The sequence below is a fragment of the Phaethon lepturus genome, unplaced genomic scaffold (genome assembly GCF_000687285.1).
Source record: "Phaethon lepturus isolate BGI_N335 unplaced genomic scaffold, ASM68728v1 scaffold9990, whole genome shotgun sequence".
In the NCBI taxonomy this organism is placed as follows: Eukaryota; Metazoa; Chordata; class Aves; order Phaethontiformes; family Phaethontidae; genus Phaethon; species Phaethon lepturus.
In genome coordinates this window covers 9405-62632 of record NW_010514017.1, presented here as the reverse complement: position 1 = coordinate 62632, position 53228 = coordinate 9405, and the positions used below count along the sequence as shown (strand labels likewise).

The 53228-nt window shown below is 42.7% G+C and overlaps 1 protein-coding gene across 1 annotated transcript; it reads left to right on the top strand.

Moving 5' to 3' along the window:
• Positions 1 to 6750: 6750 nt before the first annotated feature.
• Positions 6751 to 26998, top strand: GAN (gigaxonin). Its single transcript, XM_010291759.1, has 11 exons — positions 6751 to 6764; positions 12938 to 13052; positions 13912 to 14262; positions 14725 to 14942; positions 15896 to 16017; positions 16504 to 16616; positions 17679 to 17828; positions 18139 to 18275; positions 18790 to 18918; positions 25925 to 26034; positions 26817 to 26998. The coding sequence occupies exons 1-11, from the start codon at positions 6751 to 6753 to the stop codon at positions 26996 to 26998; spliced, it is 1641 nt and encodes a 546-aa protein (XP_010290061.1).
• The last annotated feature ends 26230 nt before the right edge of the window (positions 26999 to 53228 follow it).

The window sequence follows — 53228 nt, the reverse complement described above, 5'->3', positions numbered from 1 at the left end:
GCAGAGCCCGCGCTTTGACGGCCAGTCTTGGGGAGGACAAGCTGTATTAGCGCAGTCATGGTTTCTGAGGTGGCCCGGCAAACACTTTATCCTGGGCTGTGTTTTCAGAAACCCATTTCACGAAAGGTCCTGCTGTCGCTGTTGGCAGCAGTTTGACCTTCTCCATCGCACTCAGTGGTGAGGTGTCCAACGACATCAAGTAAAAAGAATATACCCGCCGTAGGATTTTTATAGTACATGTCTGCCTGACAGAGAGGGTAAATGAAACGTACAGGTGGCTAATTTCAAAGGGGTTTTGGTTTTATTTTTAAGTCCTATCAGTTGCAGATAATAAAGATGTTAATTTTGTCTTAGTCTGTAAAGTAGGAGCAGTCCTTTCAGTATCACTTCAACGCAGGATTATCGTAAGTCTGTAGCAGAGTTTTTGTAACGGTTGGGCTTTCCTTCCAGTTGTAGCTTCCTGTGAAGTTGTCACAAAATCTGCGTATTTGCCCTAGGTGGGCATGGGGAGTCTGTGTGCTACTCCAGAAAAATGCAGCCTGTTTCAGTGTCATTTATCATCTGCTTTTAGGCAATGTGGTATTTTGGGTGACCATTGTAGTACAACTTTGATATGCTCAAGTACAAAAATAAACTAAAAATAAATAGAATATGAAGTTGGTGATCAGCTTTTAAATGGGTGTTGATCATGGACAGACTTAAAGAAACAGTTCTCTGCACTGGTTGAGCTAGCAGACCTGAGATATAAAATGAAATAAAAATCACGGAGAAGGAAGATCAGCAAGAATTTGCAAAAAAGACACCATGGAGCCTATGTACTAATCATAATTTATTTGGTTTCTTGAAGCAAACCGTTGAAGCAGTTTTGGAAGACTGGTGAAAGCCAAAGACATGAAATAGAAATGAGCCATTGATTCAATACTCTTCAAAACTCCTGAATGTTTTTTAGGTTGTTGGTCATCCTATTTTAGATTATCATATGCCATATCTGAAATTAAGGTGCAAAAGGGTTGCTCTAGGTGGAAAGAGGTCATATTCTTGGAAAAACTGCTGTTCTGCTGTAACAGCAAGATGAGTTTACAGGACATGTGCAATTTTTTTACTGTGAAAGAGAGTGCTTAACTAAAAGATATTGTAAATTATTCCATGGAGAAATACCTTTTCACAGAATGTCATCTTTAAGTATTGCATTTCTTTCATGTCTGAAAAATGTACTGGAGAAACATGAGTTAAGCGTGTGTTAGGAGTAAGCACCAGACATAACTGCATTAGCAACAAAACTTGTAGTCATTAGAGTTGTGGGTTTTTTTAAACTCAAAATTGTTCAGGTTCAGATCCCATGAAGGAACTCATTAACTATGTGTGAAAGTAGGTTATGTGCATTAATATAAATATGATTAAGTTTTCTTGTGTTTTTGTTTGGTTTTTTTTTTAGCTTACTCATCTTTTCTCCTTGGGCTTGCAAGATGTAAAGAACCAAAAATACATGTACCTCATTCTTGTGTGGCACATAAAGAAACACATTTGTATTATCAATCTGTGCAGAGCCTCATTTTCACCTGCTGCGTATCTCTCTTCATTTTATCACTCCAGGATCTATCTCTTAGTCCAGCTGGTCTTCACATTAGGTAGAATTGGTCAGATAGGTTGCTAATGTTGGAGCATTATATTTCCAGCCAAAAGTAATGTTTCAGTGGCTCTTTTTGGAGATTAATCGCCAGCCTGTACCTATTCTATGCAAGTCCCATTTATTTTGAGTGTTGGTTTTTCAAATAAGAATATTAATTTGGGTTTCTATATAAAGAGTTAATTTCAGGAGACTCAAGAATTTTATGTCCTTGTATTTTAAGAGTAGATGATTCCAAAGCGTGCTCTGATACCAGAGGCTGTTACACTCTCCAAATGCCAATTGATTTGTGTCACTGTCATTTGAAAAATTCCAATATAAAGCTCAGAAAAATCCATTAACCAATTTCAGAAGTAAAACTTGGAAGAAAAATGAGTAGATAAGTGAAACGTACTCGGCAGTGAAGCAGTGGAAGTATGAGTTGGCATGGTGTTTTGTGTATCTGGCTATGTCATTATGTATTGTGGCTGTGGGCAAGTTGGTGGGCAAGTTCAGAAGCTGTGCAGGGTTTGCACGAATGCTTAGTTTAGGGTGTGAGTAGGAAAATAAGTAGGCATGGGCTTTCTGAGGGGGTGGTTGGGTGTGAGCAAAGTCTGTGTGTGCCGAAGGATTTGGGCAGCCACAGAGAGGAGTGTTACCTGTTTTTTAGTTTTGCATGGAAGCTGTTTGGCTGACTGGTTATGAGTAGGACACTTGTAAATTATAGTGATGTGGCTTCCCTCTGGTTATTTGGCAACTGGATTATCCATGCAGCTCGAAAATGGCAGCTTCAGCGGGGAGAGGTCAAAAGGCATGAAGGGGATGCAGAAACACGTGGAAGTGTTACTCGTGTCATGGGTCTCATCTGCCTTTCTTGTCCATAGGCTTCTTTCTGCAAGTACAGGAAAAAATAAATAAATGTCTGTTTCATGAATAAATTTTCAGCCTGTGGGACCAGTAAGACTTTTTATTTTTGTGGTAGTTTGATTCTTGAGGTCTTGCCTCAACTGCTTAATGCCAAGTTGCTCGTAGGTCTCTGAGGGCAGTGAGGTCTGCAGTGGTTTTATGAATTCCTACAGAATTGCCTTGTGTATACAGGTTTATCTAATCCCTCTGTGTGTCCCAGGAGCAAATCCTGTCATGTACAAAACACAGAAGTCTTCCTACATATCTCTAACATCTTGTGGTATGTTCCTGAGCCTGAGAAAAGGAGGATTCCTCAGGAAGAGACTCCCATAGGACAGAGTGTGGTTTGGCTCAAAGTGATGTTGCTGTGCATCCCAGAGAAGTTAAATTTGAGCCAGGTTAGCTCTTGATTTTCTCTTCTGTAACGAATCAGCCAGAAGCCTGCACCACTTCTTAGCACTTTTTGTCCTGGCAATTGCCCTAATGTGGATACAGTTCTATTGCCCAGGTTTAATTCACTTAGTTTGTGAGCCTAGTGTAAATTAGGTGGCATAAGAGTGCTTCTACCAGAATAAACCATGCTTGCATGGTTTGCCCTAAGTTGTAGCATATATCTGCAAACCTTTTATAGGATAGATTTGGTCCAAGTATTCCTGGTATCCTCAACAGCAGCCGCAGATGTTCTCATCTGAACAGATCTGTCGCTGCCTGGCATGAGTGGTTCCTGGCCAGCTGAAACTTGCAGCTCCTAATATTTTGCTAGCTTACTGTCTGCTTGCTTGTATTGCAAGGAGCATGTGGGAACTACCTTAACAAAGAGGATATTTAAGCTCAAATTCTTAGATTAACTTAATGTTGTTATGCAGGGACTGTGCTGCTGTGTTAGAGATTAAGAGATTTTTCTTATCTCAGCAAGTTTTGTCTTTGGTTTTCATGCATCTGCGTGAATAGACTACAGATGAGTGTATGTATTCTATACTGCTCCTCAAAATTTTTCTGACTTAGTAATGGACCAGTAACCATATATTAATCTTTTTCCAGATGAGTATAATATAGCTAAAAACCAATAAAAATGTGAAATTAAGTTCACATTATTTTCCGTTTACTTGCAAATAGCTGTGCTTCTTGTAAATTGGCTTTGGTCAGAAATAACCTGACACCATTCGCATCTTCTCACTTGTGCTGTTCAACCTTCTGACCTCCCTAAAACATTCTAGACCTCGTAGGACCCCTGCACAGCCACAAAACCGTAACCTCTCTGCCAGTGCCAGTATAGCCTTCTGCGGAGATGTGGTGTCCTGTCCTCTCCTCTGCGTGCTGGCACTTGGAACATTTTGAGTGGTCGTGAAACCGTGAGAAGGCAGTCTGCTGAGACGTGGCCTGTGTGTAAGTGCGTCTGTGAGCACCCCTAGGTGCTGCTGTGAGAGGTGGGACGGGAGGTCCCTTCTGCAGCGCGCTGAAAAGGTGCAGCTTGGCAGTTTTTGTTACACTTGTTGGACAGTAAATAATTGTAAAGCAGGGTGAGGTAGAAGCCAGTGCGTGCCAGTAGCTTCTGCTGCTTGCTTCCTGATACCTGACTGTTTTATATTGACATTTATAGGGAGCTTTTGTAGTGTGTTGAAACTTATCTATCTGGGAGTAGTACTGAGGTCATGAATGCAAACCGCTGCCGAAGCTGGGAGGTATTCGGTTGTCAAGACCCTGTGTGCTCAAGTTCTGGTTTAGCCAAATCGCGCTGTGCTCGTGCCAGGTCTTGTTCCCTCGTCACTGGGCGTGCAGGGCAGCGTCGTGGTAACTGCTCTATCAAGGAGGAATCTAAAGCCATGTCATCTGCAAGGTTTCTTACGAGAAGTTTGTTTCTGGCAGTCTCCTGGGAACTTTACAGGCTGCCCTGGCAGTAGAAAGTCAGGAACAAATCAGGCCAGAATTTGCTTCCAGACTTTTAAAGCTGTTTTTTAAATTAGGCATAGTTTTGTTTTGGTTTTGTTGGTTTGCTTTTTTTTAATGCAACTAAGATGTCACCTGTGATGTTCTAGTGATAACTGTGTTGTAAAGTCTCTAACTTTGGGAAGTAATAAATCAAAATAGTTGCCTTGTCCAGAAACTCTCTACCTGGCATAAGTTGGGAGAAGTGCCTAAATGTGTGTTATGTTTGGAGAAGTAGTTGAGGGGCGACAGTCATAAAGGTATGTTAAAAGCTTATGGTTTAAACAGGGATTTAAAAATCACTATCCCAAGCTTGAATGGGGAGTTGTTAGTTATATTCTTGCTCCAACAAGCCCCTAAAGATGGCCTGAAGGGAGGAAGCAGTAAGGCTCTTGCCCAGCTCAAAATAGTAAGAAAATACAGTTGGGCTGCTCCTACACGTCAGGCAAAGGGGGAACTGGAAATCGGAGTATCTTGTTTACGCAGGAGAACTTGAGATGAAATTTCTTGGCCTTTCTTTGTATCTGAAGACGCGCAGTTCATCTGCGTGCCTGATGTGAGAGGCGAGTTGGGGTGGAAGGAGGTGTGGCAGGATGGAGCTGCTTGGGATGTCTGGGTAATTTATACTTTAGCTTGCCTTTACATCTGCATGAATTGCCTTGTTTAGCAAAACTTTTATTGTTAAAAGAACCTTTTTATCAATAATTTTTCTTGCATGCTTTAAAATGTGTTTTGTAACTGGAGCAGAGCTGTTCTGAAGGTGTTCATGTGTCTGGAGAAAGACCTGGAGTTGATGAGTCTGGGCTTCTTGATTTGTCTTTCGGTTTTTCTTTTTTTTCTTTGAACCTGTTTTGTTTTGCATTCATCTCAGCTGCAGTTACAAAAGGAACTTCCTCCTCGTGTGGACTGACAAATATGAAAAGTAACTAATGTTTTTAAAGAATTTGTTTCTTCACGCTCTGTTCAGACCTCTTATTTCATACCGTGTACTAAGCTTTCTCTCTGTCCTGGTACCGAGTACCTGTGTAGCATACATAGGGGAGTCTCCAGTCTCTTATTTTTCTCCGGTATTATATCTATGCCACTCCTTCATATTTCCAAGAAAACAAACCAAAAAAATCACTGTTATGAACAGCTCTGAAATTGCTTCTTGCCTGTCAAGGAAATACGTTCTTAATACCATGTAGTTAGTGGCTGGTTTATGTCCTCAGGCACGTTGGTTTACATCTCCTGAATGACTTTAAGCTGCCTAGTATAGCTCTTGTTATTGTTTATGGACACGGTTAGTACTCTGAATTGCAGACTCTTGGCTCTTCCTTCTTGTGCTGCTGAAATCCATACTCCTCGTTCCTTTTTCCTCTTGGCTTTGTCATCGCTTTCCATGATAGTCTTGCAGATCTCCGTTTCCGAGCTCCTGGCGTGTCCGCAGTTCTGGTGCCTTCCTCCATTGGATTCCCAGAGAAACACAGTGCTTGTCGCATCTTCTAGCTGTCCCACAATACTTACGCGCTTGTAATTTTGTCCATTCAGCTTCATACTTACCAGTGATTGTGAAAACCTTTCTCTGATGCTTTTTTCTCCCATGTGCTGTAAGGATAAGTGAGATATAAAAACGTGATTAAACCAAGTTTTCTCAGCAGGTTCATTGGTGTTTCCCAAATACGATTTTAGTAAGTCACAGGAATGTTTGGGTTATTAGAGACACGCTACACAGCATTGCCTTTCTTAAATATGTTTAATAGTAAGTTTAACAGCATGGGTATGGTACTGTACTTCTTCCTTCTAAAAAAGAAATTTTAACAAGTTTAAAAGCAGAGTTAATTTGAAAGAAGATGTATTTTCAAGTAAGATAGTTTCTTGGCTTAAAACTGTATTCCAGAAATGTCTTTGCTTTTCCAAGGAAGTCCTAGTTCCAACTTGCTATCTATTAGGTGTAGCACTGCTATTTAGTACAAAGCTAAATTTTCAACTGATGTGGACTGGAAATCTCATGAATCGGCTATTTAGTGAGTGAACTTGTGTCATGTGTAGCACAAAAATGGCATAAATATGATACAGGTGTAGTTACTTAAGGAGATGCTTTGATGACTGTTTCATACGAGCTAGCCTGGTTCCCACTGAGGAACAGAGATTACATGTTTTTTGCCCACCTTTTAAAAACAAACAAAGAAAAATAAAACAAACTCACCTTCCTAAATCCAGTGGCGATTATTTCTAATACAAGAAGGTGCTTCATGTGAGAAGAGCTGAACATCTGACTGCTGGACCAGGTCTACTCGGCTACACCCATAGATGAGGCCAAGCTGCGCCACATGCCGCATACGAGGTGCGTGGCACGAACCATCGGTGCCCGGCAGCCAGCTCATCTGCATTGCTTGTGGTTGACTTGTTTATAAGCTCAGCTGGTACAGTTGGTTGGTTGTTTTCCAAGTTGGCTAAACAAAACCCTGAAGTAAAATGAAATGTCAGGTACTTAACTGCTGCTGAGAAGCTCTAGGAGTATGTTGTTGGGGACTGTGTTTGTCAAGTGTGTGTTCTGTCTACTTAGGGCTAACTCGCATGTTTAGGCAAGACGTGCTGGTTGAGGGTAGATTTCCAATTTAGATTACAATCTAGCTCTGGATTGTGCTCCGTGTAGTCAAAGTAACTTCAGATTTTCAGGGTAAACAAGCTCTTCACTGAGCAAAGCCCGTGAGCCTTGCACATGTCCCCTGTGCTGCTGCTGAAGGAATTGCTTTGTTCTCTTTCTCATGGTGGGGGGGAAGCCTTACATTTTTGCCTGACTTAAACTTTCCAACACATGAAAAAATTAAATTATTCCTCATTGTTTTTTCTCTTAAACCAAGCAAAGCAACTTCTGCAGGTTTTTGTGCTGAGCTGTTAAGTGGACAGCTTTGAGACCTGAAGTTGCAGTTGCAGATAATCTTAAGAAGAGAGACGTACGAGAGGCATAGCCAAAATCCTCTGAGAGCTGGCACCCTTTGCAGGGTGTGGTGAAGACTGTCTTTTATGTGTGCTGCTAAAGGCCAGGGTGCGACCTCAAAGAAAACCTTCTGATTTGGTTGTAAAATATCTTTTTGGAGGATGGCAGTGGGTGGATTGAACTGCTGCATCATGGTTTTGTGTCTGACTTGTTTAACAGTGTGATTATCAAGGTTTTTTGCATGCAGAAAGACCAGCTTTCATGGGAGAAAATGTTTCAGGCGTAAAGGCAGACAAATAAAAAAATTTTGCCATTAAAATGGTCAATCTGAAGTAGGACTTAATTAGATTTAACATGGAAAGCTTGTACTTGAAAGACTCAGACCTACAGAAGGAAGCCCTAATCAGGAGGAGACTAAATTGACCTTATGTTTGCATCAAAAGCAGAATTTTTAAGTTTTCTCCTTACGGATGCAAAATCTCAAAGTACTTGCTTGTCATTTTTGGGACTGAGTCATCCCTGTGAGCGTGTTTTCGGCTTGATGCATGTCTTTGCTGGAAACATTTGTTGGAGGTATAACTTCATATTGAAACGCTAATGCTCTCTGGAGAAGGCCAAAACACTGGTGCAGATAAAGGGTGTATCCTCAAACCCCCATTTTATTACTCTCTGGTTTGGAACTATGGCTTTGCTACTCTAACAGTGAGGTTTGCTAGTGTGGCAGTGTTGGCAAAGCTTGTGTGGACTAGCTCTTACGGTTAATCTGGGGCGAAATAATTAATTTGGAAAGACAGCTCCTTTCAAAAAGACAAGCCTTTCCCTCTTCCCTCCCGCAGTTTTGTTCCTGACACCCTGCTTCGGCTGTGGAAGTAGGTCAGTGAAGTGCGTTGTTTGTGGCGCGATGACGTGGGAGCAGGTAAAAGTTTTGCGTCGCAAAGCATCAAAACTGAAGCATCTGCCTTTTGTTTCGCAGGTTTTTCAATTGTTGTTCACTGTAAATATCGTAAACCTGCTTGAGGTGAACGTGGTCTAGAGCATTCTCATTTACAAAGGCGCAATCTTTGCAGACAGATGTTTTCTTTACCTGTTTAGGTACCAGTATACCAGCGCTCTAAGGATTAAAGCATTCCAAGAGTGATGCTGCTGTTCTCTTTATAACTTATGTCACCTTTGTAGAAATACATGGGTTATCTTTTCATAATAGTTCACAAATAAGGCAGAGGTTTTAAAGACGAAAGTATTCCCACAGAATTATGTCTGACTCAGGAAAGCAAGTTTTATCGGTGGCGGCTGAATTATTTGTTTTGGTTTTCATCTTGTTTGTTGTTTTGGTTTGCTTGTTGGTGTGTGTTTTTTAATTATTACTTCCTCTCCTGTAAACTGTCAACTGTAAAATGTAGGAAAAACAAGTTTTCAGACACATGGAGCCTTTTTCAATGTGCTTCCCATGTGTCTTAACTGTCCCACAACAGTGCTCTCCTGTGGACTTGTCTCTGTGGAGGTTGGAAGTATGACTATGTATTTTTCTTTGTTTTGCTCCTCTAAAATGTGAGGTAAGTTGGAAGATCCATCTTAATTTTAACAAGAATGGTGAACAGTCTTAAATTTATCTGTTAGGGGTTTTTTAATTACTTGAATCTGTTTTATGCCATCAGATGTGAATTGTGACTCCTAGTAATGTCAACATTTGTGCGTAAGCCCTTCCTTTCATTTTGGTGATTTACCTTGCTTGTATTGTTGCTTACGTATGCAGAGGAGGTATTGGAATTTTTTTCCTCATTCTTCCTTGTGTAGTTCCATTTGAGATGACTTGCTAGGATTGTATTCCTTAAGTGATGTGACAGAGCAGATTCTAAATTTGTCACACAGACATACAACATCAAAACACAACATAAAGCCAGTTGTTCTTATGCCACTTGCTCAAGGTGTAGTGTGTGCCAGGCAGTTTTCCTGACCATGTACAAGAGGTTGGGGTGAATGTAATGCATTTATAGAACACTATTTATGTTACTGGAAGCGGTTTCAACTTACAATGGTGATCTTCTTAATTAAAAATTGGAAAACTTCCTTTTACAACTTGTACGGAGTCAAGCTGCTCAAAATTAAATTACCTAAGAAAACAGGACTGAGAAGTTGCCTTGTGTTGTTTCCCCCAGCTCTGTATGCATCTCTGCTGGGCTCTGCTCCCAGCTAACGTGTTTTCTGGTTGGCTTTGGGAGTTTCATTTTCTTCTAAATCGTCACGTTCTGGTCTTTCATCCGAATTAAGGAAGATTGAGGCAGCCTTTTCTGCTGCAGTTTGGCAATGTAGAGTGCTTTTGAAGTAATGAGAAATGTTGTCTGGGGTAGGAAGCTTTCACACACACGTGTTGGAAGCAGCTGTGCTGCAGCTGGGCACATTCTGCACCTTGGTTGCTGGTTGCCACTTCCAGCTTTCTGCCACACAAATCATAGGCTGAATAAATCACCGTAAGGAAGAGCATGGTGGAAAGAAAACATCCTCCTTCCTGGGATACTGACAGATAGGAAAACCTCTGCTTAAGCGTAGCTAGGAACGTTTTTTTCTAAAGTGAAATTTGATAGAGAGCCAGGGTTAAGTATTTCACAACGTGCTGTCCGCTCTGTCTTTCTGAAGTGGGAACAAATGTGTTTTGAAACTTTCTCACTCCTCGTTGCATGCGTTATGGCAAGGGTGCCCGGACCTCAGCTTGCTAGTGAGGTGTGGGTGCAGGTAAACGGCGGGTGCTGGGTGATGCAAGAGGCATGGCTCCTTGCCCTCCGCTTACATACCTCCTACTTTTTTCTCCTCCTTCAGCTTGCTTTCCATATTAGACTTGCAATTTTTCATCTTAAACTTTTCCAGACCCAAACTTGGTTATAATATATCCTCGCATCGTTTCTTTCTCCCCACTTCCCGACAGCCAGTAGCCATCCTGCAGAGCTTGATGTGAGCGACAAGGAGTACGTCCAGCTGCCGTTTGGGCATGGTCCTCCTGTCACAGGTCAGAAATCTTAGTACCAAAATAAATAACCTAGCAGTTCATTAACTAACAAGTTGTATGATAGATGGATAGCTACTTCTCAGGACAGATGGCAGGAGCAAAGCTTAGTCTGGACTGGGATACGTTTGCGCAAGGTGAATATTTGCCCACATATGAGTATCTATAACTTCGAAATAAATCGATTTCTTCTCAAAGTTATTTTTCTGCTTTGAGTTTGTGTTTTGCTTGCATCAGTGGTTGGTTTGTTTCTTTTCAGGTTAACAACTGTTGGTGCCTAAAAAAACACATAGTAATTAGAACATCTAGCCTGATAAGACCCAAAACCTCTGAACAACACTTTCTTGTTACTAGGAGGTGTCAATGTAAAGTCCACGCAAGAGGTGATTTAGCTTGGGTGTGTACAGGTGATGCTAAGATGAAAATTAGTGATAAGTAGCACTAGTCTTTTCCCTAATCTCCCCATTAGTGCTGGCATGCAACGTGTTTATTACATGCCTTGCATCTGTTTTAAGCCCCACAGTGTGTTGGACTGTGTAGATACCGCTGTGTATTTGACCATGGCAGCTACTCATAGGCATCCGATACCTATGAACCACAGATGCCATCTGACCGTCTCTCTTTCCTTGGGAAAGAAGCCACATGCTGCAAACCTTGGTACATTTTATGTTAAACTAAAAGAAAACAGAGCTTCATCCCAGGAAACAAGATGCGGCTTTCATTACAGACTAAGAGACCCAAAACTCAAGCATAGTTGGCATAATTAAAATTAAGGTAGTTTGAATAGGCTTGAAAATGCGTGTAAAGAAGCCTTCATAATGGAGTAGAGTTGAAAACGTACGTTGCTCTGTGTGTATGTGCCCTTTCATTCGTTTGGAGTTGTAGGCATGAAAAATGCGCATTCCACGTGAGCGAAGACGGTGTGGATTGAGATGCACATTGTGCAGGATCACTTAAGCTGTATATTCGGTTTAGAAGTTTTCAGCTGACAAGTTGCAAATCAGTGTCTGGTATTGCAGCGCTTGCTTTATTGGAAATCACGTAGACTGTTTAGAGAACAGGCTTAATTTTTCTACTCTCCTTCCTAGTGTTAGGAAATAAACAATTTCCTAATCCATATTACACTGTTGTTATTGTTTGTATTATAACTCGGGCTAGGTGCTGTGCAAACACAGAACGAAGCAGCTTAGCTTCAGACCTCGTACAGTGGTGCGCATGCATCGCAGTAGCGTTATCTCCCAGAGCGTTCTGCGCGCTGGCGATGGGTCTCTTGCAGCGTAGAAAAGCGATGTGAAAAAGAGACCATGAGTATGATTAACTTCAGGGCTAAAATTACCATCCTTATTCACACTTAAAAATAGCTCCTTCTAGACTAGGATTTCATTTGATGTGAGTTATATCTTATTTCGTGAGAAACTGATTTACTCAGATACGAGTAAGTGAAGCAGAATCTGCCCTTAGCTAAGTCCTATTTATGTATTTACTTAGTATGAGCGTGGATAGCAGAAGACTGCAACAAACTGGACACTTTTAGCTTAGCAAAGCCACAGCTTTTCACACTAAGAAACTAATTATATCTATGAATATGTTCAAATGAATATAAAAATGTTATTAAGGCTTTTATTTTAATGTGCTGTGATACAGATGTAGATATCTCGATATACACAGAGGTAGTGAAATAAGTTTTCTGGTCTTTATATAAAGTGTTCTTCATTGCCTAAAGTGTGGAAAAAAGATGTTAAAAATGATCTTTTAGCTCTTGTGTCTGTTTTCATTTGAGTGGACACTGCTTCCTTTTGAACACTTAAATTTGTCTTTCCTGTAAAAAGTGTTTGCACTAAAGATGATGGAAAGCAAAGCTGTTTGCTGTGGTGTTATTATTTCTTCATCTTTTCCTGCAGTCCCCCTCCGTTCTGTTCAAAGGCACATCAAACTGTTCCTGGTATTTTTAAAGAAGTTGCTCATAAGTGAAGTGTCCAGTGATGTAGATGAATATTTAAAGCTCGGCTGAGCAGCACGTGGGCTGTTTCCTACAACTTTGAGCACACAGTTCGGTTACAGCCAGGCATAGCATTAGGCTGATAACATCATAAACTACACAGAATGGTAATGCAATCCAAATATTTGTGCTGCCAGTGCATATTCTGATCGCATCTGCTCACTGTAATTATTTTTTTTTCTTGGTAAAATGTTTTTTTGTTTGGGGGAGTGGGGTTCCACCTTTATCAAAGCAAATTCTTGTGTTTCATCTGTCAGCAGAGCTGCTGTTCTGTTTGAAGTTCTGAGTGAAGTTTTTGAATGCTTGTGATGAATCAGCTGGGAAAAACTATTTTGGCTCTTTGATGCCATGGGTGGTTTGCAAAGCTAACGTGTTTCTTCAATTTGAAAATACGAAGAGCAATATTAGGGACCGTACATACATCCTATTCATGCTAATTCAAGAGAGACAATTTTCACTCATATAGTAAGGTTTTAGTATCTCTGTTACAGCTCAAGTGATCCGTTTGTTTCTTCAGAAAACTGAGACCAAGCAATGCCCAGGTTGTGAGCTTTTTTTTTTTCTTTTCTCCTCTCTTAGAACAAAATTGAATTATAATCCTCCAAAGGATGATGGCTCTACTTACAAGATTGAACTTGAAGGGATATCTGTCGATATCATGAAAGAGATACTAGATTACATCTTCAGCGGGCAGGTATGGTATTAAAAAAAACTAGATGGAAATTGAATTATTTGGCAAAATAACCTGGGTTTTAACACTGCTATTCTGAAAGATAAACCTATTGAGGTTTAAAGCTTTGTGATAGAACTTCGGCAAAGCAATACATCGCACTGAGGCTGTGCATGTGAAGGAGAGGCAATAGGCTCTGCAGGAGTTCTCCGCTCTTCTTGTGCGGTGGGGGAGGACTCTTTTAGAGTCAAACGCTTGTATTAAAATTTGTGGCTACTTTCACGTGCTTTAAAGCATGCAGTCTTTGACAGCTGTAAAAGAGAAGCGGTTTGATAGCAATAGAGACTGAGACCCCATCACTGCATGTGACGGTACATCAGGCATCCTCCCTCACTGACCCTCATGCCCACCTCTCCAGCCTCTTGCTGCTGACAGCACGCCCCTTCGGATCTTTGTGCTAGTAGCCTTAGCGGGAATTAAAGTTGGTGTGTCTGGTTTATTCAGAACCAGATTGAGATTGCTGAACAACTTTAACTTTCAGCAGAAAAAGAAAAGGCAGGTGTGGCTTGAAATTCTCTTCTGGACATGCAGTTTAAAAAGTTATGTATTTATTGCAGCAAAATTAATTTTAGCTTCCCAGATTAGATGAGCGCTTTTATGGTTATTTCAGGTGCAAAATTCTGCTCGACACCTTCTGTCAAGCAAATGCCTTTCCATCCCTGTGTTAGTTTATAAATGTGTAGTAGTCATATCAATTTCTCTTAATTTTTACACTGGCATTAATACTCCATTTTTCAGCCACTAAGAATGAGTGTAATGAATGCGGACATGTCATGAAACAAATGAGCCATAGTAGCTAAAACTTCTAAATTAATTCTTGCAGATCAGGCTAAATGAAGAAACTATCCAAGATGTGGTACAGGCAGCTGATCTCCTGCTGCTTACAGACTTAAAAACTCTCTGCTGTGAGTTTTTAGAAGGTTGCATAGCTGCTGAGAACTGTATTGGTATTCGGGACTTTGCACTGCACTATTGTTTGCATCATGTTCACTACCTTGCCTCAGAGTATCTGGAAACTCACTTTCGAGATGTCAGCAGCACAGAGGAATTCTTGGAACTGACTCCTCAAAAACTGAAAGAAGTGCTGTCGATGGAAAAGCTCAATGTTGGAAACGAAAGATACGTCTTTGAAGCAGTGATTAGGTGGATTTCGCATGATTCAGACTCGAGAAAGGTCAGGACATCCAAATGTTTATATTTTGAATGTGGCCCAAATCGGTGTGTTTATTCTAATTGATGGGAACTTAAAATAGATACATTTCTTGCAGGGCTAATCTTGCACTGACAGGATTAGTTGAATTTTGCCTGAAATGCAGACAGCGGGACTGCAGTAAAAGGTTAAAAACTGTATTGATGGTATATCATCTGCTGTCTTTATTATTTAATAGCCGTTAAGGAAAAAAAGTACCTTTTTGGCATTTGATGAGAGAAAACAAGTAGCACATTTGTAGTGAAACTTTGGAGACTTGATGCATTTTTTTTTAATAACCTTGTGTTGTAGATTTTGTTATTACTTCCAAATACCAAAAATACTCTTTAAAGTTTTTGATAAATATAGAAGCATCTGTATGTACGAGTGTCTTAATGCTGTTCCGTAAGGTTTGGGGGATTTTCTGGCATTTATCTCTTTCTGTAGGTTCACATGAAGGATGTCATGTCAGCAGTGTGGGTTTCGGGCTTAGATGCAGCGTATTTGCGTGAGCAGATGATGAGCGAACCACTGGTACGGGAGATCGTCAAAGAATGCAACAATATTCCCCTCACGCCGCCCCAGCAGGGAGAGGCGATGCTGGCCTCCTTCAAGCCCCGGGGCTACTCCGAGTGTATAGTGACTGTTGGTGGAGAAGAGCGAGTGTAAGTACGAAGTGGCATGGCAGGTTGTCACAGCCGCCGGTTAAAATAAAAGTGTCTAACATTCACGGCACGTCGGAAAACACAGTGCGGAGAGAATATGTGCACCTAATGGGCTTATTACTCTATCATTTGGGTTTGTTTTTAAGTTGGTCAGGCACACCTAAATGCCTTTGTGAATGAGTCAGCAGTAAATAGTTATTTTGTGATAATTTTCTGACATTCAACATGTAGTAGACTTAGGGTAGGACATGTTGTTTGTTCAGTAAGTGTTGGCTGGTTTGTTTTTTGTTTTTTTTTTTTACACTAAATAGACTTTACTCAAAATAAGCACAGAACGTTGGAGAAACACTTCTCTAAGGATGCTGAAAAGCATCTATAATAAATATTAAAAATAATGAATGTGTGCTTTGACTGTTTTGTTTGTAATAGCTGTGGTTCCAAAAAAAAGTCGTTATTGGTGCATCTGAGATTCCAGGTGAAAATTTCCTCTTCCACACAATAATCCCTTTCTTTTCTTGAGTACCCCTTGCAGCGGAGGGAAGGGTTTTGTCCTGTTTAAATAACTTTAGCATGTAGATGTCTGCTCTTTATAGAAGTGTAATAAAGTACTCAAATAACATTTTGCACAGCAGTTTGTGGATTGCTTTACTCAGACGTTACTAATACTCTCTATCGGTTCTTTTTAGTTTGTTCAAAGTTCCTTCATAAAAAATGTTACAGACAGACACAGTGCAAATGGCATGCATCTGCTTTTTATGTCTCCAGTCTGTACAAAAATAAATTTACACATATTGGTTTGGGGGGCCTTCTCCTTATCAGGGAAATGCCATGCTTTATGAATATATATTAAATCATGAACAAGCAAGTTTTGGACACAAGTTGTTAACAGTGAACTCGTAAAACTCTGTCTTGTCTTTCTGTTTTTGTTTGTTCCCTCCTCACCCTGTGTTCAGATCACGGAAACCAACCTCAGTGATGCGGTGTATGTGTCCTCTTTATGATCCCAATAGACAGCTCTGGATTGAACTTGCTCCTATGAGTATTCCAAGGATCAATCATGGAGTATTGTCAGCAGGTAAAGGGGAACTTTGTATTTGTAAAGCCAATATTATGAAAACTTACCAGTGCCTCAAAATCTGAGATACAGTTTATAATAACTTTATTTTTTTTAAAGATTGACTGCACTGGGCTTATTTCATGCTTCCCCTTTGTCTGCCCAAAACATTACTTTATTCTGTGAAAATCCCTGTCATCTGAGTGTCTTAAAATCACTATTCCCACAATATTTTGTGGGAATCTGCTACATCTGTCTCTCTAGGAGTATTTCATGTTTTAAGTAAATTCTAGCAACTGCATCACTGAATATGTTGAATACTATCTACAGTGGTAGGCTTGAGTCCAGGTATAAGTATGTGCTTTACCTTCTCCAGTCCAGACTTTGACCTGTGATTGGTCTGAATCTCCTAACGAATTCCACAATAGAGCTCAGCAGTCACGTTGTCTTGCTCAGTGTACAGGTGCAAATCCTGTTTTTAAGAAGACGTTACGTTTTTTTTTACAGAAGGATTTTTATTTGTGCTTGGTGGTCAGGATGAAAATAAGGGAACGCTGAGCTCTGGAGAGAAATATGATCCAGACACCAATTCATGGAGTTCCTTACCACCAATGAATGAGGCAAGATCACTATCTAACTGTTGGGATTTGTTTTGTTTTGTTTTACTTTGGCAAAATGTTCCTTTTGTTCTGCAAAATTTAATTCTGAATCCCTAGTTACTTGCAGTTTACACTTTCAAAATTGTGCTATAGACTGCCTTCTGTTCATATCCTTATGTTGTACTTGGGTCTGATAATGGCTTCCAAACCTGGAAAAAACAAAACTATTAGTGAAAAGCTAGCTGTAAAGCCGAACTACAAAATTTCAGCAATTCCACATGGAATCAGTCATATAATAGACTTAATAGTCTACATATACAGGCCTTCTAAAAATATGTGTACGTTCCCTTTGTGTTGTACACAACTCTCATATGGACAAAGGGGTTGGACTGTGCAGAAAAGATGGACAGAGGACTGGCCAGCATACAGAACTTGGCTTGCAGAGGCATATTTATATTGGTTGGGTTTGAGTTAATGTCTCCTTCATATTTGGCTTCCATCAAAAAGTAACAGTTTATTTGTAAACATATATCCTTAATACACCTGTGTTTTTATTTTCTTAAATCAGCATAGGGTGTTTAGTCAGAAATTGTTGTTTGTCACAGCATTAAAGTCTCTGGTTGGCAAAGGCCTGTAGTTTTGGCCACGTTTCTAGTTACGATGCATTAAGCTTCCTGCCCTTACTATGAGGGCGGCTGTTCTCCTACATACAAAACAGAAGAGCTGCCTTTTCACGGATAATGGGTCCAAGATTTGCTACTGTAGAGACCTGAAAGCAACAGCTTCACTGTGGAGACCACTGCTGTGCAAACTGAAATATGACCAAACTCTCTTCTTGGGTTTCTGTGGGGTCTCTTGCTTTTGCTGCTCTGTCTTTTTTGAATACCCTTTTGTTTTGTTTAGTTGAAGATATTAATAATCTTATTCTGGAGTTTAAAACTTCACCATTGAAAAACACCAAACCAAAAATCAGACATAATACTGGTGTCACTTCGCAGACAAATGTACTGAAAAACAGATTGTGTTGATTTATTCACAATGGCCATTATGTTTTACAATGTTGACTTTATTGATATTCCTTAGGCACGACATAATTTTGGTGTGGTGGAGATTGATGGAATTCTGTATATTCTGGGAGGTGAGGACGGTGAAAGGGAGCTAATCTCTATGGAGAGCTATGATATTTATAGCCGGACCTGGACCAAGCAGCCAGACTTGACCATGGTTAGAAAGGTAAGAACTGCATCGTATTTTACCGCATTACTTATTGTTAAATAGTTAACGCCTGTATATGTATATATTTTTTTCTACCTTTTACTTCAAGTAGAATCTGTAACAAACAGTCTCAAAATGAAATGAGAGCAGCTTCTTTGTTTATATACCAAAACAAAACTGTGGCTGAGAATTTTTGTGCATGGCATTGTTTGACACACAGTACAGGCAACCCAAATACATACGTGTGTGTATGCGTATATAGTTAGTTTTGAGCTCTCGATACTGTGCCTTTGTATAATTTTAGGTGTACTTTTTCTTTTTCCGTAAGATTGGCTGCTATGCAGCTATGAAGAAGAAAATCTATGCAATGGGTGGAGGCTCCTATGGAAAACTCTTTGAATCTGTTGAGTGTTATGACCCTAGGACTCAGCAGTGGACAGCAATCTGTCCTCTGAAGGAGAGAAGGTGAGTCAGAACGGAAGCGGCGGGACTAGATTGCTGCATACAACCTTTTTTAACACTCTGATGAGAGGAAGTGGTCCTTTCTGTGATGAATCCCTGAAGATGGCTATCAGAGGCCCTGTGAATTTCACCGTGTCTTTCTGAATCATGGTGGCCAGTAGTTAACATGTGGCTGAGTAAAGATAAGCATGCACGCAATAAATATAAATTTTGTACAAGTACACTCCTGCTGTTACGAGCCATACTTCCCTGATGCAAAATGAAAACTAGAAATTGTTGTTCAATTGGAACTTCCTAATTTTTTCCAGAGATAAATACTTTGCTGTTTTATTCTTTTACCTGGTCTGAATTAGGTGCCTACAATTCATATTCATGACTCATCTCATCTTGTTGAACATATAAGGGGGATGTATGTGTGTACACATAAATGTCAAAAATAGAGACAGTTCAGAAGGATATGTGAAATGGTTTTGATATATTGCTTTTATTATTTTTTTTTTCTTATTTGGATTCTCAGATTTGGGGCAGTGGCCTGTGGAGTTGCCTCTGAGCTTTATGTATTTGGCGGGGTCAGGAGTCGTGATGACAGTCAAGCCAGTGAGATGGTGACGTGCAAATCTGAATTTTATCATGATGAGTTTAAAAGGTAACTAGCTGCAGCTATAAAGACAGAAAATACATGCCTTACACACTCACCTGTCTGCTCCTCTCCTTGCTCCAGCACTTCAAAGCCTGTTAGATCTATGCCATGCATCTCTGTTGCTCATTTTACCTTTTATGATCCAGTATGGCTGGTACCAAAGGTCCATCTGTTTCAGTGGCTTGTCCCTCTAAGATACTAAGCCTAAAGCCATGGGCCACCACGTCAGTCTTGGGTGCCCCTGAACAGGAGAAGCACCTGGATCATACAAGTAGTTTATCTGGTTCTTCCCCTGCACCCTGCAATTTCCCCAAGTGCTGCTGCCCCCCACCCGTCCTCATGACCTAGGCTCCCTGCGAGTGCTCGTGGAGGAGTGTAAGTATATGCAGGGATACTTGTCCATGATCCAGTCCTATCTCCAGGGATTTGCAGATTGGGGAATTGCTAAGCTAGAGATAAGAAATTTCATGCGTTTTTGTTCCAGGCATTTAGACCTGATTGCTTTTTGAACCCATGTGGGCTTTTGCCATAGGAAAGACAGCAACCTCGACATACTGTGCATCGCTAATCTCTTTCTTTGTTTGTTTTGAATCTGCTTCTGATGACTTCATTTGTTATCTCTTGGCTCCGGTATTGGAATCCACCTTACTACATGTGGTAACTACTCAAAATGGTACATTAGACAGAATTTTGTGTAAGGTCACCTTATTCTCCAGTCATAACTGACAAGGTTTGGTTTCTCCAATGTGTTTGTTTTTTTTTCTTACATGTAACTATAAATTGGATGATTCTCTTTTTTATAAACTAAACTGGAAAAAAGACTTTGTGGTCAGATGTTCCAAGGCTTGTTGTCAGTGGAGATTAACACGTCTGTATTACAAAATTAAGACTGATTCATGACTGTGACCTGTATAAAAGCACACAAAAATAGAATGATAGATGTAAGTTCACTATATAATTTTCTTGCAAGATGTAAGTGTAAAGAGACTTTAATTTCTGTATGAAGAGGTCTTCTGTGTTGCTAAACTAGCTATAATCAAGTGAAGCTGGAGAAAAAACATGCTTCAAAGTGGTTATATGAAGCAGACAGATAAGAAAGGCTATTGCTGCTGATGCTCTCTAGTGTTTTCTAGCCCTATGGAAGTGTGGGGAAATGCTAAAAGCTGATTAACTTTGTGGCAAGAATTCTTTGACAGGGAAAGAATTCTGGAAAGGAGTGCTCCCGTATCTCCTACTTGTTATTTTTAGTTGATGTGACTGAAATATTTCCAGGCTGATTCTGTTCTTCAAAAGCTGGTATGTAATAGTTCATGATTCCTTGCCAGTTACCATAAACCTGTTTCACTGGCTGATGAAGTGGAGTTTGAAAACTCGGGGAGGTTCCAGCCCCGGTGCTGCAGGTGAGCCCTTGGTGCCACCTGCTGACTGCAGCACAGGCGCCCTCCCGGCAGTATTGCTGATGTGTGTACTTCTGCCTGTGCTTGGTGGCATCCCAGGGCTGTTACAGGATTCAAGTAAAATTATAATAAAAATCCAGTTGCTTCAGGTCTTGTTCTAGCACCCCGTATGTTGTGCGCCTGGCACGAGGGCTGTACGGGCGCAGAGGAAGGTGAGGCAGCAGCAGGTAAGCCGAGTCTCGAGTTGCCGGAGATGGTACGCCCTGAGGGCTGCTGAGATGCTCAGACTTTGCCTTTCTGCTCTGCCACTGCACAGAATTTGAGCCTAGAAATTTAACTCTGCATAAACTTGTGTTTGCAGGCGGTTCACAGGTTGCGTGTTTTCCTCTGGAAACAGAGGGCCAGTGAAGGCTGGGACGACGGCCGCTTCTGCGGCCAGCGCTGCTGTCTGGGGTGTGTGCTCTCTGGTTTTGGGAGGCCCCCAGTTCCAGCCCCGGGAGGCAGAAGGGGTGTTACTGGCCAGGAGAGGGTGCAGTGTTACTGCCTTATGTTGTAGCGCTCCAGCTCGTGGGGTCTAACACTTACCCCGAATTTCGGTACCCTCGGAGTGCTGTGCGGGATGGATGCCTGTGGCTGTGCTGGCTGTGGCAGTGACTGTGAAACCTGAGCAGTTGTACCTATGTGGAAAAGAGAGAAAATAGCCATAAAGGGACTTCTCTTCAAAAGGCAGTTAGCAAATATTTCTGTCTGCCTACTTTGTTGTCTGGTACTCTTCTTTGGAGTAAGACTGAATCTGGAAAATTATTGTAATTTCATTATAATAGTGTTTCACAAATATCAAATGAATACCAAATGAAGGCAAGCTGACTCTCTGGAAAACATGAGGGTTGTTATTTCCTGGGCTGATTCAGAAATAGCAGAAAACAAATCTAGATCACTTTATTTTTAGAGTGAAGGATGAAAGCTTAAATAATGTGCTTCTCTTAAGTCTGCGAAAATGTTATGCTAACTACCAATGTGTGTGTTTGATTAGTTAAGAATTCCACTTGCTGTGCATCATTATGCGAGAGTAAAGCTTAAGCAATGCTATAGACTCACTTATAGACAGGTGGACAATCTCTCTCTCTCTCAGTTCCTTAGTGCATAGTTGATGTGATAAATACAAAGACTGATTCTTCATCTTAAGCGTTATGCAGTTGCCACAAGGTGATCAATTTATAATTGTGTTTCTTTCCTCAGCAATAGGTTCTGTAGCAAATAAAAGTAATTAGTCCCCTTCAAACCAGCAGCTTCAAAAAGTCATCATGAAGGATATAAGCACCTTCAGACTCCTGAGTGCATATTCTTTTTGTAGTGACAGTGAAGGAATAATACCAGAACTATCAAAGCTGAAATATCCCATTGACAGTGTATGTGTATATTATTGACAGAAGTCCAGCAGTGTTAGGCTAAGAGAGATTCGTGGAAAGGAGGAATATGTTTGCAAGATCATTTAGCAGCAGTGGGTCAAAAACACACCGTATGAATTCTAGCAGTCTCAAACCAAAATTCATGGTGTTTTTTAATGGTTACGTATCGGCATTGCATACTTCATAATGCGCTACAGACTTCTCCAGCTGTTCTTAAAGTAAGTGCAGAATTTCATCATGTTCGCTTTCGTTTTGAATGGGAAGAATTTTTGTACTGTGAGTTCATCCGTAAGATATTCGTGGTTTACAGGTATGTGCAGCAACGCACATGTGTGTGATCTGCATCATTTTTTCATGTGCCTCGGCTCTTATTACCTGAGAATGCAGGATCTAGCACCATCCTGAGCATCCAGAGCCTGTGAGGATCTGAGTTACGATTTTTACTTAGTGTATGCGTCTATGTACTTACATCAGTATATAAACATATTATATATATATAATAAACCATATAAACCAGCATAATTCTGGCTTGAATTGGATTAAAGAATTGAAGTTTAACTTTTATAATATTGCTTACTTTGGCAGTAACTTACTCCAGAATAACTCACAGTGCACAGTCTTTCAAAATTGTTATTCTTAACCATGATACAGACTTCTCTAAAGACAGAGGAATATGCTGAGATCCTCACACTAGCAAAAAAATAAACATTGAGACTCCTGCTAAGCTATACTGTATAAACAAGTAATAAAATGAATGAAGTGAGACAGAATAGTAGCATACACATGAAATGTGGACGGGATAATGTAGAAAATAATCCTTGTATTTGAAGTACTTCTGTAACGTGAGACTTGTCCAATAAATGTTTTGTCAGCCTGTCTTTAGAGTCATGTGCATGAGTAAATTTAAGTGAACTGAGGATAGAAAATACATGCGTCAGACTGCAGGTTTTTTCAGGATGTAGATTTTTTCCAAAGGCTATGGATTGAGCTTTGTGTGCATTGTATCATGTTTCTTAAAATATTGATCAAGCTAAAACCAGATTTTCAAAAACATCAAAATGCGAGATGGAGATGTAAGGGTATCCTTTGCTCACTGATCCAGTGTTGGTCTACTCCATAAAAAGCAGGAAATCTTAACTATATGTTAAAGACCTTGACGGGTCAGTCTTTTCTTTCTACCAGAGTTCAGAATTTATAATAAGCCTTTTTGCATCACGTAGGCGCTTGGAGAATTGGATGATGTCTGTACACACTGTTGTTTTTTTTTCTTTTCAGTGTGGATATTTGGAAATATTTAATAGAGCCCGAATTGGCTTTAGGATTCTTTGCAAAAGCTGCTGGTGGAGCTCTGTCCTTGAGTATAGCCGCCGCTGCCTTTCACTGGTGGTCTGTAAGTGGGGGAGGCTTTCTTCCTTCTTTTCACGAGCTCCTAGTTCAAAAATGTTTGCAGATATTGAGGGCGATAAAAGCGAGAGACACTTGTTCAGAAGCAATACTTGGTAAAAACATCTTAAAAATACTCTTTTTGCTGCTGGAGCATCATAAAAATAAGGAAATGCTTTCAGCAGTGTGTAAGTAGTAAACTAAATAATCTTGTAACATAGTATGTGTAATCAGGAAGATTCTCCCATTCAGTGTGCAGGAATTTCATTAGAAGAAAGTGCTCACACAAATGTAATGAGAACTGACTGGCTGGCTGATAGCGCTGTCAGGTGAGAGGAACACAGAGATTTTCATTCATTTGTACACTGCCTTTCACAGCTGGTGTGAGCTTGAGGTGACGTGTCTGGAATATGTTGGTTCTGTATCGCGTTTCTATTTACTTCCCACTTGGAAATAAAACAGTTACCGTCCTGCTTATTAATTACAGCAGTGTGGATGGATTCTTTTTGTTGTTGTTGTTTATATAACTTTAAGACTGAAAAAAAATCAGGATTCCTTCCCCTTTTTTTAATTTGAGTGGAAGCATATTTCAGTTTCAGAGCAATCAGTTCTCTCTCTGGTTACAGAGATACAGGCTTTTTCCCTGCTACTCCTCAGATCCAGTTTGAGTAGAGCCATCCCAGGAAAGTACGCCAGAGTTATGTTCCAAGGAGTGTTCTCAAATTCCTGAAGACTGTGAATTTTTTGTCATGGTGTTTTTTCCATACTGTTCAAAGAGCAGGCACAACCCACATTAAGCTGGAGTTTAGTCAAATTCTGATGAAACGTGACCCGTTGCCCTTCCTGTCTTTGTTCCTTCCTAGTTTCAACTGTTAAAGCTGCTGTAAGTGTTCCTGAAAAGTTGTGCCTGTTTTTTAAAGCATATGCATTGAGAAAGGTTGAGAATGAATTTTCACAAGCAACTGCAGATACTTCAGTATTGTCCTTTCTTGATGTGCAGTAGGAAAATGCTTGGGTCCCACAACTGTTGTGGGTTGGGTTTTTTTAATTTAAACTCCAAAACCTTGAATATTTAGTGCAGACAAACCCCTGAAGTTTACATGTTTTCTAAGCTCACACTTGATCAGTAGCTAGACCAAACTCATGTAATTTTGTTTTTTTCCTTCAACATGATCCTATATTTACTATTAAAAAAAAAAAAAGAAAAAAGGAAAAAAATCGCACTTTCTGCATTTCTCTGCCACATACTCAGTTTTGTAATTCTAGGTAACGTGGCGCTAAAAAGCAGTGAAAATACTGTGTCCTCCTCCCACAGTAAGGAAAGGAAGCTAATGAAATATGGTGAAAGATGTTTTGCTCTAACAGTGTTTCTGAATCAGAGGACTTCTCCCTTTCTCTGTTCTCAATTCAGCTGTCGTCCTCGGTGACAGCTACAGACCATTGCCTTGCTTTCCGCAGAATCTTAATCCTTCAGTGTATAGCACAGAGAAAATAATGGACAGCAAATCCTTCCATTTGGCCTTTAAAAATTGATCTCTCTCTCCAAGATAATTGATACGTAGCAGCCTTTCCTTCAGTGCCAGAGGAGAGGCTTACTTCCGAATCATGAGTTCAGATAATGCAGAATTTTTCAAAGGTCGGCAGCATCAGTGAGGCTATTTCCTAACTTTTTCCCTCATATTAACCAGGCATGACCATGAAAATACATGGGATGCTTTTCAAAGGGTTTTCAAACTTTCCTGTTTCCTGTAAATTATTTAGTAAGGGTCCTAGCAGCAGTCACCTGAAATAGCATTGATTTGTATGTCTTCAGGGTCTATAAATAGTAACTGTGGCAGCATCTGCAAAAGTGCGGCAGCATTTTGTAGAAATTTGTTTCAGAACCATAGAGAGGATGCTGACAACTCTAGATAAATAGGACACCTTTATAAGCCGGTGTCCCACATGAGTGATGAGTACGTACTTACCTGCTTTCCAAAGGTTTGAATGTGCAAAACTGCTTTTCACTTGGTAGAAAGATCATTCTGATGTAGTGTTGAAATGTGAATATGTTTAAAGTGAACGTAGAGGACTTGCAAGATTATAGAAGGGGCTAGAAGGTGGTTTGAAAAGAGCCCGATACGTGATTGGGAAGGTCTGTTTCAGTTCCAGGTAATAGATGTTTTTCTTTCCCAAAACCCCTTACCGTTTTGATTTCCAGTCTTCTATCCCTTGTTTAAAGTTACGCATTGCCATGTGCTGCATTCTTACTGGACTGGGGATGTCTTGTCGCTGATAAAGTGCAGTTAAAGAAGTTCGGGAACTATATGGGGGAAGGCACTGCGTAATAACGAGGCCTTGCTATATAGCAATTAGCGATTTCCCCTAGTATGGACTATTAAGACTTAATATGCTTTTATGACTCTACTGATTTTTAAGACAAAGCTACCTAAAATTTTCTCTGTAGGGAAGACTGTCTGGTATTTCTGTTGTAGAAGAGGTTCTTTTATATGCCTGCTCCCTTCCAGAAGGTCACACTGGATGACTGCAAGAAGAATTTATTCCAGATAGATTACACAGATGAGTGGACCAATTCTGAAACGAAGTAACTTCAAGATAAAATGTCCCAAGCTTTCTAAACAGCAGTACCAATTGCTTTTTCTGGCTAGGAGAAACCAAGACTGTCCTGAACTAGACAATGCTCACAAGAGTTTTTACCTAAAAGATTAACTTGTACACTCTGCTTTTGATTCAAAGATGTAGCAGTTGCAAAAAGAACCTTGAATTCTTTCAATGTGCTCAATAAAAATTGCGTACCATTTAGTATTATTATTATTTTTACAGGTGGATTTATCTAAATGACCAGAACCTATGTATCCCAACTAGTTCTTCCTTCGTGTATGGAGCTGTGCCCATTGGAGCCAGCATATATGTCATTGGAGATCTCGATACAGGTCAGAATTAGAACTAATAACTTCCTGTTGCTTATCTTGTTCCAGTCTTCTAAATACATGGCGCTAATGAGATGGAATTTTTTTTAATAAAAGGCTGGGGCTATATTCTGTTAAGTTACTGTTGGCTTCAAGGGAATTATGCTGGACATACAGAAATGTACAGGTTGGTTTTGTACATTGGAGGTCTTCAGAAACAAATTCAGTGCTATAAGCATTTGGTTGATTAGCAGTCTGAAGATCAGAAGAGAGCAAGACTAAGAGTATGTTACTGCATTTGTCTAAATATAAGAAAAAACTTTAGTGCCTGAGGTTGTTTCTCCCGTCTTTGCAGCAGTAAGCAGGTGGTTCTGTGTTTTGCAGACATTGTCCAGTGGTTCATATGGATGTGACAGTGGCTCTTGGCTCTCAATTCCAACTGATTAAGTGTGTACTAACAAACATACTCAATACTCGGCTTTCAGCATCTGGCCACATACTGTAAAAAAAAAAAAAAAAACCAAACATGTGGAAGACTACTTGCTTTCATGGGCAGATGCACATATGTGAGTGTGTAACAGGGCTTTCTACAAAATATGAAAGCAAAATTCCAGATGTGGTGGGTTTAAATAGATAAGAAATGTCATAGTAGTTTCCTCTTGACAATTTCAACCATACATCCAGAACTTGATTTGTGTTTCTGTGCATGCTCTTGTTCATGAATTTGCCTTATTAGAAGTTAAATGGGGCGATAGCTACAGTATTTTTCAAGTATTTTATCTTTTTTTGTGCATGTGTGGACTCAGGAACAAATTATGACTATGTTAGAGAATTTAAAAGAAGCACAGGAACCTGGCAGCGCACTAAACCACTATTTCCATCGGACCTTCGCCGTACTGGCTGCGCGGCTTTGCGGATCGCAAACTGCAAGCTCTTTCGACTGCAGCTTCAACAAGGATTATTCCGCATTCGTGTACCTTCTCCATGATCCGTATGCTGACAGTGGAGGAGATTGGAAGAGTTCTGCGCAGTCCACCATAATATAGCTCTATATAAAGGAAAAGCTGAGAAATTACAGCTGAAACTTACACTGTATGCTGTGCTTTGGTATGGTAACTGTTTTTGTTTTAAATGCTTAAAAAGCTTGAGTCTCAGTTCTTGTTTCGGGAACAAATAACTTAAGTATACATTAAAAAGAAGAGAGGGGGGACAATAAAAGGGGGGATCAAGGAAACACCTTCAGTCGTAACCATTTGGAGTTTAAACCGTGTTATTGAAGGAGGTTTTTTGTGGCGGGAATTGGTATTCCTTTGGCAAAGTTTATTGAAAAGAAAAAAGATTTAAGATGCGTTTCCCCTGAGGGGAGCTGATTAAGAATAAATGCGCTATCTTGGACTGGATAGCTATAATACACAGAAGCTATATGATAACCAACCTCCCTGGTATACTGCAAAGACTTGTTTGACCATAATGCCGTAGGAGATGTTGGTTGGTGCACCTTTTATTTCTAGTCCTTCCTCAAAAGTTAAGGTCTGTGCCTAAAAATGGTGGAGGTGTGTACATACGGTTTTTCATTCATTTGCAATGTTCATTCCTACAAATATTTTTAATATATTTAAAATGGACTAATCTGAAATGGATACAGTATACTACGGAGAAGTAAACTGTTTTTTCTACGCTGTCATTTGAATAGCCTGATGAACTGGTGTACAGGTGGGTGGCATGTGTTTCTGTGTGGGCTTTGGTGGCTGTTTCCTTGAAATAAAAAGGGAAACGGTGTTTGGAACGGTTAATGATGATTGCTGCTTTTGTTAAAAGGCAACAAAACTTGAGAAATTAAAGAAAATAGGTTGTGTTCCTTTTTACTTCAGATCGCTTGCAAACTAAGAATGGGTTTTAAGACTGAGGATTATAGAAAGGTGCATTTTATCTCTGTTAGAACAAAAATGAAATATGACAAGGATATATTTGTTTTGCAGAAAACATGATTTTTGGACTAAGAGTTAAGGGAAATTTGTACAGTGACTTTTAAATTAGGATCCAAAGTTGGTTTACTAATTAATATAATGATTTCCGTGCTAAGGTGCAGTCTTGTTTACCGCTGTCTGACTTTGAAAGCTGGGTCTTATGGTGTGGTTATAGTGAAGAATTTAGTATCTTGCATTTTATTTCTTACTAAGTCTTTTTCACATCAGTAGCGATATTTAATTGACTTTTGTTCGTAGTCAAGATCAGCTGGTAGAACACTTTTACCTCAATTTTTGATTTCATTATTGTTGTGATGGGTGGGACGTAACCTTTATTTATTTATAAGGAATAAAATGAGAGAGATGGAAATAGAAATAAGGCCTCCTGCCCTTCAGAAAAAGAGACTTTGTATAACCAGTATTATAACTACATACAACACTTTCCACTTTGCAACTTTGTGGACCTCAGACAAGCCAACCTCTGCCCTCAGTTAAACCTTCGTCATCTTTATTGAATCATCTTAGATACGCTGAAATAGTACAAAACAGTTATATTTCACTAAATATTCCTTGAAGAGACATTCTGAAACTTACTTCTGCTCAGTCCTTCCATAGCACTGACGTGTGGTTGGAATGACTGATTCTGAGCAGAGGGGTGGGTGGAAAAAAAGAAAGAGGGCAGCAGCCAATCCATTGACCATTATTTATTTTTTTTATATTTTACAATGCTGAAGTGCTGCAAAACTTGAACTATACACATCAATTTTCTGACCTGTATGAGTTGGCATATTAAAAAGTTTATATATTTATGCATTGCAGTAAACTTGGTGTGTATGTATATATATGTCTTTAGATTTTAAATTTATATATAATGCTTTACTACAGAAATGTGAACCACTATTTCCATCCTTGGCTGTCTTGTGAAAAATCAAGTGCTGTTAGTTTATCTGTTCAAAAACTTCCCGTTTTTGAAAATCTTACATTGTTCAATTTCTTTTCTTAGACAAAGTGCCAAGATGCCATTTTCAAAAGTGATGAATGTTCCTGAGTACCTGTTTCACTTTTGAGCTCGGTTTTCTAAGTGGCTTAGAAAACTTCCAAAAACGTTATTCAGAATATTGCAGGCTGCTATCTCTTGTGTCCCTGTAGCTTCCCAGTACACTTGAGGGCATTCAGCATCAGAAAACCCAAGTAATAAATGCATATAATAAATTCAAATCATATATACTCTAGCAGTGTTTTGCAGTTAAAGTTATTGAACCAAATGTTTACACTTAAAGTAGGATTAACAGTAGGTATTCTTACTTTTTTTTAAAAAACATAAATAAAACAAACAAATCTGCTGGTAACTGGAGCGTGTTGCAAATGCACTCGGTGAGATTCGACCAAGAAGTTTACACCTCTTCACCTGAAACGGCTACGAACTTAATTTCTTAGCACGTGTGTACTTCTGTCGCTTTCTGCGCGGTGGGCGGCCAGGGGCCAGTCTCCAGAGTCATCGTCTCCTGCTGTGTCGGGTGCGTGCTCAGGCTGAAGGGTTGGTTAGTTAGTTAGGCTTAGTTAGTTAGTTAGGTTTTTTAGTACTCACGAGATCTCAAAGCTGGCTGGCGTGGTCTTGCTTCAAGGGGATGGGGGTCATTCCCCATCTGCATTGTCTGTGGGGCCGATTCGGGAGATGTTCCAGCCTCTGAGGGTGTGCAGGGGGGAAAGGATGCATCTTTCGGGGTCTGACCTGTGTCGTCTGTCTGTCCAGTTCTGATCTGCAAGCCCAGTGATGAGTGCATCTCTTGGGATGCAGTAACCAGGTTCAGTTGCCTCCCAGTTTGGAGCAAGGCTTGGAAGCCAAAGCTCTCCTTTCTCCAGGTGATGGTGTATGAGAGGGGCAGAGAAGGAGGCTCTGATACCAGAGGTGCTGAGTGGAGGGAGGTCACCAGTTTCCTAAGCATGTTGAACGTGTGAACAGCTATAGATTGAACTGGGTTCACTGGTGTGTGCCACCGCCCCAGCTGTCCCTGCTTGCCTGCTGGCTGCTACCCCCGCATATGGTGGCTGAACCCTGTCAGAAGCAACTGATGAATTTTCTCAGCTTGCAATCCAGGGGTTTTAGGTGGTTTGGCAGTTTAGAAACTTGTTTAAGTTGTCCTTGCTTGGCACAGTAGCCTTAATTCCTTCCAGCTCGTGAATCGGCACTCGAATTCAGCCAGTTCCCCCACAGGCGACTTTTTGAATTATTTTCTTAGCCAGCTGTCCCTGCAGTCTGCTGGCTTCCAGGCATCAGGTTTTTAGGCACCTTCCTTACTGATTTACCAAACCGGGTGCCTCGCTGGCGTTGTGAGTTTCTCGTAGCATTGAAATGCTGTCTGTATCGCTGAAGAGCGGCGCCGACGCGGTGCCCACCACCCCTCGGATCGGGGCTGGGTCCTTGGGTGCAGGGCTGAGGTGGTTGCATCTTGAGTCGAGCTCAGCACGATCCCAGACGAAGACTGGCTGGGTCACGTCGCAGGCTTGAGTGACTCGGGCTGAGCCTCTGCGTCCTTTCCTCCCCCCGCTGTAGGATCGGACAAACCCCAGCCACTGGAATCGGGAAAATCACCAAATATGGGGCAGGGCTTGTGGAAGATGGGAATAGCAGTGGCTCTTTTCTGCCCTCACTCCACCTCTTACCACAGTGTCACCCCCCCAGCAAAGTTTCCTCTTCCTTTTTCCATGTGCCACAGGTTATTTTTGGAGAAACTCTGGAATTGCTAATTTAAGGGTAAAATAAAAAGTTTGAGCGTATGAGTGGGGAAAAAAGAGCTAATATGACAAGCACACAACAGCGTCCTCTCCGCTTGTTTTACGCGCGTGGTCTTGTGGCCGCTCTGCGCAGCAGAAAGACTGATTGCAGAAGCAAAGGTGTAAAGTGCTGTTGCTCTTATAAAACTAGATCTCTTGGGTTTCTTAGGGAGGCACACACCTGGCCGGGTCTCCGTTCCTTACCTGGCCTTGTGAGATGCTCGTGTTCCTAAAGAGTCAGCGCTGGATTTCAAATCCTCATCCTTTCTGTTTTTATAACCTGGAAAAGAGGCATCCTGAAGAGTCTTCTGTCTTGTTATACCGCAGCGCGGTCTCTCTGTCCACAAATATTTTATCAGCTGTTCCTTAAGGTTTAGTTATTGTGAAAATGCTGTATCAACGCGGCTGTTCCTGGTGAAGTGACTTCCCGTAGCTTTGAGGGTACCTCATCTTTAAATCGAAGGCAGATTAATATGAGATTACGCAAAAGGATAGCAGTGGATCTGAAAACAAAGGCAAATTCACAAACTCAGCTCAGTGGTAACTGTGGACAGGCTGTATCCCTTTTGCTTTTCACTGCACAAAACTTGCACGTCACACAGCCTGCCTGCTGAAGCAGAGTTCTTGCTGAAAATAGGAGATTTTTCATCAAAGCTACTGAAGCGCCTGGCTTGCTTTATGAACCGCCCTTCCAGAAAACACCAGGCAGCTTCACTTCTTTTTTGCAATCTTTCTTGTGCCTGCATGACTTGGCAGATGCGCAAGTACAAAAGCGAGGGGTTTAGGGAGCGTTTTTTCCCTGCTTTAACTGCAGTTTCCTTGGTTGATTCCATAAATCCTACGGCCGTACAGCCTGCATGGGTTTTGGTAACGCACAAAGTGCAGGATGCAATAACAAATGCGAGTTTTTACAAGTGCCAAACTTTTGGTTTCCTCTGTATATAACAATAATTCAACTGTTCTATTAAAGTAGAGATGCTTAAAATCCACTGTGTTCCAAAAAAGCAGTGGTTCTTTTTTTTTTTTAAATGAATGCTATTTAAAACACTGTAAATCTTTACGTTTTTTTTAATACTCCTCTGCAGGTTTGTGTTACTCTTCACAGCTGCCTTGAGACATCGCTCCATGTGATGCATAGGGACACTTTGCTCTTTGTTAGAGCACTAGTGCCATGCAAGTATATAATAAATGGCAGCTGACAACAGGTTTTAGTATTTAAAATTACAAATATTTAGATAAAGTGCAATTCGTTTGAATTAATCTTATCTGCAGAAGGAAAGCTGTGTCCCTGGAAGCGTGACTGTACCCAGGGGCACAGGCATACTGAAGATTGTAACTAAGGTATGTTTTGGTGCCACGCACAGCGATGCTTTCCAAGGAATTATATTTAATTTGGGGTATGGATCCTTTCTGCCTCGAATGTTAGCATCAAGGTTTTGGGGTTTGTGTTCTCTTTGGAGTACTTAAACAGCTTTTTCACGTGGCTGGCAGGGGTGTTAATTATCTACATGTTTGTTTTGCAGTTAGAAGCTACTATTTCCATCCGAACTTGGAGCGTTTCCTTTTGCCGTTAAGGAACGAGTACAGGCCCGCGTCTCAGTCGTCAGTGCTGTAGCCTTTTGACATTTGCCGTTTTCTTTCGCTCTTCCTTGCTTGTTGTTGGAGTTGAGAGCTGCGTCAGCAGGGCCCGTGTTTCCGTGGCACGCTGCTTGTGAAAGAAAAGTGAGGAGATCTGGCTGTCACTTAAGGTTGGGAAGGCGAGTCAATAAAAGCTGACTTGGAGACACCGCTGTAAAGCCAGTAAGATTTGGGCGAAGCACCGCTCGTTTTCTGTAGGGGTCCCGACCGAGAGCCCTGGAGTTTAGTGGTAGGTTGGGCACCTGCTCTCCAGCATCCCTGTGGGTTGTGGGGTTTTGTTTGTTGGTTGTTTCTTTCCTGGGAAATCCCTCACTGTAGGAAGGGTTGCAGTCGGGCTTTAAGGTGGCATCTCTGCTCAACCATGCCCGGCGTGAGTCTGCAATCTAACTGCTGTTGTACTCCAGTAACCAACTCTCTCAAGTTTTTGATTAATAGGTAAACTAAAAGAATAGACTAAAACAATGCAAAGTGCCTAACTAGATAAATACCTGCTAAAAGGGATTCAGAATAAGAGGAGAATTAAGTTATAAACTGGTACCAGCTAGTGATTATGTTGTAAATTTATTGGTGATACAAAATTTTAGAGGTATTTCTAAAAACAGCTTATTCCAGCTGCTTATTAGTTATAAAAGTACTTATAATGCATAAAGGATTTGTTTAGAACAATATTTAAGGGTTATTTGAAATAATCTTTTGAAATGTCTTGAAAAGTGAGCTGGGAGAGTGGAACTTTTCAATGTAAAAGGCTAAATCTTCTTGCCCAGTATTTTTGCAGGGTTTTATGTGGGTAATGAACACCTGCCAGAGCGCATCCGTAACTGAACATGCTCAATGCCGTTGCCTACCAATGCCCTTGAATTTTCATAATGAAATGAGACTGTACTGAGCCCCTGCAAAAGCTGATGGATCCGATTACAATAATAGGATAGAAAGAAGCATCCCCAGTGTAAGTAACGTTATTTAATTGATAAAACATGAAAATGTAATTTTATTTTTTTTAAATACTGGGTGCTTTTGCATCGCCATCTAATGGCCTTGATTTTTTTTTTTTTTTTTGTCTTTGCCTTCCTTCCTTCCTTCCTTTTCAGTTTAAGACAACCTCTCTTTTGGTCAAGGGCAAGTTCCTTTAATCTGTACTTCTAAACCCAGTCGGAGCCTGAAAGATACCACGTAAGCAGGCTGTACAGGGCTGCTTTTACAAGTATAATTTCTGGGCGTTCTGTTTGCATACTGCCACCTCTACCAATTTCAGAATAGAAAAAACCTGCGGAACGGTATTGCACCTGATGAAAGCAAGAGCCATTTTGGAAAGTCTAAATTTCAGTATGCGATAGGCAGCATGCTACAAAAACTTTTTCCCTGGCTGTTCTTGAGATTCTCACCTTAATGATCTCACAAGCTAAAGCTTCAGCTAGGCAGCATCTGTTTCATCCATTTACACATGATAGCAGGAAAGCATTATCATGCTTGTTGCTTGTTTCGCTATTTTTAGGCCTTAAAAAGCAAAGTCTGCTTAATTATTAGAATAAGTAAACCAGTACACCGGGTTATCTGGCAAGGTGGTCAAGTCGAACAGAGCTGACGTTCTTTAGAGCTCTTGTTAAAGTTTCTTTCTGAAGGGAAGCCAAGGAGTACCCTCTTAAGAAATACCTTCTCTCAAACTCTTTCAGAACTAGTCTTAAAGTAGTCCGAAGGACTCTTCTGGTTTGCTTACAGAAACCGGGATCTGTTCTAGCTTTTGTTTGCGTGGGGAAACAGCTGCTAAGTCAATTTTAAGTATTTATTTTTTTTTTCTCCCTGACTTCCAAAACTCAATGATTTGCTTCTTGTAATTGAAACTTTTTTTTGTATTTAAGGGTCTTGAGACTGTTTTGCAACGTATGGTGAGTATTCTATTGTATCTTAGTTTAATTGATGTAAACAGCAAGCTATGTTCTGGTGGACTCGTAGAGGGTGGCATTACAGTGTTAAGGGCAGAGGAAAAGTATCAGTAAAACAACAAGATTGTCCTTATACTGCACATGGCTTTGTGTGTGTCTGATGGGGCAAGAGGCCGTTTTTGGCGCAGAGCTCATGTAGTTGCCACCCCTTGCTGCCCGCGGTGTTGGGGAGCACGGCTGGGACGTTGCCCAGCTGCAGACATGTTGAGTGCTGGAGAGGACCCGAGCCTGTGGCTGACGTGGAGACGTGTTGAGTGCTGGAGAGGCCCCGAGCCTGTGGCTGGCTGAGAGGTGGCCCCCGAAGCCCTGTCACACCAACAAACGCAGATTCCTGAGCATACCCCATGCATAATGCTGCTTTCTGCTCTCGCTTGCTTTGTCTTTTGCTCTTACTAACAGGGTTTTGCTTTCGCTCTTGCCCCAAATCTCCTTGTGAATGCGTTGCTTTTGCGGATGGTCACTAGGAAGAGCTCCTGCGGGTTGAAGGACGTCCACACAAACTTGATCTCTCTGTGCGCTGGCTTTTTGCACATCTCTGCATCCTTTAATTCCACTCGGTGTATGTGGGGAGAGTGCTTAATACGTGATGAAATGATTTTTCATCAAGCTTGTCAAACTAATGGCAGCAGGTTAGAGATCACCTGAACATCTGTGAGCGATCCTGTAGGTAGAACATGTGTAGCCCACTCCCGTGTATACGTGTTACTTGTGGTTGGAAGCCTGCTGCCTTGTCCATGGGGAAAAGCCCCTATTCCCAGCTACCTCATTTTTTTTTTCTTTGCACTTTGTCAAATGTTTTGTTTTGTTTTAAATTGCATTTTGTCCTTCAATAAAAAACTAAAAGCAGACAAGAAGCAGGGCAAAATGATGCCATTGTTCAAGGACAGTTTACTTTAATTTCATTTTAAATGCATGTTTCTGTACAAAAAGACGAAGGTTGACCTGCAGCTGCTGTAAAAAGTAAATAAAAATTTATATTACTTGAAAGTAACTATTAAACTTGTAAATGAGAGAAGCGATTGAAAGGCTGTCCTGACAATTTTTAAATAGGAAAAAATCTGTTTAAAAAATAGAAGTGTCTGCTCTTTTAAGGACAGACCAGATAGTTTTCTCTTTGCCTCTACTCTGCACTGTTTTGCCAGTTAACTTGATCCATTATCTCAATAGAGAGATTCACTGATTTTTCTGTAATACCTAATGTGGATTTTATTTTTTTTCACAGAGTTCCCCATTTACTCACCTGCAGAGGAAAAACTGTCTGAATAAATACTCACCTTCTGTACCTGAGATTATGTATTTGCCCATTTCTTTGTGAACTTCAAGTATGCAGGGTTTTGCTTTGCTTGAAGAACTTAAAAAAAAAAAAAAAAAAAAAAAAAAAAAAAAAAAAAAAGTGTTTTCTTCTGCCTTTAAAGGTGCTATTTTGACGTATTTTTTGAATTCCTTACACTGTGCTTGACTTCTTAAAGTACCAATGTAAGCTGATAACCAGCTTGTGTTTGTTCTCTGGGGTTTTTTTGGGGTTTGTTTTGGAGTATTCAGTCCTGTTTTTAAAAAACATCCCTTTTCATTAAGACAGCTCCCAAACTGTCAAAGGCCTTAATAATACAAAATGCAATGGGGAAATGCTGCCTTTTTTTCTTCTGTTGTAAAGGCAAAACCAAGAAATGCTTCATGGGGCAGCTCATTAACTTTGAATTCAATGTAGCAAACATCTTGCCGGCCGTGCAGGAACAGTAGGGATAAAACAAGGAGCTGTTGTCTCTGCAGGCTGTACCTGAGCTGCCGATTCCAGAGCCTTCTGTTGGCACCGCGGTGGCCATCCCATAAGTACTGATCTTCTTGGGGTCGGTCCCAGGACCTGGCTGGGTGTTGTCTGGGACACGCCGACCTCACACGTGTGGCTGTGAGACCATCTGGATGTTGGGCCAGGGGTGGGTTTTGCCTCAGACCTCATCTGCTCAGCCCTTGTTTCGGGGGCACGCACGTGGCTGGCAGGGTCTGCTCACCCCGGAGGGTCTAACCGCCCCGTGCCGCCCGCGGTCAGGAGGTAGAAGAAACGAAGCTACCGACTGCTGCCATCGCTAGAGCGACGGCAGCTTGGTGGGTCTGAGGAGAAGGCTTTCGTAGATGCAGGCCATGGCATAGAGAGCTGAATTTTAGTCCTATGCAAGAACTTCGTTGTCATCCTTGTGCTGGCTTTTATTTTTGTTTAGTTTGGTTTAGGGATTTGGTAACTTAACATTGCAGTTTCATTCTGTGGAGGACATAAAAAACCGTACTCCTGCCCTGTGCGAAGCAGCAGGGAGGGTCAGGGTGTCGATGTTTGAACTTGGCCCATCTCCAGACATCAGGTTACTGCCTTCTCATAGGCTTCACAGTCCCAGTGGTGCAGCGTTTCTCGGTCTTGTCAATCTAAGAGCCCTTCAGCCTTTTGAAGTGAGTCCGGGGGCTGCCTTGTCGTTCTCCTGCTTCACGTGTTGGGTGCTGCCCTCCGCACCATCCGAACTCGCCCAGACTGTCGTTGTCCGGGAACCACGGGCTGGTGGCCTTCACGAGGAGCATGTGCGTCACCTGCAGCGCTGTCTGAAAAACAGCCAATAACTGAGGGACCACAGAGAGCCCTACCGAGCTTGCAGATCCTCCACCCTCTTGCTTTAGGGAAGGCTGAAGAGCAGCACCGCTCATTGCCGGGCCTGTGCGCAGGCTGAGCCTTGCAGCTGCGCCCTGGCAGCATGGATGAGTCCACCCTGTCCCCTACGTAAGGGTAAGATATAAAGGTTTATGGGCTGAGTGTTATAGGAGATCTAATATTTTGCGTTTCTTGTCTTTAAATCTGAAAATATTGGAGGCTCTGGAATAATTTCTGCAGGGTGGAGTGGCAAGTATTGGCCTAAATACCTGGGGAGCTCCTGGCCACCTGATTTTCCCCTCGAATTTTTTTTTTTTTTTGAGAAATGTGTAAGCATACAAACTGGGAGGCAGTTACAGCTTCATAACCTGAAGTGGGAGCCTGACAAGCTGAGGTTGTTTTAATCTCGCCTTCAAAAGGAAAAAGCAAAATTTCTTCACTTTAGATGCTCTACCTTCAGGGTTTTCTCTCTACAAACCATGTTTGAGTACCATGAATCTTGTAGGATTGGGCTAGAGAATTGAAATACATATATGAATGATGACTAATATGCTTAGTCTGACTTTGTACTGTACAAATATTCAGTTTCAGCGTAAGAGAATGAAATAACAGCTACATTGATTAATCCAGTTGCGATATCTGTATTCCATGAAGCGGGTAATAGGCAGGTGTTGGAACGTAATGCCGCATTGCTGCTGCTCTCATAAAGGTTCAGCGTTCCGTCAAGTCTAAGATCTTGATAATTACCAGGATATTGTCGGAACGTATTGCTGCTTTTTCTACAAAAAATACGTCAGTGTGGTGTGGTGGAAGCACTCATCTGGTCTCGTTTGCCATCACTGGCATCAGCTTGACAGCAAGGTTTATTCTCATCATCCAGCTGTTGTGCTTTGGTTTCTGTGTTACAGATGTGTTTACTGTTACAGGCTTTTCATGTGAGTATGTTTTCTGTGGGTCTTTTAGTGCTTTATGTGGGAATGGAGTTTTTGCTTTTATTTGTTTATGTGCCACCCCAAAATGTTCCTGTGTTGCTTTAAAAATGAATCCATGAATCGCTTGGGGCCAGGCTTTGGAATGCTCTGACCCAAGTATGTCAAGTTACTTCTATTAAAAAAGAAGAAAAATAAGAAGTAAATGCTCTTTCACCTCAATCCAACTATGCAGTGTAGCACGCCAGAGAGCTGAATTCGTTGTGATACAGGAGACGCACGGCTCTTGTGTCCTTCAAATCCAGTCCTTGGTCCAAGGTTAGAAGAACTTGTACTCAGTGGCTGCCCAAGAATCTTGCATCCACATCAACTCTTGTTCACTGGTTTTCCTCCTTCTCCCCCACCTCCTCCATCAGTTTATTAGGTGTTTTGACTCTGGATGACGTGCTGTCAAAGTGTATCCCTCCTGTCAGTCTCATATTGTTGTTGATTGGAGCTTGTCTTGTGAGCCCGCCAGCGTGGCTTACCCACTGGTGTAAGTTAGGGGTACCTAACACGACGTTTGCACCTCTTTGCTCTAGAGCATGTCAGGCATCTTGGGTTTGCTGTGCCCCTCCAGGTAGATGTAGGTCTTGCTTTTATGTTCCTGTGTTGTTCAGTTGTGGGTCTGGTGCTTACAGTAAGGAATGCCTGGGTTGTCTCAAATCCAGTCCAAGTAAGTTTTCATTTCCACCACTTGTGCGTGTCTGTGTGTTTGATTTTGCTGCTTCCATGGCAATTCAGGGATAAATGCCCATGTGGTCAGGACTGCTGGTAAAGGGTCATTGTCCTCCAGTTGCTTTGTTTTTCCAGTGAAGTTTGCCCCTCGTGTTCCTCTTCTTCCCCCTATTAAATACTAATAAAACCCGTACACTGTTTTCCCCTGGTTCTACATCCCCGGAGTAGCTCTTCTCTACCAGTTGGTCATGTCTTCTCACCTTTACATGCATTCTTCTGAGTAGTTTGCCTATATTTCTCATCTACTTAACCCACCCTGTACCTCATACTGCGTCTCCTTCCTAACTCTGCCTGCCATTTTGTCTGTCTTTAATTCAGGTTAACCTTGATTTATTTCTCTGATTTCGAAAAGGGATTTCGGTGCATAACACGGGAGACAAACGGAAAATCTCTCCGCAGATGTCACTGTGTATTCATTCCCTCCCCGGCACAGACGGTGTAAGGGTTCAACCTATTCCATTCCTAACCCCAGGTCTTTCCTAGCGCTAGGCAGAACAAAGTCTGAAGGCGTTTCTTACTTCTTTTGGTAACTGAAAATATTTGGAGGTTTCTTCATCGGAAGTAGCCACTGCAGATGAGCAGCTGGCATGGGAGAGGGTTGTTACGCATCCATATTCAGTATTTTTAATTGAGGAACAAATAATTTATTTGGGGGAAAAATGTAAATTTTTTTGTACTTGTATGTCAAAGTGGCCTTTATAGGAAAAGCACATAAACTATTTAGATTAAAATTGCTTAGTTGTGTAATTTTAGTGGGGATTTTTGTATTGACAGGGTTTCTATGCATTTTTCAAAATATACTTGCCGTTTTGTGTTTAGAATTATTGGAAATATTTTTAAAAACATGTATTACCACATTTTCCATGGTTGATCCCTTTACTATCATTCCTTTTGAATACTACAAAGATTTTAATTAACCCTGTAAATTAATTTTCCCCCACAAATATTTGCATTAAGTCAATATAGTGAGTTATAGCATGGGTATATAGCTTTAAGGTATATATAGTAGTGTAGCTTAATTTTGGAGAGATCTTTTTGAAGAAGGGCAGTACGCAGTGTTTCAATTGCACTTAAAAGACTAAATTAGCAAATTAAGTTTTTGCTGTACCTCACTGGGATTTTCTTAAGCTGTTTCCATCCTGTATATTGGTTAAACTCGAGCGTTATTTAAATACATCCTATTTGTGCCATACGCGATTCTTGTCATTCTGTCAGGATAATGCTAACGGTGACAGGTACAAAAAGTTTCGGGAAGCGTGTGGTGTCCTTATGGATACGAGATGAGTTGGGGGAGGGGGGAAATTAGACCCATTAGTGTATTTTCCCATTTAATTAGCTGAAATTTAAATTTCCATTTTCACATTAGCTGAGTCTAAAGTAACTGAACTTACAGTTGAATTGTAAGTAAAATGAGTGGTTTGGGGGTGGGGGGAACAAAGACGGGGTTTGCAGAACTGCAAGCAAAAATACCCTTTAGTTGCACTGGAGAGCAATTGCCTTGACTGCCTATGCAAAGTGTAGCCCGAGCTTGGTACATCAGACCCTTCCGTTGTTGCTCTGATTTTACTTTCTCTTCTCCAGGTGTTATTGTAAGGCTTGCTAAGTAGAACCTTCCCAGGAATGTCAACTGACACTTCAGTTTTATCATTTTATGTTTGTACTTTAATTTTTGTTCTTGTTTCTGTTTCGTAAGAGATCCCACATCGTTCATAGGTTAGTGTAAGTGCGAGCTTTTAGGCGTAGTAACGAACGAACATTGCATGCTACCGTGTATTCTCATAACTGAAGAAGAATGTGCAATTTTAAAGGCACTTTGACCTATTGCTGAAACACTGGGTTTTGCAATGGAACAAACTCTCAACAATCGAAAACACTCTGTGTCTACATTAGATGTCTTGAAAGTGAAGAAAAAGGCAGTTACTCCGATTGTACCCACAGATAATTTGGTATTGTTTTTTTTTTTTAAGAGTTCTATCATCTGTTATTAGAAAAACACACTTTTCTTTGTTTACTTTAGTTGCCATAAATTGCCCAGTGCAAAGTCTGGTCCACCTCCATCCATTTATTTTCATGGAGTAGTCGCACATAAAATTGTAAGAGCAAAGCAGGAAAGCTGTTTGGTTACTCACCAGTGACCTGCCTTGCGGAATTGCTTTGTGGCTCACACGCGATACGAAAAGGGACACAAGAATTTTCCTGGATTAAGTAGCACTCGCGTCGTTTACGTGTTCATTATAATGTTGGGTGACTAAAGGGAGGTTCCCTTTTTAAAGTATTTGACTTGTGCTTTGGGGACTCAGTTGCCACTGTGCAAATTGTGCTGTAATATTGTACCAAGGATCAGTGAAAGTGTTTTATCTTTTTTAATGTCGTTTGTATTTGATCGGGTTTTATAAATGTAAGAAACAGAGTGTTGTATTTTGATCTGAAATTTGCGTATGGTAAAAGTAACTTTGCTTTATGTATTGGAGGTTTGTTCAGAACTTGAATTATTTTATAGAAGGGTACAGACCAAAATTAATTGTCTTAAAGGTGTTTAATAAACTAACCAAATAAAACATTGATGGTTTGAAAACTTGTTAACTGCTCCTTATGCTTTTTCTTTCTATTTTTAAAAGAAAGGAAGAAGCTAGTTCAAGATTTTCTCTCAAGGTCTTACGAAAAATGAAAAAAAAAAACAACCCAACAAAAAAAGTAGTAGTCTTTATAAATATCTTCTCCCATGAGTTATCTGTTTTATTATTAAATGTTCCTACGTGCCAGAAGTTTAATCAAAGGGGAAAACCCAAAGGAAATAAATGGAGGAGGAGGAAAGGCTAAGGAAACGAGGGGAGGCGGGAGCAGTCCCGCTCCGGCTCTGTCCAGGCAGTAAATGCTTGCTGCCGCTGGGCTGTGGAGTCGATGATGGCCGCTCCGGGAGAAACGCGGGTGAGAAGGAGCTTCTGCTCACCTGTAAAAGCTCTCACAGTTGTTTGAAGGTCTCTCTTCTCCCCTGCAGTCACCTTCACTCATCCCCTTCACAAATACTGCTGCTTTCTTGTGACCTTAAAAGCAGAGGAGGAAAATACGTAAAGCATAACCGCTCCCCAAGGGCGGGTACAAACAGCTCATTCCAGGGCTGCCGGATATTTGGCGACCCTCGGTTGCGCCATGGCCCGCATACGTAACCTCTTCAAGCTCAGAGATCTGGACTTTTTTTTAAGATGCCAAGCAGCTGCAACTCGGATTAAGCAATACGCTTCCTTCGTGCTGCACTTCTGCCTTTACTGGTGTAGCGGCCATGGCGTCTGCTCACGCTGCCTCCGCTGAGGCTCCAGCCAGAGCAAGGGCCTTCGACTATGCGTAGGAGGGATACCGTCGGCTGCGACGGCAGCCATAAACTCTGCTGCAGCAGTCCCGTACCTTTGGATCTTCAGGCAAATACATGATTTCACCCCGGCCTCTGCCTACCTTTTCTCAAAAGGACAAGGGCAAGTGTGAGGTAGGAGGCAAGGAGAAGCTGAGGCTTGGGGTAACCTGGGCGAGGGGCGTGAAGGGGGAAGGCAGAGCCACAGCCTCCAAGCAGAGCGCAAAACTGGGTGCTGTAAACACGTCTTCTAAGAGACAGCGGGTATTAGGAAAGGTGGATATTTGCTCGATAAAAGCCTTTCCTTGCTCAGCAATACCCAGTGAAGGATAGGTCCCGCGCCGCCAGCCCGTTTGGTGCAGAGAGCCTGAGGCCTCCAGTGTAAAGACGGGCTGATGATAGGGAAGCTCGTGTTGATTTACCCTTGTTGCTGGTGTTCCCATGGTTATGGCTGCGTAGATGGGCTCTGCCGTATCTCCCCTGTCTTACTGAGTCTTGGAAACAAAGACAGGAGGGTGAACTTGGATTTATCTTTATTCCACAGCCTGGAATCCTAACAGAAAGGGAAGAAGGCTGCTCGTGGTTTCCTTTACCTTTTATGTACAGAGGAGATATAACTTGAAGTTTACATTTCTTCCTCTTTTTACCCCCTCAATTTTTTTTTTAAATATTGCAGAAGAAATCCAGAAATGGTTCCTTAAAACAGGATTGTCAGCCGAGGCTCTCAACACCGGGGAGCAAGGCCTCCCTGTGCCTCCTTAATTGCAAGGTACTTGCCAAGAAGGCTTCATACCGAGTTTACACAACAGGACTTGCGACTCCCGTGACGTCTGTGCTGCAGGGAGTCACAGTTGTCCACGAGCTTCTACCCCTGCCTGAGAGAAGAGTGTCCCACCAGCTTTTTCCTGGCAGGAATGTGCCTGGAGGGGCGATGCAGCTGGCGAAGGCTCCCTGCAGGTGGGAGCTGCTGTGGAGGTGTCTGGGTGTGTGAGTGGCCCTGGCCCCGCTGAGCCAGGCTCATCCCAGGGCCCCGCTGAGCCAGGCTCTTCCCAGGGCCCCGCTGAGCCAGGCTCATCCCAGGGCCCCGCTGAGCCAGGCTCTTCCCAGGGCCAGCACCTCCTTGCTAAGAGGGGGCACCTGGGTCCTTTGCAGAGCCCAGGCCTCAGAGCAGGCTCTCCCCAGGCTGAGTTTTCCAGATGAAGAAGAGAAAGGAGGTGATGTGGGCAGGACAAGGAGCTTTGCGGAGCAGGTAGCTGGCTCCTGGCCTCCAGAATCTCAAATCAAGCGGCAAGCCCCGCTTTTTGCTAAGCTCTGTGCTGCTGAGTCAGCCCTTCGGCACAAAGATCACTGGAAACAGTAAAATTAACTGAAGAATTAATTGCTGCTCAGAATTCAATACAACCCTTTACTTTTTGTCTGGACGGTGCTGTGAAGTCACAATCGAAAATTAATGCAGAGTCCACAGGGGTCTGGGAAAGGTGCAGGTTATTGGAGATGAATGTTGCTGCCACTCAACAGATTTTCACTGCTGCTCCAGGTGAAGCCAATGGCAGCAGGATCAAACCTATTAATTTTGCTTTTTCTCCAGCGTATTTGGGCACGCACAGGTCAAGCTCTTGTCACGTGCGGCCTCTAAGGAGTCGTGAACCCCAACACCGTGGGCTGGGCTGAAGGAGTTGGCTAATGGATAATTTACGGTAAGAGCAAAATGTATTTTTAACCACCAGGATATGCTTATCGTCAGGAAAGGGCAAGCAGCACTCCTATCTCTCCAGGGAAGGGGAAGTGTTGAGCGTGACTTTAGTTTTGTCCAACTCCTTTCCAACCTCTGAAAGGCTTTTTTTTCTTGCCGAGACCTGTCGTTGGATTAAATCAGGGAGTTAAATAGACATCAATCCTGGGTCACAGGTGAAAAATATCAAATGCCAGGCGTGCAGTGTTTTTTCCATTGCATGTGATGTACGTTCAGGAAAGACCTTTGGAAAGAGTTCTTTGAAATTAGTCTGTTTTGCTTTTTAAATACACTGAGAGCTTGTCTAGAAGCTTTTGATTTTTAGGGCAACTTTGATGTTTTCTGTCTTGAAGAGAAAAGCAGATTCCCCTCGCAGTCCTCTACCCCACCCTGCTGCCTCTGGAACAAGCAGCACATCAGGTGCCTGTGATCTTGGGCTGCTTTTTGGCTTGGGTGCTTCGCTGGGAGAGGGGCTGGGTTCATCCCCTCGCTCGCCGCAGTGCCCGTTTGGACTCCGCCAGCCCGGGAGAGTGGCCGCTGGGCGCAGGCAGCTGGTCTCGGCTCCCTCCCTGCCTGCCCAGGGACGCTCACCCTCGGCTTGGGACACGAGCGCAGGGTTCACCTTGCCAGCAGCGGGGCCCTGACGCCTTCCACAGGCTGCTCTGCTCTCCCGTTCCTTAATCCTTCCCCGGGACTAGAAAAGCCTTTAGGTGAGACACATTGCAAACTGCTCGCAGGACAGACAGTAACGATGCCTTTCGGGGCACCGAGGCAGGAGGGGTTTTGCTGATCACGTAAATACCGCTTGCCTGTTCCAGTCAGTGGTAGGAGTCACAAAGAAAAGAAACGCTTTGAAATGCTAACAGCTGCCTGACCGAAGAGACGGGCCGAGGGTGTTACCACGGTGCCTCGTACCATCTCGTACCATTCCCATGTGCACGCCGCGCTGCTGCCCACCTCCTCAAAAGCAGCCTCGCCTGTCCTTCCACGGGCCTCCTCATCAGCTGCGAGCCCTCCCTCTTCCCCCTCTCCAGGCTCCCTCCTGCCCTTCCCCAGTGCCCCCGTCTCTATGGACGGTCGAGTCCTCCACGCTCCTGCTCACGCTCTTTTCTGCAGTCTCAGATTTAAAAGCTGTAGCCCGTACACCGAAATAATCGCACAGTGCTGTAGCCCTGGCTGCAGTCTCGGCGCGGTGGGTTAGGCGTGACCCCGTGGCCTGCCATCAATGCCCGCTCACAGTTCACCTCCGTCTGTCTTTCACCGCCGGACGCGGTGAGCTCGCAGGGACGGGAGGGCTGTGCTGTGCTGCTCCTCCCGACGAGCGGGTTTGTCCTAGATTTCTTCTCCTTGATATGCTTGTGTCTGAGGGTGAGTCACCCCGGCGCTGGGGAGAGGGAGACGCTGCCCCGGGGACGGCTCGGTCTGAGATCTGAATGTCTCCTTGGGAAGGGCCTATCTGTTCCCATCAGCTGCCCTGGGAGCTGAGGGCAATGCTCTCCTCTGTGAAGGGCTTGGACATCAGGTGGCGTGATCCCTTCCTTCTTGCTATCCGTGTTTCAGCAAGTTTCACTGATTTGCAATTAAATCTTCTTTCATGTTGGTTTTAATTGCCCTCTCAGTTCCACGTACTACAGAAGTAATGTTGAAGAATCCATTTTTGGCCTTTCAATTCGTCTCCTCATTTCATCTGCGTCTGTGCTGTTGTCCTTTCTGTCGTAGCGTGAAATATTCAGGGAGAAATGTGAAATTCCCTCATCCGAAAGTCACGTACCACATCTTAGAGCTTGCCATGAGGCACGGGAATGTTCCTGGCTCTACCTGCTTTGAAGAGCAAACAAAGGAAAGCTGCAAGCACCGGGTTGTCTGTTCTTGGCAGATGCTTTGGAGACCAGCCCATTTTCATGGAAATTAGGTTGTTACTATTAGTTTATTTTTTGTCAGGACCTGAGTGATTCCTCAGTCATTTTTCCATTTTCATAAAGCAGTCTGTGAATCACACACACGTAAAACGAAGGAGTTAGCAAATGCTGCTTCCCTTTGATGTACAGCAATCTAGCCTTCTTGTTTTTGTAACTGTTCCCTGGAATTTTCCATCTTAATATGAATATTTCAGTGTAAGTTGGAAAAGAAAAGCCCCCACTACCTTGTTCTTGTTTAAAGAGAACAGGAAGGTTGTGCAAGCTAAAATGAAAACAAAACTGCTTTGCAGCTGAATGGTTGTGTAACCCACATGTTAAGAAATGAGATGAGTAAAGGGCTGAGGAAGAACATTCTGAAACAAACCCTTCAGGTGTGGGGCAGTGGCTAAGGTTCGACAGGCCTTGCTCAGAGAAACGTGCTGGACTCACTACTTGGTATGGGAATAACATTATGCCGTCGTAATATTTTCCTAGGTTGGAAAAGTGGCATTAAACGCAGGCATGTTCCATTTGTCTCCATTCAGAGATGTAGTGTCAGAACCAAGTGCACCACTACTCAGTTCAATGTTTACAGCATTTCATAACTTTTTCTCCATGCTGAATGGCGTTTTATATCCTCCAGATATTAGTCTGGTGATTGACAGAAGCCAAAATCTAATCATTTCCTGTTACCTGCTATGAACTGCCCACTCCAGCTTTCCGGGCTCCTGGTTTTTCCTTAACCTAACCTGTTCCTCGGAGCTGGTGTCATTAAAATGGCACCACCTTCAGACCCTGCTCTGAGATGAAAGGCCTTATTGCGGCCTTCCAGTACTTAAAAGGGGTCTTATAAGAAAGATGGAGACAGACTTTTTAGCAAGGCCTGTAGCGACAGGACAAGGGGTCATGTTTTTAAACTGAAAGAGATCAGATTTCTACTAGATAGAAGGAAGAAATTTTTCACAGTGAGTGTGGTGAAACCCTGGCCCAGGTTGCCCAGAGAGGTGGTCGATGCCCCATCCCTGGACACATCCCAGGTCAGGCTGGACGGGGCTCTGAGCAACCTGGTCCAGTGGAAGATGTCCCTGCTCACTGCAGGGGGTTGGACTAGATGGTCTTCAGAGGTCCCTTCCAGCCCAGACTGTTCTATGAATTCTATGGTCGAAAGCAGAGCAGACTGGGAAATCTGAAAATTTGGGCGAACAAGGGTGTGTGTTCTCAGCGGAGCTTCTCACAGATTTTTCCACCACTCCCCCACTGTACCAGTTTAATAAAGAGACCTGAAAAAAAACTAGTTCTTGCCAGCCTGGGTGACTCCTATCACAGCTATGACAGGTTTATTCCATTTGCAAGTCAAAACAAGTTTCTCCTTTCTCTTGAAGGTACATAATTATCAAAATCATCCTTATTGCTACACCCGTTACCATTGCCTATAATCTTTGGGTATTTGCACTTTCCTGGCACGGTCCTGATTGGCAAAACAAAGCCTGCATGTGTGATAAGTTTAGCGTAAGAGACTCTTCTCATTAGCGCTGGATGCCATGAATCAGAATAATTAAGTGATTTGTCCAAAGCACAAAGAAGGTTTACTGTTTCTGCACTGCAGTCCTACTAAATCATGAATGTCACCGAATTCATAAATATTACCTAAAAATACTAAATCCTAATCTCATAAATATGAGCTGTTTCTGTCTATATTGGGGGCCTCAAACCTTAACCGTTTATTTCTTCCTATAAACAAAAGGCTCCTAGAAACCTGAAATTATGGTAGTTTAAATCTTCTCCATGCCAGAAAAGTCACAAAGGTAGTAGTTCTGTTTGGACAATATATTGTTTGGAGCCAGAAAAGCATCTAAAATTTTATCTGCTTCCCTCAGGTAATTATCATTCTTGCTTTGGCCAACTGTAAGTAACCTACCTGCTGGTTATCAGCGAGTGAACTGCCGGTAGCAGTCAGGAGCGATAACGCTGGTGAACTATTATGAAAAACTCAGCAGAGATGAAGACAAATGGTCCAGCAACGAGGACAGAAAATGGGTCACTGGTGGCCTCAGTTCTGGTCCTTGCCCTTCTTCACACCATCTGCGTGACTGGTAGGCTAGAGAGAGGCAGATCTTTGAATGTGCCAGAAAGCCGTTCAGGATCATCCTCTGACCTCTTGACTTCAAAGTCAGTTCATACCTCGGAGGGGATGCTTCTGTCCTGTTCCCTGTTTTTAGACAGGAGAAAACAGAACTGGCTGGTCTGCAGCACTAATCCGTGATGAGGGAGAGGCTCTCACCCCTCCTTAGCAGGGGCTGTTCAAGCACCCGTGGTAGCTCCAGACGTCATTTGGGGAGCAGTGCCATCACCACAGACTAGGGGAAGGGAGGAAAGGCTGCCCATACAGGTGGCTGATACCATCACGATCGGAAGGACTTTGCTTAGAGCTTCTGACACACAGAAAAGCCTGCTGTCAGCTGACTTCTGCGATAAGCGTAATTTTTTGCACTGCTCTTGCTCTGAAACTCTCCCGTGGTTTAGGGGCACATGGATATCTCCTCTTGCCATAGGGCCCAGCAAGATGCAAAGAGCCTTTAACGCTTCAGTGCACAGCGATGCTGCTGGAAGGAGGGGAAGTATGAACAGGATGAAACTGCCCCAGCACTTCAGCCCTCCCTGCTCACTCTCTGCTTTTCTGATCATCTTAATCCTACTGCTCAGCAGAAACGTTGTGCAATATCCTCCAGGGAGATGAACCTGGTGTGAATGCCCCGGTGCTTCTGATGGCCGGAGGAAGGCTGAGTTAGAAATTCAAACAAGCCTCTTCAGTAGATTCACACATTTCAATTTGCTTTCACAAGGCTCGTTGGTGACAAGCGACACCATGACCTCCTCTGAGACTTCTCACCCAAAGTATTATGCAAATTGTATGTAAACTTACTCTCACCATGCGAGATAAGTCATACCTGGATGCCATTTTTGTGTGTGGATGTCCTGGGGCTCTGAATGCCATGTCCTAGCAGGGGTCCCCCGAGGCACACACCAAATCTGGAGCATCCCCAAGCGGTAGAGAATTTAGGAGTGCTGGTGGCTCATGAAACTTCCCGGGCTCAAGCTTACACTCTGAAAGCCCTCCTGCTGCAGCGTCCAGCCCGCACCAGAGCTCACACAACCAGGGCCAGAGGTTCTTGGGGATGCCATGGTGCTGCAAACACACATGGCCTTGGTCATGTACTACGGAGCGAGCGCATCTGGCTCCCCGCCGCCTGCGGATGGTGCCAAATCCCACTTCCTCTGATGCTCTTTCAGTATTAGCACACCAGGTCATATGTCTGATGGGTGCAGGGACAGGGAAGTCTGATCAGAACCTTTAGCTTCATGTGTGTCTGGGGTCTGCTCCCTTTCTGTCGCTCCTTCTGGGCCCTATTCTAGTCGTTTCTTCCTTTCTTTTATTATTTTTTTCTCCCTTAAAAGGGATCAGCAAAGCCATATCTACAAATCTGCCTCTCTCTTTTCTTCCCTTAAGATCATCACTGTTTGGGTTGCTATGCTGGTGAAGGAGACTGCAGTGTCACCCAGACCCATGACTTTTGGGACTAAAGAGCGGTTGGTTGCCATTTATAGCCTAAGCCCTAAATAACAGGACCTGAATGGATGCTTCAGTTTGTGCCCATTCACAGCCTGGTGGCTTACACTGAGGGTTCTGTGCAGGCCTCTTTTGTCTTGCTTTTTCATCCCAAATTTGATGTGGCTTTCACATCACATCATGTAATCATGCCAGCAAAGAAGGGTTGGAGGGCTTGAGGCGCTGAGGAAGGTTTGCTTCTCCAGTTCCCGTTACTGGAGGCAGTAACTTGGGCAAGGGGTGAGGGAATGGGCAAGACCTACAGTTGCCGCTCAAGCCGAGGTGTCAGGCCATGGGCAGAAGTAGGAAGCGGCTGTGCCAGCTCCCCAGCTGTCAGGGACCACTGCTCTCAAACAGCCAGAAAAGCCACAGGCAATCCTCATCCACTGCTCTGAGAACAACTGGACTGTTTACACCACCGTTGTCTGGAGTGGATTTACTGTGCATTCAAACCTTAGTTTACTTTGTACCAACCTCCCTGTGCAGGCAATCCCTAAGTAACCCTCTTGCCCAAAGTGACTTGCCCACTTGAATGGGGATAAGTATGTGCTTTCCCAACTGGTTCGTTGTTCTGCTGCTAAATATTGCTCAGTTATCCTAGCCATGCCAAGCCTGATTTTTATCTGTGGATTCTGCAAGGCAAGCTGTGGAATGCAAATTATTCCAGTGTATTTGCAGGTCTGTGCTGAGGAGGAGATCCCTGGAGCTTGATCCTTCTCTTTCCCAATGACTCATTATTGTTATGTAGGTTGTATTGCCCCACCACTTTGAGATACAAAACTGAGGTTTTGCAGGTCACTTTTCTTTTGTGAAAGAACACTGGGTCACAAAAACCGTGTGTGTGTCTAGCAGGAAACCGGAATTTCAGCAGGGATCACGCGCTACTTGTATGCAAACCTTTCTTCCAAAATCTCACCCAAAATCTCCCTCTCTTGGCAAAGGCGGTGTCTCCTCAAGCACTTTAGAGTGATCAAGTGCTTAGAGAAGGAACTCTGACTGCAGACAGCAACTGTTAGCATAGCAAAGCCTAATGTAATGCAGGCTGCTTTCTGCAGGCTCTTTTATCAGATGAGTGGTACAATCCTTTGCTTTCACTTAATAACCCCAGCAGCCAAGAAGAGGTGGGGAATCCTTTGATAATTACATGTTCATTTGATAGAGTGCACATAAATGATGGCAAGTGCTCGCAAATTTTAATAACTCTTGAAGTTACATTCCAGTTGCGCTGGTTAGATGTCCTTTCTGCTCTGCCGCTGAACAAAGGAGGCAATTTTATCAGCTGCCCCAGTGGGAGAGATTTTGTGGCTGCCTTACATGGAACAAGGCAAGAATAGGTTAAAAAATCTCCCCTCAGAAGGTTGCTGCTTCCGAGCCAGCTACGTCCCTGCAGTCAGGCTGGGCGGATTAGCTGCTGTGCCAGGGAGGAACGGCGATCCGCCGGCAGCACCCGCTCGCCCCGTGGGCAGGGGTGGCCCCGAAGGCAGCTGTGAAGAGGGCAGGGAGCGCTTGGTGAGAGGAAGCACCTCAGCCTTATGAGCGAATTAAAGTGTGTTTTACCACTGGGTGGATCTAGGGCATCCCCACAAAGCTCAGCCCTGCATGTGAAGGTTTACGGATTAAACCAGCCTCTGGATTCAGCGATCTGAATGCTTATGGCTGCCTCATCCTCACTTTGAGTTTACTGCTGGCTCATACACACTGCCGTCTAGGCCAATTTTGTCACAGGCTTGGGCTTTTTGCAAGGAAACTTACCTCTGTTTGCCCATGCTCCATCCAACCTGCCGTACCCATAGCTGCTGCGGTGGGGAATGACGTCCACGCTTGGCCGTGGTGAGGTACAGAAGGATGCGTGTGGTGCCACGGGGGTGGTGACCCGGCAGGACGAGAGGCGCGGGTTTTGTGTTTGCCACCAACAGTCCTATGCGTAGTGTGAGGGATTTTCGGAGTGTTCTGGAGATCCCAACCAGAGGGTTCAGGTGATTTCAGCAGAACGCAGGCCAGGATTTGACTTTGGGTACCTTTCCTTGCATTCACAACTAGTTTTGAAGAAAAAATATGCTGGTGATGGTGAAGAGCCATATGTTGCTCTCTTTAGCAAATGCAAGACCCATCTTGAATACGTGCTCTCTCTCCTATTTTCTCTGGTTTTATGCCCTATTTGACAGTGGTGTCTGACTGACTTCCAGCAAGGCAATAGTCAACCTGACTAGTATTTGTCACCTCCTATGAGCTAAATATAATTTGGATTTTATTTATCTCATAGAATTTCTTTAACAAGCTCTCTGATGTGAGTTTCTTCCTGGAAAAAAAGAATTCCCCGCATTGCTGTCTTTACGCAAAATAAATAAAATCTTTCTGTCTTCTTGCCACATTTAGATCTATATATATCCCTGGTACACAGAGGAGCTATCAGCTTGGGAATTGGCACGCTGAGGGTAAATAAATGAATTTACAGTAAAGCCTGGTTATTGTTTTTAAAGACCTATTGAAAGGAGAAGACTGTTCTTAATTTTCTCTCATAATCTCATTTCAAGATGGTTAGCTCGTAAAGGTTTGTCAGAACATGGGGCCTGGACTTTTATCTTCACTCTCCAGTTGAAAATCTGGAGGACACTCTGGTTTTTCACTCCTGGCTGTGGTCACGAGGAGAAGCCGTAGCCAACATGGGACGGGATCCTGTGGGCCGCCGCCATACCGATTCCTTGTCCAGAAGTGAAAAGAGCTGTTAATCCTGCCCTTGTTTGCTCTGCACACCACACCCCTGCTTATTGCCCACAATCTAAATTACAGAGGCGGCCAAACTTGCTTCCTGTTAAAAACAATAGCCCTGGCTGACACATCGCCTCGTCACGCACGGACCAAAGTGCCGGGGAACGGCCGGGTGGGCTCTAGGCTCTAGGGCCCCACGGCTCGTGGTCCCTGCAGAGGGGTCACCGCCGGCACCCCAGACAGGCAGCAGGCTTGGAATAAAATCTCGGGGCTGCTGATAGCGTGCTGGGGAAAGAAATCACTTCATGGAGGATGTTAATTAGGGGAAACGTGTCTGGGAACATGGGGAAAACTTCCTGAAAAGAACAAGCGTGAACAGGATCATCAAAGGCTTATGAATTTAGTGGGAATTTCTATAGGGAAGCTAGTTTGTAAGTGTCCAACTGTCTCAAAATCTGAGTCATGCTTTTCTCTGTAGGAAGGAAGATATTATTTTGTTGCAGAAAGTACTTTCATTAGGTAGTTTTCAGTTTGAAGGATCGTATGTGGGGATATAAATCCTAATTTCCTCAGTTTGTTTTCTCTCTTCTAGGAAATGCATGCAGCAATCACAGCTGATGTTACTCGTGTCTGATAGCACTATTGGGAAGAGTTGTGCTGCGTAGGAGTCCCTCTGCAAACAGAGGATGTATAGAAAATGTCCCAGGTATTTCTCAGGAACTATACTGGATTGCAGCCAAAATGTCATGGAGGACGTAGGCAACATACCCAGCACTTCCCTGTACAAACATTTTTGTGTTCACAGTGTCTGGCTAACAAAGGCCAACACAAGCTTGGTGTTAGCAGATTTGCTGTCCTTTGAATACCTGCCCACCAATGCTGAAAATTTCTGATTCTGGTACATCAGGACACGTCCAGGGGCTGTATCTGTGGTCTTAGGATGTGCACCAGCTTGCGAAATAGGAATTACCTTCCTCTTGTTAGAAATGGAGAATGTCTTGTATACAGGGCCACTGCCGCTTCCCCGCGTTTACCCTGGTGAGGTGCCGCTGGGTTCAGCTGTTTACGCTGCAGCTGAACTGGCCGAATACTGCAGCGGAGGGGTGGTGAGGCAGGCCCACGATTGTTCAAGGGCAGGAAAACAAGCTGTGTGTGCAAAGCGATCTGGGCACCAGAGCTGGAAAATCTATCCGAACCTTTTTGCTGCTGGTTTGAGGAGACTCCTGTTATGAAAGTGTTCCTGGGCCATTTTTAAGGCTTATTTTTCA

Bases quoted from the DNA above. Each gene is read 5' to 3' on its own strand.
- GAN (XM_010291759.1), top strand. The intron at 14,943-15,895 runs GTAAGTACGAAG...CCCTGTGTTCAG, and splicing joins GTTGGTGGAGAAGAGCGAGT to ATCACGGAAACCAACCTCAG. The intron at 17,829-18,138 runs GTAAGAACTGCA...TTTTTCCGTAAG, and splicing joins ACTTGACCATGGTTAGAAAG to ATTGGCTGCTATGCAGCTAT.